We start from the raw sequence: 72,089 nt of genomic DNA, 5'->3' as shown, positions 1-72,089 counted from the left end.
TTTGCAGTCCTATCACCTCGACGACTTGTCCTATTTGAGCACCACCGACGTAATCACATGGTAGCCTAAGGACAGTACGAAGCCATGTTCCCACTATTATGTTAGGAGCGAAGATGCTCACTTCGAAACACAGACTAGCACAAGCCGAAGAAGATAGTTCAACCGCCATAAGTTGTCAAGGTTCGTTGATCATGCTTAAAAGGACATCTCGTCCTAGAGGATGAAAAAGACTTACCATCTAAGATAGTAAGGGACAATCCGTGATGTGTGCTCGCCACTCCCATCAACAGATCCCAGAACTAAGGACTCACTAAGCGAACTTTAATAAGTTGTCCAAAATAAAAACGAAAGAAATCCAGCAGCGCATCAAGCAGAAGCATCTCGACAGACAGCACCACAATCCAAATCAAACCACCACAGCCGAGTCTCAATAGACTGGGCAAAGATTGGATCAGATAGCTCGAACCCGAAAACCTACCAGTTCGCGCTCCAATCAATTTGACCGACCAAAGATAACGCAAAAATCCCTCGAGCTATCGAGCTCCTGAAACCCTAATGACGCGGATATGAATTGTATGAAACGCATATCCGCCAACATTAAGCAAATATAGATCTTGCATCTGAGTTAAAATATAAACAAACTCGACCTCTAACGAGCTCGTGAAACGCGAAGGGTCGACAAGTCGCCCTTCTCCAATAATGGCATCGAGTTCGATCTCTGATGCAGAAGCTCGAGGAGCCGGAAATGCATCTGCTCCACGAAAAAAATGAGCCATATGTCCAAGGAACCTTAGCAGCTCAGTGGCCGAGCTTGAATCTTCAAGAAGATCGACCAACGCAATTCCCAAAGAGCTGAAGTCAATGAGCCAATGAAACTTTATACTCTCAGATCGATAGTGAGATTTTAAACAAGCTCTTAGCGTGCCTCCTGAAATATATTGAGCACGATATCAAGTAGATCGAGACAAAAATACCGGAGAGGCGCGAAGAAAGCTCAAGTCTTGCATCCCACACTCCTTAAGTGACAAATCCATCCACTTCATTATGTAAAGAGCCATCGACCGCCTGACTTCAAACGATCTCGAACTACTTAAGGGGCCACTATATCCCTTTCCGTATAAGAAGCGAATAGATTTTATTTATATCGAATCGCGGAAAACCACAAACAAAATCCAAAACATCACTAAAAGGTCCCGACCACGAAATCATTTCATGTTAAGGAAAACGATAAATCTGGACAAACCATGCAGAAATATTCTAAGATCACACGTTTTCTAAACGATATTTTCAAACAAAAGCAAACCCACAAGAGGCAGTAAGCGCGACATGGTCCACGATAGCGTACTATGAGTTGTGCACATATCAAGTCAGTAATTCACAACCTGAATACCTCGTCCTATCATCAGTTACATGAAGAACACATGATCCAACATCCAACGCAACTTCTTCTCCAATAGTTTGCAGTCACCAAGACTGAAACACGCCCATGTCGGTAAACAATTCTTTATAATCTGTTTACGCATATCAATATATAGCATCAGATAATACAGATTCTTGCATTTCTATTGCGATCTTGTAAGTTATCGAACTCGTGTTTATTCATTAATTTGCATCACAACCGAAAAATATTCTATATACTCTTATTGCACGAGCTCGAACTCTTAGTGAGTTTTACCACATGGTCTCAAATGACCCAAGCTCTCATAGACCGTATCAAAAACAACAGCGATAAACCACTTCCTTAGGCCACCACTGGCCCGCGAGTCAGATTCCTGATCAGCTTCCATCTCGCAAAACATCCCGAGGACGAGCAATATAAATTGTTCCTATAACCGAATCAAAGTAAAAGTTCGACTATCAACTTGTAGCCAATCATCTCAAATTGACTTGATGATTCGTTGGGATTATATATATTTTTAACACCTTTACACAAACACAAAATATTTACATAAATCGGAGTCGATGCAAAACAAACGACCAGATCCACATAAAGAAAAAACACATAAAAAAAATTCGATAAGTGTATTCATCATTCAAGTCCAATCTACCATGAGATGTCAAGGGAACTCTTCATACTTCTCAGAATCAGGAACCATGTTGAAAAGCTCGGCCGACTACCTGCACAGCCGCAAGCTCCATCCAACTCTCTCCCGTGACGTTTCGAGTAAACTACATCGAACTCTTATACCGACCCATGCACATAAACGAAAACGATCTCAATGATCAAATGAACTTCAAAAGACTTAAAGTAGCACATTTAATGGTTTGGATTAAATTCGCATTTTGATCACGAAGGAACCAAGATCAAATGCTCAAATGCGATCTCTCTTGCATGATGGCAAACGACTTCGCAAACCCCGTAGAGGAAATTCGATCTGGGGTCGTGTTGTTCAATTGTTAAAAGACTTCTGTTCTCCAACCTCGATACCTCGCTTGAAGAATTAGGGGGCAAATGTTGGACCAAGATTTGTCCCTATATCTTTCCCTTCGTTATGTTTGAGTAAGTCAAACATAAGTGACAACACTCCGCAAGAAACGGTCTCGGTATCCCTAAAAATGAAGAAGTTGGTGCTTCATTTGACGAGCACGTGCAACAACAGATCGAGATGGACGGAGGCGAGCTCGTCATATAAAAGGCAGAGACACAGTTCTCGTAAAGTCATTCTGACCGGAGGAGAAGGAGGCTCTCACAAGAAAAGAACAAGAAATACAAAGATATCATATCGCTAGGGAGGAGGATGTCGATGAGACGGTCACACGAGTCTTGTTGTTCAAGAAGGAGAGCCCGAGCCCTAAGACCTTGAGCAATACACTTTCTCATCACCTTTCTTAAGAAAGACGTGATATCTCATGATTTTAATAGTTTTTAACATATATTTATTATTCATATTAGTGTTTTGAGTTGCATTTAGGTGTCTACATTGCATATATTTGTCCATTTATGTGCATTAGGGTCTAAAGTGCACACTTGAGAAGTTTAGGACGCAATTTAAGGATTAAATTGCACCTTTTGGAGTTTTGGGTCCAATTTGATGTTAACAAAAGGGGCAGGGACCAATGCTGCAAATTGAGAACTCTTGGTTGGGTTAAATTTCAAAATTGAAAGTCCAGGGCTGAATCAAGAGGAAGTTTCTGCACTTTCAATAGTTTTGGGTCAAGCCGTAATGTTTCAAAAACAGAAGGGCCAGGTGTGCAATAACTCCAAAGTTCACCATTGGAGAGACCGTGAGCTTTCTCTTCGCCGATCTGGAACCCGACGACGACGGAGACGAGCGGAGATGGCTTAAACTTGAGATTCAGAAGCTGAAGAGATGTGGCCGTGAGGAAAGCTGGTCGCTCTGGATGGCGAGTTGACTTGATTTCGACCGTAAAGACGGTGGCGCAATCAGCCATGACGAAGATTGACGAAGATGGAGATTCGCGGAGGAGACGCCGTTGGTGAAGCAAGGAATCACGGGATAGACTTGATTTGGAGCTTCTCGTGGCTTTGGATCCGGAGCTGGCGACGCTGGCGGCTTTGATTGACGGTGTACCGGAGACGGTAACCGGCGGAGCTGAGCACGGCCACGCGGAGATGACTACGAGGAAGACGAAGCATGGCTGAGATCGACGGTTACGGAGGAAGAACTGAGCTGTGGCCACTGTAATGAAGACGAGGTCACAGAGCGAGCCGCGTCATCCGCTGTAACGTTCACGAGTTCTGGAGCGATCTCTTGGAGCGATCACAACACACCGCTCGCATTCTCTACCTAAAAATGTCTTGAAGCTAAGTCCTGGAGCGGGTAAGCATGGCGAGTTGACCAACCCGCTGTACTTCACACGAACACTAGAGCGAGTACTTAGAGCGGGGTGAATGTTGACCCGGTTTAGTCCGGTTTGACTCTGGTTTGTGGGGTCAAACCAGCTCGAGATTTACCACAGACCTGAAACCCCTAGTTTTATCTCATTTTTCTCTCAAGACTTTGTCTAAACTTGTAAAAGCTTGAATCTTTTGATAATCTAAAGAAGTACTTCATCTTATATTTGTGTTTCTCTTGCTTATTAACATGATTAGCCTTGATCCTTACATGAGTTTAAGGTTTCTCATGGAGATTAGTGAATAGTGACCTTGTGATTCATGGGTTTAAATAGATTAGGGTGATTAAGTGGATATCTAGGATGTTTATTGCTTGATTAATATTGTTCTATGCTTGCTAAGAGTTCTTAATACTAGATTAAACTTGATCACTCTCATCTAGACCTTAAGCTATTTTACGTCAGAAAGGTGTTTGTTAAAATGCTTGAATGAACTTAGTATTGTCTTTTACATACTTGGCCAACGACAGTTGATATTCGAGATGTTTAAGTGGTTAGTAGACTTGCGATTCATGCATGCTTGATTGTGTTAGCCAACGACAGTTGATGTTTAATTCATGATTAGCATAGGGGTTTTTGCCACGACAGTGGATTAATCTATATTGAATGAGATCTAGACCTATAGACTTGTTGATTGTTTTGTGTGAACATCCTTGATTGAACTTTGATCACCTTATATCAATTATCATTGCCCATGGATCCATCCTTAGCATTTGATTGAATTCTTGCACTTATTTCTTGATTGGATTTGAGATCACCTTGTTTATATTCCTAGGATATTAGCTTGTTACAAAATCATCCATATTCTTATTTGCTTAGATTAAGGAAGCTTGTGTATTCTTGGTGTTATAGATCATTAGTTCCTTGTGGATTCGATCCTAAAATGCTACAATGACATACCATTCGATTGTGGTATTGTTAGCACATTAGGTTAATTGGTGTGTGCTTAAACACGTAATCAATTTGGCGCCGTTGCCGGGGAACTAAGTAGATTTGTCACTAGGATTTCAAACTTTCTTGAGATTAAACTTTATTTTCTTATATTTTGTTTTGCTTTTGTATAGCTACTAACCTTTTATTCTAGCTTTTTGCTATTTGCAGTGATGGCAGCAAGCCACTTTGTTTAGCCACAAGAAAAGGAAGACACACTTGAAGATCACATTGATGATGATGAGCCATATGTGGAGGAGCCATTTGATGAAAGTATACTCACACCAGAACAAAGTGTATAGGTGGATGAGCTTTGCAAAGAGAACCCAATGTTGACAAGGGAGGATATGGCAGTGATGCTTAGGCTAAATCTAATGTCACATCGGGCAAAACTAGAAGGAAGAGAGCTCACCGGCATTGAGATAAGAATGGCTCAACAGCTCAAAGAGGTATTTTATTGGGTTCCACCAACCCATCTGGAAGGTATATGCAATTCGACTTTAGAACTTCATTTTGAGGATCTTTGCTTGCCATGTGTTGAAGAGATTGCCTCTGATTTGAATTCTCATGTGCTCATCAATGAATGTCTTGATCTGATATGTGAAACTAGAAAACTAGATGACTTGAGAGTAGAAAAGCTTGTTAGAGATCATATTGAAGTTTGTTTTGACAAGAACTATCTTTGTGCTTCAATTGATCTTGAATATGAGTTTTTGATGCTTGATGAACCTAGACCTCTTCTTGAACTAGCTGATTTAGGGGATGAACTTGATGTTGATAGGCTCTTGTTTGAGATAGAAAACCCCCTTGTCAAAAACTTTCATGAGAATGAGAACATTGTGTTTTATTTGATTGATAAAGATAGAGTTGACTACTTTGTTAAAACTTCGTTTGAGCCTGTAGTTGAATTTGTGTCTCCACCAAATGCTTTTGATTCTTATGATCATCTGAACCTCAAGGAGCATTTCATAATTCATGTCACTTCTTTCGTGAAGCTCTTTGAGGAAAAATTTGTCTATTTTCTATGGACAGTAGTGTGCTCCTTTGCATACTTGGTTTCTTGTTCTAGTAGGAGAAGGACCAAAGGTGCATTGGCTCAATCTTTTGATACCTATGATTAGCAAGCACACAAAGTCAAGCTAGAGACTTAAAACAAGCTCATTTGGGAGGAAGTCCCATGTTCATCCATTGTATATATTTCTTTATCTTTCTTTCTTTTCAAGTTGTTTAATAAGTATGATTGTGGTCTTTTTCAGGTTAAGTCTAGATACCGACCTTCACTTCCCCGCTTCAGCCCATGTTTATTGGTGAAAGAAATCTGAGGCCAAGGGTCCTCTACCACCCAATTCAGCCAATAACTCCAAGTAAGTGTCACTTCAGCCTTGTAAATATTCAGTTATCATGTTTATCTATTTCCCTTAGATCTCTTCTTTGAGCTTACTCTCACACAAGGGACTGTGTGAAGTAAGTTTGGGGGAGAGTTTACTATCTCACGTTGTTTTCTGTTTTGTTTACTTGCCATGAGTCTCATGCATTGCATTGCATACTTATTTGCATAGAAAATCCATAAAAATTGAAATTTTTTGAAGCATATAGGTCTCATTCATTTAGTGCATCATTTGCATCTTTAGGATTGAGTCTAGAATCATTTAGATTGCATTCATGCATTGGGAGAAACCTTGTAAGAACACATGTCTATAACTCAATTTGACATCCTAGCTAAACATATCAAGTAGCTTAAGCATCTCTTGAAAAAAGCTTGTAAGCTTCGAGCCTTGAAAACTCTTCTTGAAACATGTTGTTTGCTTGATGATTGACATTGTTCTTGAAACCAACTCCAAATGAACTAGGGCTTAATGAACTTAATCTCTCTTGCATATGGGCATTTGCATACTTGATCATGGATATTATACACATTTGGGTTATTTTTCTCTCTTTGTACCAATTTTTGTTAACCCAAATAACACTTCCATACCTATTAACCCTCACCATTCTTTGAAGCCAACATTAATTTGCTTGAGTGAGGCCTTTTATTGATAGCATGTCATGTGCAAAATCTTGAGAGTATTAGGAGCGACAATGAGTTGTTCTCATCTTTGGCGAGCATTAGGACCTCATTTGAGCTAGCCTCTAGGATGTTTGTTGGGTTCGTATACTTGATTTTGATCTTGGGATTGGGATTTGAGCAAAAAAAAAAGGCTCTTGTATTTATAAGTAGAATCCCCTTTAGAATAAAAGAAAAAAAAAACATGAAAAGAGTGGCGAAAAAAAAATTAAAAAAGTTGAGTGAATTAAAAAAAAAATTCCTTAGTTGGCTAAAACAAGAAATGGGAATGTGTTCATTGGGTGAGAGATGAAAGTGAATGTATCTTTGGGTTTTGGGATGATGAAAAGAATAAGAGTAGAGCTTGAAATCATTTAGGAAATGGGTAGAATGATGAGAACAAGTCATTGTATGAATGAATTGCTCATTTTCTTAGATAAATTTTGCATAATGTTCTTGCTCTATCCTTGAGTGTGAGTCACCATAAAAGATGCATTTGAAAACCCTTGCTTCACATTAGACCATTTTGTTCACCAAGCCAAATGATTGAGATCATGTGCCCATTTGTGAGAATTCATCTTGTGTGTGTGTGTGAATCAATGTGAGAGTTGGTTGAAAGAACTTGTTGGTTGATGAGCATTACACCTTGTAAAGAGATAAAAGAGTCTTGATAGGCCTTGAGAAGCTAGAGTGTAATAAAAGTATTTGTTCATGCTATTTACTATGTTTTTCTATGGGATGTTAAGTTGAAGGCTAGAAAGTGTTCTTTTGGTTATAAGCTCCCAATTTTAAATATCTCTCTCCTGATTGTTTTTAAAATTTACTTGTGGACAAGTAAAAGACTAGTGTGGGGGAGTTGATATCTCATGATTTTAATAGTTTTTAACATATATTTATTATTCATATTAGTGCTTTGAGTTGCATTTAGGTGTTTACATTGCATATATTTGTCTATTTATGTGCATTAGGGTCTAAAGTGCACACTTGAGAAGTTTAGGACAAAATTTAAGGATTAAATTGCACCTTTTGGAGTTTTGGGTCCAATTTGATGTTAACAAAAGGGGCAGCGACCAATGCTGCAAATTGAGAACTTTTGGTTGGGTTAAATTGTAAAATCAGAAGTCCAGGGCTGAATCAAGAGGACGTTTCTTCACTTTCAATAGTTTTGGGTCAAGTCGTAATTATTCAAAAACAGAAGGCCCAGGTGTGCAATAACTCCAAAGTTCACCATTGGAGAGACCGTGAGCTTTCTCTTCGCCGATTTGGAACCCGACGACGACGGAGACGAGCGGAGATGGCTTAAACTTGAGATTCAGAAGCTGAAGAGATGTGGCCGTGAGGAAAGCTGGTCGCTCTGGATGGCGAGTTGACTTGATTTCGACCGTAAAGACGGTGGCGCAGTCATCCACGACGAAGATTGACGAAGATGGAGATTCGCGGAGGAGACGCCGTTGGTGAAGCAAGGAATCACGGGATAGACTTGATTTGGAGCTTCTCGTGGCTTTGGATCCGGAGCTGGCGACGCTGGCGGCTTTGATTGACGGTGTACCGGAGACGGTAACCGGCGGAGCTGAGCACGGCCACGCGGAGATGACTACGAGGAAGACGAAGCATGGCTGAGATCGACGGTTACGGAGGAAGAACTGAGCTGTGGCCACTGTAATGAAGACGAGGTCACAGAGCGAGCCGCGTCATCCGCTGTAACGTTCACGAGTTCTGGAGCGATCTCTTGGAGCGATCACAACACACCGCTCGCATTCTCTACCTAAAAATGTCTTGAAGCTAAGTCCTGGAGCGGGTAAGCATGGCGAGTTGACCAACCCGCTGTACTTCACACGAACACTAGAGCGAGTACTTAGAGAGGGGTGAATGTTGACCCGGTTTAGTCCGGTTTGACTCTGGTTTGTGGGGTCAAACCAGCTCGAGATTTACCACAGACCTGAAACCCCTAGTTTTATCTCATTTTTCTTTCAAGACTTTGTCTAAACTTGTAAAAGCTTGAATCTTTTGATAATCTAAAGAAATACTTCATCTTATATTTGTGTTTCTCTTGCTTATTAACATGATTAGCCTTGATCCTTACATGAGTTTAAGGTTTCTCATGGAGATTAGTGAATAATGACCTTGTGATTCATGGGTTTAAATAGATTAGGGTGATTAAGTGGATATTTAGGATGTTTATTGCATGATTAATATTGTTCTATGCTTGCTAAGAATTCTTAATACTAGATTAGACTTGATCACTCTCATCTAGACCTTAAGCTATTTTACGTCCGAAAAGTGTTTGTTAAAATGCTTGAATGAACTTAGTATTGTCTTTTACATACTTGGCCAACGACAGTTGATGTCCGAGATGTTTAAGTGGTTAGTAGACTTGCGATTCATGCATGCTTGATTGTGTTAGCCAACGACAGTTGATGTTTAATTCATGATTAGCATAGGGGTTTTTGCCACGACAGTGGATTAATCTATATTGAATGAGATCTAGACCTATAGACTTGTTGATTGTTTTGTTTGAACATCCTAGATTGAACCTTGATCACCTTATATCAATTATCATTGCCCATAGATCCATCCTTAGCATTTGATTGAATTCTTGCACTTATTTCTTGATTGGATTTGAGATCACCTTGTTTATATTCCTAGGACATTAGCTTGTTACAAAATCATCCATATTCTTATTTGCTTAGATTAAGGAAGCTTGTGTATTCTTGGTGTTATAGATCATTAGTTCCTTGTGGATTCGATCCTAAAATGCTACAATGACATACCATTCGATTGTGGTATTGCTGGCACATTAGGTTAATTGGTGTGTGCTTAAACGCGTAATCAAGACGCTCGGTTCTTTCGCGACATTTCTATCTCACTCAACGCTCAACGGAAGCAACAATCACAAAGATTATTCCACGACTGTCATAATTTATCATTATGTCTGAATAATGAATAAACAACTCTCCCACCATGGAATCATTAATCAAGGAGGAAGAAGACATATTACTTTGTCCCACACGTGTGACCGTGGGTCAAAACAACACGTGCTCTTTGTGGAGGATGACAAACGGAGTATACATCTCTATATTTACCAAAAACAAGGGTTATCCCACCCTAGGAAACACGATATAACGAGATTATACTTAGCCATTTCGAGGTCGAAAACCGATGAGCTCGAACTCTTGTTCGAGATCCCGACGAGCTCGACGTCTTGTTCGAGACCCCGACGATCCTAACGTCTTATTCAAGAACCGACGAAACCAACATCTCTTTTGAGATGACTACAAGTGAACTACGTTTAGACTTGATCCGGTTATGGGTACGTAGGCAGCTCGATATCGAGTTCAGTCACGATCCTTCTTTGTCCCGATATCTCTATGCTATTCGGCATACGAATATAGTTTATTTTTGTCGACTCATACGTGATTACATCATTGTGTTCTGAGGATATCGTTGCCCACATCCTGTTTCTTCCCTAATTTTTACATTCAAACACTATCAAATACTTAGTGTAGATTTTCGGATCAATTGATATCAATACATGCAAACTGCAAAACTATCCATCCGTCAAACCTTTTGATACCATAGATAACCTTAACATCTAGATCAACAATAATAAATCCGATTATAAAACAGAAAGGGCACTCAGAATGAGTAGTGTTGGGTATTGCCCTGACCCTCCCAAAAGGTCCACAAGATAATTGTCCTAACACATGATCACAGCAAAGAAATTAGGCTCGTCGACTCGCGAGCCAGCGACCGGCTCGACTTTAGACTGCTTTTAGCAGACAAAGCGAGCGACCGGAAGTCGTCAGCTCGACCACTCGAATTAGCGGCCCGACATCTCGGCCCAATCATCGAGGAGGCCCATTAGGTCAAGACGAATTAGGTTAACAAGCAAGCGTCTATAAAATGAGGAAGGGAGGCTACGATTGAGGGATCCGCAAATCACTACACACTCACTTTCGGCTAGAAACTAAGGTTTCATTTCTCTATTTCTGGTCGACTCGTATTCTCCGGCGAAACAGCTTTCGCCTGTTCGTTTCCTTGTTTCTTCCCTCTTTGTAACACGACTAAGCAGCCTCTTGATCTAATAAAACGCTTCTGTTTAGATCCAATGCCAACGGCACGCCTCGACAATCCATAGCCCAACAGATCTAGTGCGAACAATGATGGCTCCATACCCTTTCATGCGATGGAGAATGGACATAATCGGCCCTATGCCAAACTCCTGACAGAAGCGCTTTGTCCTAGTCTTAACAGACTACTTTACGAAGTGGATCGAGGCAGAAGCCTTCGCCAACATAACAGAAAAAGAAGTCCAACGGTTCGTATGGAAAAACATCATCTGTCGCCACGGTTTGCCTTACGAAATAGTAACCGACAACGGCTCTCAGTTCATATCGAACAAATTTCGAGAGTTCTGCGAAAGGTGGAGGATCCAACTCAATACATCGAGCCTGCGGTACCCGCAAAGCAGTGGTCAAGCCCAGGCATCCAACAAGATATTAATTGATGGATTGAAGAAACCCCTCGACTTGAAGAAGGGATGTTGGGCCAATGAACTCGACAGTGTCCTTTGGTCGCACAGAACGACTCCTCGAGGAGCGACGAAGTCGACTCCTTTCTCGATGGCTCACGGAGTCGAAGCTATGGCTCCCGCTGAAGTGAACGTAACAAGTCTACGCAGATCAAAAATGCCACAGAGCGTCGAGCTTAACAGCGACATGCTGCTCGACTCCTTGGACGCTATTGAAGAACGACGCGACCAAGCTGTGCTCCGCATCCAGAATTATCAGCATCAGATCGAGAACTACTACAATAAGAAAGTCAGGTCTCGACTTCTCGAGTTGGGAGACATCGCGCAACGCATAGTCTTCGAAAACACCAAGAAACTGAACGCCGGCAAGTTTGGAACTAACTGGGAAGGACCATATAAAATTGCCCAAGTCATCAAACCAGGATTCTACCGACTCGAGACATCGATCGGCGAACCCGTTCCAAGAGCATGGAACTCCATGCATCTCCGAAGATATTATTCTTGAGAAGATATCAAACAATCGAGTAACTGAACACACTGTCAGTTTTCCTCGATCAGACCTCAAAATCAACGGGTGAATGACATTCAGTTACTTTCACCCGAAAAAAAAAACGAGTGAATGCGCATCCACTGCCACTTTCGCTCACAAAAAAAGAATTACGAATGGCTTGATTCTCTCCCGGAGGTACGTAGGCAGCCTTAACCGGTCCAGCTATAACCAAAAGAAAAAGAAAAAAAATTCTTTCAACAAGAGGAAGCACGAATCTGTTTTGCGATGCTTACGCACGAGCACGATCCCGTCTCTCGAACGAATGTACTAGCACTCGCCCCTCACTGGCGAGCATGTCCTGATCAGACATGTGCTCGGGGGACTTTCGGTCGTGTCACGGTATCAGCCGATACGATCGAGACGATAGCTTTCAACCATCTTATAATCCTTTAAAGTCAGGTTTGGCCGACCGAGTACTCTAGGATTACTTTAAGATCGATTAAGAACCGCCATCGCTCAAAAAACAGATGATTGTCTTCGGAGTCGAAAATTTAAACATTTCGATGACTCAAACTGTCGGCATAACGCGTCCAAACTCGATAAACCGTCAGATCAATCTTCAGGTTTACTTCGAGATACTGACCATATTGCTAGATCAAAATCGTTAAAATCTCTAAAGTCCGAAACAAAATTCGACGACTCACTGAAATGCCTTTGACAGTTTCGAGTCCAAGAAACATCATTTCATGACCAAGGCAAACTTTGTTCAGAAACTCCTAAAACAATCATAAGGCTTATTGAGAGTTTGAACGAAAAACAAAGCCACAAAATAAAATCAAAGGCGTTCAAGGGTACAACAACAAAAGCCTCACATGGTTAAGAACGGAAAGTTTAAGAAAAACAACAACAACACATAAGATCATTCTTCAGCGTGATCGAATTCTTCTCCGGTTACCTGAGCTCCGAGCGGATCAGAGGCATCTTCAGTCCTATCTGCTGTCGAATCAGGCGGATTCTCAACTTTATCGACATTGCCTTGTTCCTTAGCCGAAGACTCCCCGAGATCCTCCTCCGTCCCTAGTGGATTACTCGCGCGAACCAGTTCGTTTGACTCATCCCCGCCGTCTTCCTCAGCTGAAGAATCGGAAAGTTCGACCAGAGGAAGAGTCGGGTCCTCATCGCCGACTCCCAGTGTCGAAACCGATGACTCTTCCCTCACCGTAAGGTTGAGTGCGGCAGGACCCGGGTCCGGAACGGCGGGAGCAGTTGTCGGTTTAGAAGCATCTTCGGTCCTATCGACCCCGCTCACATCACCCCGCTCTTGAACAGATAACCCCTCGAGGTCTCTTCCAGTCGGTTCGTTCGATCTCTCAATCGCATGATCACCCTGAGAACTCGTGGGAGTTTGGAGAGTGGCTGCGGTTCCAGCATCGATCAGAGTTGCGTTCAACCCATATGGGTCGATCGCTGCCAAGACATTCTCATTCAAGAAAGGAGACGGAAGATGAAGTGGAGATAAGCAGAGAATCCCGCCAATAGTTAAGCGATTAGCCTCTTCTTCGTACTCCTTCTCCTGCTCAGCAAACAGGTCGATCGTCTCCTGCGGGATGTCGCTCCCACTTTCCTTAAGCGCTTCGAGAAACTTCTTCGTCCCAAAAGCCTGGCTCTGCAAGGATCTTGCCATTTCGAAGTCGCTGCGATGCGTCTCGAGGTCTCGAATCTTGGTAAAACGCTGATTGCACTTTACGATCATGGCTTTTTGAACGCGGACTCGCTCATGCGTAACCTCGTAACTTCGAGAGTCCCTCAGCCGGTTGACTTCCTTCAGATGCCTTAAAGCCGTAGCTTCCTTCTCCTTCCCCCAAGCAGCTTTCTCTTCCTCTAGAGCAGCCTTCTCTCGCCGAGTCCTCTGATCTTCTCACCGGCAGTCTTGAACTTTCCCATCAGTTCCCCGAACTTCTCCGCAAACTTCTCCTTATGAGCTTTCTTTTCTTCGAGTAACCGACTTTGCTCCACTGCGGCCTTATCGATCGTCGCCTTAAATTCATTCGTTCTGTGGTTGAGAGCCGTGTCCTTCACTCGCACGAGCTTTTCAGCTTGCTTCAGCTTGGAGATAGTCTCCTTAAGAGCAGTGTTGTACATCTCGACGACGTATTTCATGCTTCCGTCACTCTGCACAAACAAAGGAAAAGGTTAAAACTAGAAGATTAGAGAAGGCGAGACAAGGAAAGTAATCCTTACCAGAATCTTAGTCCTCGCTGCATCGACGTAGGCATCTTTGAAGACGAGGTCTTTAGCCGGCGGCATATCTTTTGCGCCACCTCAAATTTGTCGAACTAGTTCAGCACACTCCTTCGGGGCATAAGCAAGCAGTGTATCGCCATCGTACTTGAATTCCACATGGTCCGGGAATTTGATTCGATCTCCCTTTGAGGCCGAACCACTACTCCTGGTCGTCGAAGGCGCCACTAGAGGAGTTTTCTCTATGGAAGCGGGCGCATCTTGCCCATGGGAAGTTTTTTTTCTTCTCTCTAATGGAACGTTCGGGGAGTCGTCCAACTCGACGCTAGTCTGAGCCGCGACATCACGATTAGAGCTATCGTGAGCAACGAGCTCTCGACCCCCCCCCCACATCTCCGCTAGGTTCCGATCGCTCCTCGACAGGTTTCTTCCTCTTTTTCTTCTCTTTCTTCTTCTTCTTCTTTGGAGGTTCATCGGATTCGGCCCCTGTATGAGCCTCGATCGAAGCAGACCTCTTCTTCCTATTACCGTCAGTCACCGACGGTTCAGCAGTCTCTCGATCGGAAGACTCCCACACAAGGTCTTCCCTCAAGGATTCGATATTAACTAGGCCCAGGAGGAGTCATTTCATCAGGAGTCGCAGAAGGCGTCTTCTTCGCTCTGCTCAACTTTTTCTTGATTAGCGCGCTTAAGTCTGGAAGTTCTTTCATCTCCCTATCTGCGTTGATCACCTTCTGCTCAGCGCGAGTGAATATAGAGAACTGCCGCTTGTTGCCGGTAATCAACGGTAGTAAGTCAGATCTCCAGTCCCCTGCGAAAGACCGACGAGTCAAATCCAGATAAGTGTCTCGAGCAAACAGATGCAAGCAAAGAAAAATATATAACAAAACGCGTTAAAGGACTTACTCTTCGAGATCCTGTCAACGGCTCGTCGAATCCTCTCAACGGTGATATCCTTCCAACTCACTTGAGTAAGCGACACGACAGCATGAGCCCTAGCTATGAAGTCTTTGGGATAGGTAGCTGTATCCGGTTGGTCAACTGCAGTCAAACGCAAAACCATCAGAAAAAAGGGCTATCGATAAACTATCAACAACACTCTACCAAGTTCACGATTCCATAAAAATCGAAAGGAATCGCCGGGGGGTTCTTCGAAGGCGAAACTGTCAGACTTGACGTAAAAGTAGAAGTGCTGCCAGTTATTCGTCCTGTTGGGATGTCAAGTTGTAGTTAGGCCTCATCTGGATCGAGTACAATCCATCCCCCATCGACTTAAGGTACGTCAGCTCTTCGAACGTCCGCACGCTCATCGACACATTGATCTCTGCTACCGTCACCATCAAGGCTACTGAGACACGGAGCGAACCGTTTAAGAACTGGCTTATCGGTGCGTCGCGACGTCTCTCATAGGACGTGACGAGTCAAGGAATCGGAAACCAGAGCTTAGTCTCGTTCCGAAAGTAAGACTCGTATACGCATTGAAATCCCATCGGAGGGGACCACGGTCTCTGGGCTTTCGTCGGAATCAGAAACGTTACTTCGTCTCCTCCACACGCTCTCAGGAAAATCTTCACGCTGCTAGGAGTCGAACGAGTCCTCTCAACGTTCTCCCACGATTGCCCCTCCACGATCGGAGGACGTAACAGCTCTGTCGCCAACGCCAGGAGATCCCTTAAGGATGGTAGCAGCACGGAACAAAATCAGGAGGAGGGATCTCTTCATCACTCGCTCCACCTCGACCATCTCTCGCACAATCTTGCGCGACCGACTCAACAACCGCCCGTTCCTCGCGAATCAGACGCGCTGACTCAGCAACCAGGACCCGCTGAGGTGTATCCATGTTTGTTGTGTCCATCATGGCTTCACGGTGAATTGTCACGAAATCATAAGGGGAGTTCGACTCGACAACTCGCGCAGGACTCGATTCAGTCGCTCTCGCCACCGCCTTCTCTTTCTGTTCTCTGGAAAGCCTACCGCCCGACGACATTCTCAAAATCTAAGACTAAGAAGCTAGAGAGAGAAGCAGAGAGAAAGAGAGAGAAAATACTTGAGTCGGATGAAGAATGAAGAAAACGAGAGGCGAGAGAGGTATTATAAGAGGGGAAGCGCATCACGCTCCGAGGCGTCATCATTAGACCTAGATGGGCCTAGATGGGCCCATTTAGGCGCGTGGAGTTCAACACGTCTCGCGACGGTTCGACTTCTCGAGGTAAACCAAGACCGGTTTAGACCGAGATCGGCGGTCGTGACCAAAACCAAAGAAACCCGTCGGTTTAGACCAAACCGATGAGATCACGAGTTACGAGCAAGCAAGCTGCTCACACAGTCGAGAAGCCGAGCGAGATCGTGAGTCCAGAACAATTATCTTGCAAACCCTACTTCCAAATTCGCTGAGTCGGCTACGCTACTCACCAGCGAACTGGGGGGACTTACTGTTGGGTATGGGCCTGACCCTCCCAAAAGGCCCACAAGATAATTGTTCTAACACATGATCACAGCAAAGAAACTTGGCTCGTCGACTCGCGAGCCAGCGACCGGCTCGACTTTAGACTGCTTTTAGCCAACAAAGCGAGCGACCGGAAGTCATCGACTCGACGACTCGAATTAGCGGCCCGACATCTTGGCCCAATCATCGAGGAGGCCCATTAGGTCAAGACGAATTAGGTTAACAAGTAAGCGTCTATAAAAGAAGGAGGGGAGGCAACGATTGAGGGATCCGCAAATCACTACACACTCACTTTCGGCTAGAAACTAGGTTTTCATTTCTCTATTTCTCGTCGACTCGTATTCTCCGGCGAACCAGCTTTCGCCGGATCGTTTCCTTGTTTCTTCCCTCTTTGTAACGCGACTAAGCAGCCTCTTGATCTAATAAAACGTTTCTGTTTTGACCCACCGACGAATACTCGTCTCTTTTCATTTACTGGTATATTGACAACTCTCGGTTCAAACAAGTAGAAGGTGTTGATTCATCATGAATCAGATGACAATAAACAATTCTCATCATGCCTAGAAAATCAAAAGTCATTGAAAAACAAAACTATAAATGAAAACTATAAAGGATTCCTCTCAGACAAATGCCTCGTTTGTCACTACGAATTTAAAGAATGGATTGATCGGACTCGTCATCTATGTTTTGTTCATCACTGAGAAATCCTTCGTGAATTCAACACACAATATAACCCAAAAACGAAACAAGAAGAAAACCAAAAAGAAGACGATTCGATAGACATCTAAATTGAGTTCGAATCTGAGATCGATGGAGAGACTTATGACTGAAAGAGGCGGAGACTCGATTATTTATATTCAGATGCCAAATTAGGGTTACGACTTTGTGGCGTCCCCTATATACAACGACTCGAAGTCTACTTATTTAAATTGAAACAGCATGTTGCTCTCCTCCTTTTTACCAATTCAAAACACTACTCACTCTGCATGTCCCTTACGCGTAGCACAGAAACTTTAATCAAAATCAGAATCAAAATGTAAACTCGTGGAAGTTTTCGAAATCTCATTTCTAAATGTTTCCAATATAACCTCTTTAAAAACACCGTGGAAGCTTACCCTTCCCTTTTAGAATCTAGCTACTATTTTTTTAAAAAAATTTCTATCACCATTTTTAAAAATCTAACATTATTAATAAATAAAAATATAAAATATAAAATGTTGTCTTTGTTTTATATAATTTTTTTTTTTTGACAGCAAACAATCACAGATTCATGTAGATTCTGTAAACCAAATTGATAACTCTGCATCCATGTGTACAACGAAAGACGATTGTTGCCGGGCACTGCGTGCTAAGCTATCCGCCTTTAGGTTCGCTATCCTGGGTACATGAATGATTTCCGAGTTGAGAAAGCTTCTTCTTAAAAGCTTGATGTCTTCCGTATAGGTTCCAAATGCTGGTCATTCTTCCGGTTCCGAAACCATCTTCACCAAGTGAGAACAATCTGTTGCAAACGTAACCTGAAACTGTCTTAAATTCCTCATACATTCCATTGCCCATATCAATGCCTCCACCTCCGAATGCAGAGGTGATAGACATGCCCGTACATTTCTTGCCCCTAACAAACCATCAAAACCCGGTAAAGTACTAAACCAGCCTTGCCCTGAAAAAAGATCATTATCTTTCCACGAGCCATCTATAAAACACCATCTTCCTGAGTTCGCTTGAATGGGGTTGCTCTGTACTTCCTGTACCACTCGCTGATTTCTTAATACTTGTGCCTCAGCCCAAAGTGTTGATTCCAATTCTGCTATTTTGAGGGTTTCCCTCGGATCAATATCAATATTGCTAAATACTTTGTTATTCCGACATTTCCATATATATCATAATATCCATGCGAACTGATGGTCATCCATTTTTGGATTAACTCTCCAAAAGAGATGATCCATATTGGCGAATATGGAGCTCATAGGAAAGATATTTGGGTTCGATGGTATCTTAGATAGCGCCCACACTTGTCGTGCTGGAGGACATTCAAAGAACACATGGTTAATTGATTCCTCCTGATCTCCGCATCGTGTACAACATATATCTCCTTGTATTCCTCTTGCTTTTATATTTTTCATAACCGCTATACATCCTGAGAGTAATTGCCATAAGAAATGCTTTATCTTCGGGGGACACTTCACTTTCCAGCAATAGGCTTTAAGTATATCCACCGTTGGTCCATAAAATTCCGGTGGTTTTTCCTTATCTGGATAGACTCGTTCCACTTGATACCCAGAATGTACAGTATATTTTCCGTTGTTAGTGAAATGCCATCCATTCCTATCTTCCATCTGATTTCTACTCAAAGGAATACTTGCAATGATTTGAACATCCTCAGGGTCCACCAAAGTCTTAATAGCCGATAAATTCCATGTACGGGATTCCGAATGAATAAGAGAATCCACTGTAATATATGGGTTACTGTGAAGAAGGTTTTTGTTTGCTGGTCTCGGGCGAGTGGATGGGATCCAAGGGTCGTTCCACACAGAGATAGATGACCCCGTTCCCACCCGTTTAATTAGTCCTTTACAAACCAAAGATCTAGCAGATATAATTCTCCTCCAGCCATATGACGGGGAGTATGAACGGATCGGTTCCAGGGGTGAAACATTCCTGTAGTACCGTCCTTTGAAAACTCGAGAAAAAAGAGTGTTCGGTTTCTCGATCAGTCGCCACAATTGCTTTCCAAGCATCGCCGTATTAAAATCCGTAAGATCCTTAAACCCTAAACCACCATCATCTTTATGAACACATAATTTATCCCATGACTTCCAATGCATGCCTTTTGTACTTCCTCCTGGACTCCACCAAAACTGAGCTACGGCACTCGTGAGCTTCTTCACTGTGGCTTTTGGTATTCGATAAACAGACATCACATGATTTGGTAAAGCCGTAACCACCGATTTTATAATCACCTCCTTTCCTCCTTTAGTAAAAAAATTAAAAGTCCATCCATTAACTCTATTGTTCAATCTCTCTTGTACGAAACCAAACACTTGTACCTTAGATCCTCCAAGACTCTCCGGCAAACCTAAATAAGATCCCATACCTCCTAGATTCTGGATTCCCAAAATATTTCTCAATTCTTGACGACTGGATTCTTTGATCTTATGTCCAAATTGAATTGAGGATTTCTGAAAATTAATTTGTTGCCCTGACACAGTCTCATATTCCTTGAGAATCCTAAGAATAGTTTGACACTCTTCTTTTATTTCCTTACAAAAGAAAAGACTATCGTCCGCAAACAACAAATGAGATATTGCTGGACAAGCTCTTGCTACCTTCAAACCCGTTAATTGTTTCAGCCGCTCCGCCTTCTTTATATTCGCAATTAAGGCCTCAGTACACATAATAAATAGGTAAGGAGATAAAGGATCCCCTTGACGTAGTCCACGCTGTGGTATTATCAACCACATATAAAATTTAAAAATCAATTATATAAAATAGAGATAATTAAAATACAAATTTAAACTACTACTATAAATTAACTTTGTATAGTTTTTACATATATTTTTAGTCATATAAATTATTTTTATATTTTTAATATATATATTATATATATACACGCGTACAATCCGTTTTAGATTCCTATTTTTTTTTATTAAAAAAATCATCATTCTATACTTTTATTTTATATGATTCCGCTTTCACGTAGTCACAATTTTATGCCATGTGACTAGAATGATTTTCTTTTTTCTTTTTTTTTTTTTTTTTTTTTTTTGATATCCGTGGGGGATCCCAGGCGGTAAGCCCAGACTAATCCCCACGAGGCCTTCTATCCGGGCTTGCACGGTTATAGGCGGGAAGGTGGCCAAGGCGACTCGAACCCAGGGCGGGCACTCCAGCTGGAGTTCCATTACCACTAGGCCAAGAGCTCTTGGTTGTTCATGCGTTCTGAAACAGCGGGTAGTTCATTCTCCTTTTGCTATACCAAAACTACAAACATACCACCAGTGTGTATATATAGATACAAAACAGAAGTAGAAGATTGGGATGTTTAAGATCAGAAAGTGAAAACAAAAGTAAAAGTTTAACGGCGACGGACTACAGTGAACACACTCTAAGACCATCTCTAATGATTACCTCTATTTTGTATATAATGAGGTTTTGTTCTAATAGTTACCTCTATTTTTTATTTTAAAGAGAAATATGCTTAATATATTACTTTTCACTTATTTATTAATTTATTGTTTAATCCATAACTTTTAAAATGGTAAAATTGCACTCTTATATTTTACCTAGAAAACTGAATTGCCTACTTCAAAAATATGTCTTCAGTGCTTTGATGTTGTAGGAAAAACAGTGAATCACCTAGAGAACTAAAGTGTCCATTTTGAATGTGTATATAATAATTACTTATATAAATAGCATATGCATCTTCATTTCCATTCACAACTCATTTCATAATTTTCTATACACGTACATATTTTCTTAACAGTAATGTCTGAGCGTTTTTCTCATTCTACTAGGTATTCGAAAGAAGTAGATCAACTTTAATGATTTTGGTGGATCTGGAAAGGATCTACTAGAGTATTAAATCATAATGATGTGCTATGATAAGTTTGTATCTTTTATGTTTTTGTTATTGCTTATGTATTTTTAGTTTATTAAATTTTATTTTCTAATCTAATACAAGTTATTATTGCATCTTAATTTAACCCAATTTAATAATTAATTTTACAATATTTAAATGTACATAGATATAACATATAATTATATTTAGGTCAAAATGAAAATTTATAAAAATTGAAGGATGATTTTGTAAAGAAAGGGTTGAACTCCAAAAATAGAGTAAATGAATAGTGTTACTCTATATTTGGAGTGAAACTATTCATCTCTCTATATTTGGTGTAAGATTTGGTGTACCAATTGAATGATTTTTACTCTATATTTGGTGATTAGAGGAAAAAGTAGATTATCATTAGAGATGCTCTAATCTAATTCACTTACAATTTTCTTATAAATATGGTTTAATAATCTAATTATAAATGGTTTAATAATTATTTTTCTTATTATCATTATTTAAAAATATTATATTAAAGTGTTTTTATATGAAGATATATAGTGTATTTACTTTTATTTTCAATATATGAGTATTTATATATATGTTATTGATATATATATGCTGCACCCATATCTATAGAATTTTATTTTTGTTATTTCTTGTCTCCGTTCCCGTACTCATATTTCTAGAACAAAGGAACATCAAATATGTTCTTGGAGATGGAAGAGGAATGTGATTATGAGACAAAAATGATCAGAGTCCAAACATGGTATACCACCAACAGAAGAACGATCCCTATAGTGTTTGATACCCCCAAGGCGCTGCGTGAACTAATTCATGAACTCACCCGACACTTGGATATATTCTTGAAGAAGGTAACAGCCTCTGAAAAGTCTTATGGCAGAGCCAATCCAGGTTCCGCGTATATGGTGAACAAAGAAGTGTGGAGAGACCACTAGTAGAAGTCGGCTGGGGAAAAATCTGAAATCCGAAGTGAACCGAACCGAAGAACTCGAGCCGTATCTGATCTGAAATGTAAAAATACATGAATATGTCTTGTAGGGTGTTTCAAAACATATTTCAACCTGAAGTATAATTAATTGAATCCGAAGGGGTAACCTAAAATACCCGAATTTGTTTTTAAAGAAACCGATGTGAATGTCCAAATTAATATGTAATATAAATATTTGAAACATAAATATGTTCTTCAAATATTCAATTCCATATTTATTTTAATATGATATCTAAAAATAAGTGTTTAAATTTTAAATAAGTACCTTAACTACCCAATTATATAAATAACAGTTTATTTCTAATGTTTTGCTTTTAAATTTAAGATGTAAACCCGACATCGATCTCAGAACCGATCAGGCATAATCCGACTCTGAATGATATATGGTTACTTTTTAGATTTTAGGATGTGGTACAAATTATCGATGTGTTATATCTGAACCCGACATTTACTTACAAATTTACTAGAATGAGACTAGGGTGTGGTACAAATTAAAATGAAATCCTAAATACCTGATCCGAATCTGGTCCTCGAACGTCAGGCCTAAGTAGAAGGATCAGAGAACCTGGCAAACTCAAGCCTATTTGTCAATTTTTAAGTATCCACCAAACAAAACAATGTATGATACTTAAGTTTGTTTCAGCTGTTCTCAATAAACGGAAAAGGATCTATTTCGGCTCTAACGATTTCGATCGTGTTAAATACGAACTCTAAAACTATCTAGTGTTACATACGACCTAAATTTGGTGTAAAGTGATGACATATTTATGTTTCAAATATTTAAGTCATCACTTTGCTTGGGCTCGCTTCCCCTAGATAGAACATATTTATGTTTCAAACCGACGTGATAAATATTTGAAACATAAATATTGTTTATCACGTGTTCTACTTGTCCATGTTATATTTACGCAGGGCCGGCCCTGAGATTTAGGGGGCTGTAGGCGGTTTTTAAAAAATTACAGCTAAAATTTTTTTTGGTAAATTTGGGGGCCTAAAAAAAAAAATTTTGGGGGCTTTTTTCTATGTAATTTTTTCCAAAATTTTGTAACGCCCCGACCGCCCACAGCTAATGGGCCACCCACGTCCGCTCTCTCGGCCCGTGGGCCCATCCCGTTCCAGCGATAGGTCCGTTAATTTTTCTAAAGGCTCGAAATCATTGTTTACTGACCCTGCAATCACCACCCGACATTTTCTCATGCTTTGGCCTCACTCGCACGCTATCGCGAATCACTTCCCGATAGGTCACCCATCCTTTCACTACTCCAACTCAAGCACGCTTAAATCTAGAGTTCTTTCAGGATGTGCTCCGAAAAAGGTAAGTCAACTTTGGTGACATAGGTAGCCAAATCAATTCTCTTAAGCCTTTTCACATATCACAACTCGAGATGTTACAATTCACCTCCTCTCAAAGAACGCAACGTCCTCGTTGCGCCCCACGACAGGTCTCAAGACGCCTCTCAGGTCAGAACTGAGATGGCTAACCAGCTCTGATACCACTTGTAACGCCCCGACCGCCCACAGCTAATGGGCCACCCACGCCCGCTCTCTCGGCTCATGGGCCCATCCCGTTCCAGCGATCGGTCCGTTAATTTTCCAAGGCACGGAATCATTGTTTACTGACCTTGCAATCACCACCCGACATGTTCTCATGCTTTGGCCTCACTCGCACGCTATCGCGAATCACTTCCCGATAGGTCACCCATCCTTCCACTACTCCAGCTCAAGCACACTTTACTCTAGAGTTCTTTCAGGATGTGCTCCGGAAAAGGTAAGTCAACTTTGGTGACATAGGTAGCCAAATCAATTATCTTAAGCCTTTTCACATATCACAACTCGAGATGTTACAATTCTCAAATTGTAACACCCGTCACCTCCTATATGGAGAACGACGTGTTACTTACGGTAAAATATCGAATTAAACCAAATTATTCAAAATCGAACAAAATAACATAACATTTAATAAAAGAATTTCAAAAGGAATACATTTTTGAATTGAAGTATAAAAATATATCAAATAAATCGAATGTAAAATTCGTATAAATCATTAGTTAAAACCGAAATAAAATACGATCATCCCAAAACACCAAACAGTCCAGATATCCAACTACTCGGCAAGCTCACCTGCAATGGGAAGAAGAGGGGTGAGCAACAGGGGAGTCACTCCGTGAGGTATGAGATGCTAAACACGCAAACCACTGACTTGAGTAAATAGAACTCCCACTATGGAAGTTTAGCTCTAACATGAACACACACGACGCCTAGCGCATCAGACAAACCAAACAATGCGATGATAGCATATAGCTAGTCCATACACCCCACATCTCCTCATATGGATATATAATACGTAGCGTCGCTAGTACAGTCTGTCTCTGTACCCCCGCCCTCTCAAGTAGCGTCCATGGTACAAACGTCTCTGCACCACACGCCCGCACCAGTAGCATCGCAAGTCCAGACGTCTCTGAACCCCTGCCCGCACAATCAAAGTAGCGTCGCTAGCCCAGACATCTCTGAGCCCCCGCCCGCGCACATAGTTCCTATTAATAACTATGTATACATACATATATATATATATATTGCATCTCTTAACATCTCACAATCCAATCAAAGGTTGAATCCTTTAGACCCCTATTTCCAGTTTACAATGAATGAACAAACTAACAATCAAGACTCAATTCAAACAGACAGATCATGATTCGAAATCTAAACTACGATAGAGAGAATTCTACATTGGTACGGGATTTACGGAATAAACCCTCACCTTTGCCATATCGGAGAGCCGGAAACAGATAGAAGATAACGACATAACTTGAACAACAAGAAAACTAGGGTTTTGCCTTAGCTCTCGACGTCTCGCCCGCATCACACCAGATCGGAAAGAAACAAACACAAGGCAAGAGGCATAACTAAAATAAAATATAAATAGGGTTTATGACAATTATACTTGTTAATCAAGTAACGAGAAAAAAGGGGACAACTTAATCATACGCATGAGGCTTACGGTTGATGACGGTGGCTCCGCCTACCAGAGTGCGGCTTTACGGTGAAATGAGAGGAGTCACCCCAGTGGTTCGCGGCAGGAGGTGGTATAGATCGGTGCCCGTGATGGTTGGTGGTGGCGAACGTCGTGGTTCCAATGCGGGTTCGTGTTACCTCATCTCGGTTCACCGTCACATCACTGACAAAGCGTGGAGATATCTCCGGTGCTCTCCAACGGTGATTCTCCAGCGACAGTGGCTCTCCTCCAATGACAGTGGCTGGTGGTGGTTGAAGAAGGTGGATGCGTCACATCTTCTCCGATGGCCAAGCACACGAGCTCAATTAAAAGGATTAGAGATCAAGAAAGAGATATCATGGGAGATCAAAGAAGCTTGGATGGAGGAGGCGGCTGCCTTGAGAGGAAGAAGATGATACATATATATTATTAGGTAATATATAATAGCCCATACACACGGGAGGAAGTGAGAAGGTAAAAGACCGAATGGTTTATACTTTTCTTAAATAATTAAACCAAACTTGGTTTAACGAATGGTTTGGGAAATTAATATAAAAAAAATAAAAGAAGACTATGGTTCAAGAAATCCGGGTCGTTACAAATTTTTGGAAACCTAAGGCCAATGTTTCGTTAGGCTTTGCCCAGAACCGGCCCTGTATTTACGTTTATCCATATAAATGTCCTCACTGATGCTCCACCACTCATCCCGCTCACTTAGCTCAGGTGCTTTATTTGTGTTAACCATTTGCGTCTCTGATGGTGTTGGAAGCGCATAGTTGTGGGATCACTATTTGCTTAACCCATCTCCGGTTCGTCACTGGTTGAGCCGCCGTGAGTTCAAACGAGCTCCCGATCTATGCGAATTCGTAAACCGGTTTAACAAAGAGAAATTGAGAAATGACGATTCCCGTGAAACAAGCGAATGAGCGATTCAGCGATGATTACGTCAGGTCAGTGGTGGAAGCCATGAGCAAATCCAAAGCGTCATAGTGGTCACGTCTTGGTTTAAAATGGCTAGATTTTGGATTCAGTAGTAAAATTCAAGAAGCTCTGATATTGATTAAACATGGAGACTCGTCATGGAACCAAAAGAATTTGTTCACGGTTCAGTATAGATGTTTCATTTGAGAAGATGATTCAATTTATTGTACCTATATAATATACTTGTTATCATTAAAAACAAAACATAGCTTGGGCGAGTGGTATGATTAGTGAGTTTAACGGTTCTATTTGCTCCGGTTCGTATATCCTAAGCAATTTTTTAAAAAATTGTCAAACACAATAGGACGTTATTTTCTTAAGTAAAACAACAATATATTTAACGGTTGACTAACAAACCGTTGGTCAAAGTAGGATTTGATTTATGTTGTTAAGTTCGGATAATAATTTGAATTTTAATCAAATTTACATCATATTTGGCTGCGAGTAGTTGTTTGGATCGTATATGGTACTATCAAAATTGTTTGGGATGAAATATACTCTTTTCCCTGCAACCTCAAAGAGTTTTAAGACAAAGAAAGTAAGATCCCCTATATATTAACTGAAAAATATTACGGCTTCTTTTTGTAGCCACGTGTCATCACTAACATAATTTTTAGAATCATTAGAAAAATAGTCTATCTAATTATATAATAAGGTTTTTATTAAACTAACCATAAATTTATTATTAATGTTCTTTATTATTTCCACAGATAAAAGTTACGGAATTGCCTAGTGTGGCTAAAGTATATATGATAATTAATGATTTTGAATAATAAACATTTGATAAAATTAGTGTATCTTTTATCATATTTGTTTGATTTTAAACTATTAAAATAAATTAAGCAACACATTAATCATATAATAAAAATTTAATTTTTCTGTATATGTTATATTTTGACCTTTTAAAAACGACTATAAATTACTAAAATTGTTAAAAGTCACACATTCAAATTTTGTGATCCATGCTTTAAATTTTTGTTATGACAAGATACAATTACAAAATCATATAAGTAAAAAATCTAATATATATATATATATATATCATTTTCAATTAAACTATATACCATATAAAATACATAAATATTTTAATTTCAAAATTTACTTTGAACATTTTTTTTGATAAATCTTTGAACAAACATTCACAGCTTAATTTAAAAAAAAATTATAAATTACTAAAACTATTGATCACCCAAAGAAAATTTTGTTATGAGTAATTTAAAGTTTTTGATATAAAAGATACAAATGATCAAAAAATCATATGAGTACAAAATATCATTTAATAGACATTAATATTAAAAATATACTATATATGTTAATATCATTTAAATTTAATTATACATCCTATCAAATAAAAAAATATTGTTTGGATTAATAAAATTTATTTATATGTTCGCACCAATTTAATTGTATATGTAATAGTTATAGTCTTATAGACTTTTTAATTGTTCAATATATATTTATTATTTCATAATATATAAAAAATATAATACATAAAATAATTTATATATATAATGTTCATCCCTTCCAAGGCGCGGATCTTAATCTAATATATGGTATTACATGAGAAAATAACGATTGTGTTACCTGAGAAAGCTAAAGAAACAAAAGGAAGGGTAAGAAGATATATATGGTATTAAGAGTGATGTAAGCATCTTGGTTCTCTAATTGGTATGATCCAGTATTAACAAGTAACTGCATAGAAAAGATTAGTAAACTTTGCAGCTAGTAAGAAACATATCACTTACTTTCATCACTTACTTTCTTGGTTGGTTGGTTGTGATCAAAATTTAGTCTCAACATGTGCACCGGACAGAAACACTACTGTCTCTGCTGGGGAAAAATATTTCATGAAAAGATTACTCCAGCTTCCGGCTTCCAGGTTCCCGCATCCAGGTTTCCGCCTCCAAGTTTCGTGTCTCTGCCTCCGGCGGGTCTAGGTCCTGCCTCCGGCTTCCGGCTTCCAGGCCGAGTGATTTGTCATGCCTTAGAATAAATGGAAATCTTCCTTTAATAAGGTAACCAGTTTGGGCAAGAATGAGTCTCGCAATATCCAAGAGAAAAAGGAAGTATTCCAATACATATGACATCCCAAAAGAAAATGGGAAATATTCTATTATCTAAGGATATAATGAATATTTCCAAATCCTAAGAGAGAGATGCACGACCTCCACTATAAATATAGGTTTCTAAACCTAAAGAAGGGAGGTCCGACACGTCCATGACGGGGGTTCACCAATTCCACAGCCGCCAAAGCAATACTCCATACCTAGAAGATCTTCTTCTTCAACACGCCTATGATAGGTTGATTTCAGCGATTACTATCAACCAGATGAAGTCCTATGCTCATTGCAGCACGTCTACAACTCCATCTGTTGGCTCAGGCCATGATCTCCAGCTCATCAGCAGGGTCCCTCCATGCTCACTGAAGCACATCGACACATCATGCTCACTGCAGCAAATCGACAGGTTTGCCATCTTTTCCGGCCATGTGCCCTCTAGAACAGATGTCTCCTACCCACTACAGAGCTACGTGCTCCCATGGCTACGTGCCCATTAGGCCATGATCCCAATAGAGCCACGTGCTCCCAAGGCTACGTGCCCATCTAGGCTATGCGCCTCCATATGCTACGTGACGATGTGATAGGTAGGATAAACATTACGTGTATCCTCTCGAAAATCTCTCAACCCCAGCCACCTGGGGGGAAAGAAACGATACATTCTTACCAGATCTAAATCTCACGCAGCTGGGAACACCTCTTCAAGGGAGGATAACACATTGCTAACAACAGTAGCTGGATTCAATGCTGGAATTACCTATGAGTTCCTACTAGTCCATGCCGGTCCCAGGTCTCAATATCAAATCAGACCCCTACAATATTTGGTTCCTGCCGGTTCCGGGTCCCAACCTCAAAGCCGACCTCTACAATATTTGGTTCCTGCTGGTTTCGGGTCTTAACTATATGTCAAGCCTCTACAACCTTTGGGCCCAACGTGAGCAGTCATCACCAACATCAATATCAATGGGCAATCCACTACTAACAATCTAGCAAGCCCTAGACACCAGGAATGCATTCAGACTTACAACTCCGCCACGTATGAGAAAGATAAGAGGTCCTCAAGCAGGGCACAACATCCTCCGGCCGGTTTTACAACTTTGACGAATTCCAAAAGATGGAGGAGCCAGAAGAGGAGTTCCTGGAAATACTACAGGCATACCAGACAACCCTTAAGAGATAAGCCTGATAGCCAGATGGATATAATGCCTTAGAGTACTTGTCAAATTCCATCGGAGTTGTTCCGCGAAAGGAACCCCGCCCAAAGCGCTGGGAACACTGCTGCTCTGCCGCCTGCAAAGGAGCTAAAGAAAATGCTAACTCTACATCAAGGAATGCTGGTCTTCATATCCTCTACTCATTTGGAGAAAGGGGAGTAAAAGAAGCCAGAGAACACATGTTCCCGCTACTATTCATCCAAAAGAAAAAGCCAAACCTCTGGGTTCCGGGTTCCAGCTTCCAGGTTCCGGATCCCAGGTTTCGAACCTTTGGCTGTTCAGTAGTTAGGAATTGGTCAGTTGTTATAGACAAGATATGTGTAGTCACGTAAATCTGACTGAACAAAACTGTTAAATTTGTTCAAATAATTTTTAATGAAGTTATTCGTTGAAAAATAAATTATCATCTCTAAGATCTTGATTGTCCACATTCTAGGTATTTCATTTGGTATCAGAGCGGACAAGTTCCACGGTACTAAATATTGTTTACATGTTGAGATCTTGGGAGAACATGGATAAGATGAATCATCTCACATCAATACAAAAAAAGGGAATGCATATCTGTCAGCGACTCCGAGCCTGAAAAGGAAACTGATATAAAGAAGAAATATCAAGAACTTTGTGATCGTTTAGTTAAGATAAATCATAAAAATCTCAGGCTTCTGAAAGAAAAAAAACAATGCTAAAAGTTCAGATTAACATCTTGGAAATAGAATAGCACTCGTCTAAAGACAAGGATGAACCGAGCAGAAAACATTTAGAGAAAACTAAGGTCAATCTTTCGCAAGAACTATCAGAAGCAAAAATTCAAAACATAGTAATAGAAGATCAATTAAATGAAGAAGTTTACATCGAAGCACAAGCCAAAACACAGAAACCTGAGCAAAATCTTTGAGAAAATCACCAAAGATCCAGTTACTCAGTCATGGGACAAAGCATCTAGACAAGATATTGCCAATTAGACAACCTTCAAAGATCAACTGGAGTATGGGATACAATGGTATCGAATTATCAACAACTGTGTTTGTTCGAGCAGAGGATTGTGATATGACTAAAGAGACAGCTTAAGAAACTGAATCATCCAAGACAAAACTAGAACATGCACATCAAGGAAAAAAATCTAGATCAAAGCCGAACCTGATAAAACATATGATATGTTTTGTATGTGGTAGAGTGGGCCACATAAAATCAAACTGCTATGTATTCTTCAAGAAAATTATCAGGATTGGAGGTCTGGAAAATGTTTTGTAGAAATGCAGAAGTTTGGCAAAGTATGGATAGTTAATGAAGATATAGATTCCTCATACAAACAGTCTCTGGGCAACATGAATTTGGTATCCGACTACGCATCAATCACAGAAGATCAAGAAATCAAAGAAGAATGTGCTAAGGTTGCGTATACTTCTTACGAAGCAATGAAATCTGATGACTGATATTTCGATAGTAGATGTTCCCGACACATGACTGAAAATCGGGAGATTCTGGCTGAGATTGATCTGATGAAAGGTTGGAAAGTTACATCTGGAGATGACAAACAAGGAAAAATATAAGGGGTTGAAGTCATTGAAAAATCAGTACAACCACACCTAGTGAATGTTTACTTTGTGGAAGGACTTAAAGCTAATATCATTAGTATCAGTCATATGTGTGATGAAGGATTAACTGTCATTTTCACAAAAAACTAGTTGCAAGGACATTGATAAATGAAGAAACGTAAAGTTCCAAGGAATCAGATCTGGAAACAATTTTTATATGTGAAATGCCTTGTACCAATGTATGTTTACTGAAAAATTAAGTCTCAATTGGATATTTAGCACAAAAACTGGGACATATGAGTATTCATGGACTCAGTCACTTAATGAATGGAGGAGTTCTAAGGGGAGTGCCTAAACTGGAATCATCCACATACATTGTGTGTGAAGTATGCTGCTAAGGTAAACAAGTGAAAGTGCAACACAAACAACTATCATAAATCAGAACCACGAAGATTCTAGAATTGGTTCACATTGATCTCATGGGACCAGTTCAGACTGAAAGTATAACCAATAACTATTTAGATCTAGTGTGTGCCCTAGTTCCCTGTGAATTCTATCCCTAAGTGCTACAACTCGACATCTTATTTGAGAGAGTACCAATCACTCCTTAGGGTAGTTTGAGTGATATCAAGGCTAAAGGCATACAAAGAAAGAATTGGTGAAGAAGAAGAGGAACAAGATGATCAAGGAAAGCTTATGTATGCTAATACCGAGTCACGACAACCCTATCAAGAAAACTATGGATCAGGCAGAGGAAGAGGAAGAGTAGGTCGATCAAATTGGAGAGGAAGAGGTCACAGACGTTTTGGATACTACCAAAACGGATATGTGCGAGATGAATCTAAAGTAATGTGTTATCGTTGTGAAACATTAGGACATTATGCATCAATTTGTCCAGATCGTCTACTAAAACTCCAAGAAGTAGTCGAGAAAAGGAAGAAGACACGCAAGAGGCTGATAATATAATGATGCACAAGGTGGTGTATCTTAACGAGCAAAAGGTAAAGCCAAACAACTTTGAAGCAGACCTTAATGTGACTTACTTGTGGTATCTCGACAACGGAGCCAGCAACCACATGAGTGGGAACCGTTCGTATTTTTTTCAAACTCGATGAAACTACTACGGGAATGGTTCAATTTGGTGATGACTCTCGTATAGAGATAAAAGAAAAGGGATCGGTATGCTTTATAGTTAAAGAAGGAGGCAAGAGAATTCTACACAATGTATACTTCATACTTAACCTAAGAAGTAATATCATAAGTCTCAGTCAGGCTACAGAGGCAGGGTGCAAGGTGCGTATGAAAGATGAACTATTGACTTTTTATGATCGAAACGGTTAACTAATTTTGAAAATGGGGAGATCTAAAAATCGATTATATAAAGTCATCATAAAGGTTGAGAGTCGAATTTCTTCAGCTAGCAACGATGGGAGATACAACTACGTGGCATGCACGTTTATGGCATATTAACTTTGAGACTATGAAGATGATGGTTAATAAGGAACTTGTAGTAGGCGTACCAAAGATTGTTTGGGAGAAATAAATGTGCGTCTCGTGTTTACGTGGTAAACAAGCTCGACAATCGTTCCCACAAGGAACTACATATCGAGCTACACAAGTCCTAGAGTTGGTATATGGCGATCTTTGCGGACCAATCACACCCTCTACACCAGCGCATAAGAAGTATGCTTTCGTGATCATTGATGATTATTCTCGGTATATGTGGACGATTCTACTACAAGATAAAAGTGAAGCGTTTGACAAGTTTAGAAACTTCAAAATACAAGCTGAACAAGAGACAAAGGATATGCAAGAACTGAGGTAGATGGAAGAAAAAAAGCTAGATGATCGATCAAAGACTCTGCTTCATCTTAAGACATAACATGGATCAAAAGCTTATCGACTTTTTGATCCAACTAATAGAAGAATTGTTGTCAGCAGAGATTTCATATTCGATGAAGATAAATGATGGAACTGGAGTGGCGAAAAAGAAAGAAGAAACTATGACGATCATAAAAGTTTCAGGTTAAGCTTTGGAAAGTATGTTGAGAAAAGAGATGAAGACGATCATAATGATGGTTCTACTCGAGATATGAATGGAACCGAGAATATTGATGAAGTTCAAAATGAAGACGGTGAAGCAGAGGCTACGTCGCATGGTGAAACAGAGGAAGATGAAGAAGGTGAGGAAGATCAAAGTGAAACAAGAAGATCAACTAGGATAAGGAGGACACCAGAGTATCTAAACGACTACATATGTCTTGCCGACATTGAGTGCGAGAGATTGTTGATCTTGATCAACGAGGAAGCTTGGGATATCAGTGAGGCTAAGGACTCTAAAGTTTGGATACTAGCATGCGAAGATGAGATTGTGTCCATCATAAAGAACAAGACGTGGGACTTGTTTGATCTACCCAAGGGTGCTAAGCCAATTGGACTAAAGTGGGTGTTCAAGATAAAAAAAAATCCTGATGGAAGTGTGAATAAATACAAAGCAAGGCTGGTCGTGAAAGAGTATGTCCAAAGGCATGGAGCTGATTTCGAGGAAGTCTTTGCCCCAGTTGCACGTATCGAGACAGTTCGCTTCATCATTGTGTTGGCTGCATCGAATCAATGGAAAATACATCACCTTAACGTCAAGACCGCGTTCCTTCATGGAGACCTAAAAGAAGTTGTGTATGTGAAGCAGCCGGAAGGTTTCGAGGTAAAGGGCAGTGTGGACAAAGTTTACAAGCTTAACAAGGCACTCTACGGTTTAAAGCAAGCTCCAAGAGCTTGGAATATAAAGCTTAACAAGATTCTCAGGGAGATGGGTTTTGAGAAGTGTTTTAAAGAACCTTCTCTTTATTTTAAGAAGGAGAGCGATCGTATTCTTATCATTGCGGTTTATGTCGATGATCTCTTGGTCACCGGATCTAACCTTAAGATGATACTCGAATTCAAAAAAGAGATGTCTAGAAGTTTGAGATGAGTGACCTTGGGAAGTCAACTTATTACCTCGGTATAGAAGTGCTTCAACATGAAGGTGGTATTATCTTGTGTCAGGGAAGATATGCGCAAAAGATCCTAGAAGAGGCAGGTATGGATGATTGTAATGCTTCTCAGACACCAATGGAACAAAACTTGAATATGTCGAAGGGGCTTGAAGAGAAGCGGATCAATGAGAAGAAGAATAGAGGGAGCATTGGATGCCTTCGATATCTTCTTCATACTCATCCAGATTTTTCTTTTGTTGTAGGAATTTTGAGTCGTTATATGCAGGAACCAAGAGAGTCGCATGGAGCAGTATTGAAGGGACTCTTGCGGTATTTGCGTGGGACTATGTCATATGGACTATCATACGAACACTCAACGGGTGGAAGTTTGGTAGGCTATAGTGATAGTAGTCAAAATGCTGATGAAGATGATGGTAGGAGAACAACAGGTCATGTGTTCTACTTTGAGAAGTTCCCTATTACATGGTGTTCGGCGAAGCAAGAGATTGTTGCACTATCTTCATGTGAAGCCGAGTTCATGGCAGCGACGGAAGTAGCAAAGCAAGCGATATGGCTTCAAGAACTCCTAGCTGAAGTGGTCGGAAGTGAATGCAACAAGGTAACAGTACGGATTGACAACAAATCAGCAATAGCACTTACAAAGAATCCGGTGTTTCACGGGCGAAGCAAGCATATACATAGAAGATTTCATTTTATTCATGAATGCGTTGAGAATGAGCAAGTGGAAGTTGAACATGTTTCGGGAAGTGAACAGAAAGCCGATATACTAACAAAGCCGCTGGGAAGATTGGTTTAAAGAAATGAGGAGTCTTATTAGAGTTGAAGATGTGAAGAAATTCAAGTTCAAGTTTAAGGGTGAGAATGTTGGATTAAGCTTGGAATAATTTGTGAAACAAGTTACTATTTCCTACCGAGTTATAGATTAGGAAAATAGGAAAGTTTATTATGTTTAGGAGTTATCTAAACCTAAGATGTCTAATGGTTTTAGGATTTCTATTTCTCTATATAAGAAGATACAAGGTTGTTGCATAACTCAAGATTATGTGTTTGAGAGCTTAAGGTTTTGAGTTAGTTTCGTTAAGAGATTAATAAAGAGAGTTATTCTTTATTTGCATACAATCTTTACTTGATTTATAGAAATTGATATCTCTGAACGAATTGGTTGTGATATCATGCCGAGATGATGATCGACATCAATGTCAGTGTGTTATTACCGGGATGATGCAACACCTTGTTTTGGCAACATATTGTTTCTTTAGCGCTGAGATCAGCCTTCTTTGAAGATATTTTCAGTGCAAGTTGTTGAATTCAAAATTGTGATAAAAGAATTTAAAGTGTAGGAAGAGTTTTCGTATTCGTATTGAGATCGAAACTCGGCAAATGAACACAAAAGATTTTTTTATATATTATAGTAGAACATGGTTAAAGACTGCCTACGCACCTTTTGAATAGGGATCAAACAAAATTGCAATTTATGACAAGGAAGTTTAGTCGTCAAAATCAACGTGGGTTGGGCTAGTGGTACTTGAAAGATAAAATAACCCAATACGGTCCCGGTTTCAATTCCTGTTGGCCACCTTGCCGCCTAAATTGTGCGTGTTCGGATGCAAGGCCATCCAGAAGTTAGGTATAGTTTATGAATTGACCTAGGTTTAATCCTTCTTTAAAAAAAAAAAAAAAGTTTAGTCGTCAAAAAATATTTATGAGACTTCTCGGCTTTGTGTATAAAGTTGTCAAGATTATTGTTGATGATTCTTTACACTTGAGGAGCCTCCTTATTTATATACGACTGAAGTTCATATCTTTTCTTTTTCTTTTTCTTTTTTTTTCCACACGATTTTTTTTAGTTGATTTCGTATTCTTTGCCGACTCCTATTCCAATAATAATATAATATGAAAATTCTTTCATTGAAGGAACACTATTTTTTTGTATTGTCATAGTTTGGTCTATGAATATATTTGTTTTGCATGTGTGTATTCTTCTTCTTCTTCTTTCTCTTTACTTTTTTTTTTCCGTCTGGTATTTTATTACAAGATCAAAAAAGTTACATCAGCCCAAAACAAGTTTTTGGGAAAACGAAAGGCCCATAGACAAGGCAACATAACACCCCTAGGCCTATACATGGCCCACCAACTAAACCATCCAAAAAAGAAAGTAGTTCCAGCACTGTCATCTTCTTGTCCACGTGTATTGAGAAGAAAAAATGGAAACGACACGCGTCAAGAACATCAAACACCTCCTCCAAACCACCGCCGTGAGATTCAAGCCGGAGCTTTCCATTCACCGGAGACGATCCACGCGTCAAAACTCGAAGTGCCGAGGACACGTGTTGCTTTACGGAGAACCCACCACCAATTTCCACCGACGGGGAAGTCTTTCAACTGATTCCGGTAAACCACCGGAAGTCTATCAAACGGATGATGAAGAAAGCCTCACTCAGAGCGATCTTCCCAAATATCCTAGCCGCACACCAGATCGACGCTTCAAAGAAAATTCAGTCATCTACAATCCACCCAACATCAAACAGAGATGTGAGAAGAGAGACGGTTGATCGAGTAACAAACGGAAGCGTCAACCAACGATAACCGGGAATCCCGGTGAGAAGCCACCGTCGCCATCGAGAAGAGCGCGACGCGGAAACAAAGCCGGACATCTCCGTCAAGGTGAACGCGAGCCGCCAGCAACAGATGCCGGATATACTCGTCAAACCGACTGAGATATACCGGAGTCACCAGTCACCGAAGAGGAACGACGACAGACAAAAGCTTCATCTCATCTTCTTCTCCGTGAAGGATTTTGAGGAAAGAACGAAGAAGAGAGAGAAATGAAAGGATCTTCTTTCTCTTTACTTCTATTCTACTCTCCGTCTCACAATCCTAGCTAAGATGATGACAAAACACAAATAGATAGATATAAGACCAAGTCTAGTTTATATGGGTTTTAGTTGACATAAAAAAAAAGGATATATGACCAAGTCTAACGTTTTAAAAGGGTTCTGAACAAGAATAGTATGATTACATGATCAATTCAGTCGGTCAGTCCATTTAGACTTTACGTGTGCTTGGAAACAAGTGCTTTAGATATCACTTTGAAAATGGATTTCTGAAAGATCTCCTTTGATCTTGTAATTTTTTTTTGACAAAGTTGCAATGTTTTTTCTTCGTTCCAGGAATATTAATAACTTCTTGGATGAGACAAGACAAGTTAGCCTAAACTCTTAAGCCATTGTCCATTTGAATTGTCTAAAAGATGTAAACGTAATAGTCAGCATAAAACACACTTGACCGGCGATTAAATAGGGACGAGATGTATACATCATGTGGGTGTAACACTAACACATGGTTTTCATTAAATTATGCACATATTTAATTTAGTTAGTTGTAGAGATCTACACAAATATAAAAGTCAATAGATCTACTATTTTTCATACCTGGCCTACTTACTTAAATAAACACCATCAGAAAGATTCAAGAACACACCTAACCAACAAAATACGATCATGTTTAGAGCTATGAGCACTCGGAAGATCCACGGGGGCTACAAAAAGCTCGGGGAAGAAGAACCTAGTTTGAAGAGGGTCTCGAGCGTTCCGGGTAGTGTTTATGGTAATTCAAGAAACCTGGTTCAAGAGGTGAAGAAGACGCCGATGGTGAAACCAAGCGGTGGTTCTGTTCATCCTTTGCTAAGTTTCTTCGACGTTCGTTTCCAAAAGAAGAAGAAGAAGGCAACGAAGAAGAACTTGGCGACGGCAAAACCGGAGTTTGCTAGGTATATGGAGTATTTGAAGGAAGGAGGTGTGTAGGATCCGAATTCTAACGCACCTGTTATTCATTACAAATAGTTTCGATGAAGGAAGATGAATAAAGACGTTTGTATATTGTTCTTTTAATATATTATATAATCTATGAGGAAACAAAACAACAACTAGTGATCTGGTTTAAAAGATGGATCCAACTATGGATTTGTCATGTTTTGCGAATTACTGAATTACAAAGTTTTTTTGGGGGCTAAACTGTATTAAAAAGTTGAGAGTGTTTAGTACACTTTCAATGAGTTTTCAAGAATATGATAAATACAAGATTAATGAGCTTAATATGATTAATAACATGGTTTTGATTTAAATTTTAATAAAGGTATGTTAATGAGAATGAAATTATTCGTAATTGCTTTGGATCAGTGATATCTTGCATATTTTCATTGTCTTATCCATTCACCCATGTGCATTTTGATCATATAGACTAGGATTTAGCTATGTTTAGGTTGCATTTTGTATACATGAGTCCTTATCAGGTATTGGAGTACCACATGGAGTTCTTGGAGACATTTGGGTGCATTTGGAGCTCAAAAGAGGTGATAAAGGTGATCATTGGACGAGCAGTGCATGGGAGCGACCTCACCGGAGCGACACCGTGAAGTCGCTGTGACACCCTTTCAGAGCGACTTGACCGGAGCGACACAGCGAGGTCGCTCGCGTCTCCATCACCCGGAGCGACGTGACCGGAGCGACACAGCGAGGTCGCTCGCGAAGAGCGACCCAGAGCGACGTCTCGCAGCGACCCCTCCAGGTCGCTCCCGAAGCCTGGAGCGACCTCTCGGAGCGACTACTGGAGGTCGCTGCGCGCCTTCTGATTGCTCGAATTCATTTCTACTCAAGGGCCTTTTGGTCATTTCATTATGCACGTTTTTACTTCTGAAAACCTATATTTTAAGTATTTTTTTGGCAGCCACCAGACAGATTAACTTTTGTTCTAAGAAAAACCTTTGGAAAGTTCATCTCTTGAATCATCTATGTTCATCTAGTTATTGCAATTCTGTGTTTTCCAATTCGTTGTTGTATCCCTCTGTATGATTAATCTGAAATCCAAGATGGGTTTAAGAGGAATCATGAAGAGTAGTGAGTAATCACCATTTGAATTCATGGGTTAGAAAGATTAAGGGTGATTAGGTTAGAGCTAAGATGTTTTAGAGTAGATCATTCCAAAACCTAGTAGAGTAATCATAATGCATCTTCTGAGTTAGCTTCTCAAAAGTTGATCTTTAGGCATTTCCCACCCAAAAGGTGTTCGATGAAATGCATGAAACAACTCTTCTAAGCTTTTAGCATATTTTGCCAAAGACATTTGTTGTTAGAAATGCTAAGATAGCCTTAGACCTGTTAATAATGATTGCTTCCATATTATTCAACCAAAGACATTTGTTGTTTGAAATGTGTTAGTAAATGAACATTCATCTAGACATAGAGTTTGTTTAGAATCGTGTCTAAGCTTAAGGTTGATAGTTTGATTGTTCGTTTGCCATCCTTAGTTCAAAACTTGATCACCCAAGGTCTAATTCCTATGCCCATGAGTTCTCATTTCCTTAGTTAAGAAAGTCAACTCATTTACCGTTTTTATTATTCTGAAACTGCATTAGTAATAATCATTAGTTTAGAAAACCTTTAAAATCATTGGTTGCACTTAGATTAAGTAAGTACTTGCATTCTCAGTGCTTGAAATCCCTTGGAATTGGTTCGACAATCATTTATACTACAACATTTGTCTTATGAACCTTGAAAACTCCTAATATCAAATTGGCGCCGTTGCCAAATTCTAAGTAGATTTGAACATTGAGATTTAGTCATTTGCTTGAGACTAAGTCATTTTAATTTTCTTTAGTTACTGATTCTCCTTCTTCACCTCCCTTTAATTTACAGGTGTATGAACTTGAGGAGCAGGGGTCCATCAAACCTAGTTCCAAGAGCCGCAAACATCAGAGCTTTAGAGAGAGAGTGTGCTAGAAAGAGAAGAGAAGAAGAGCAACAGTATCACTTGTAGAGATTGGATACTGATATGGGAGACATACCTCAAAATGATGCCAACAACGTTCCTCAAAACCAACAGCGAGCAGCTCGACCCATTGGCACTTATGACCGCCCCAACATTCATGGTCATAGATTGGGAATCCGAGCAACAGCTGTAGCAGCCAACAACTTTGAGATCAAATCAGGACTCCTCAACGTGATCGAGAACAACAAGTATCATGGCTTGGCTCTAGAGGACCCATTTGATCACTTGGACAGGTTCGACAGCTACTGTGCGTTGTCAAAAACCAATGGTGTGTCTGAGGATGCCTTAAAGCTGAAGTTATTCCCTTTCTCTCTGGGGGATAAGGCACGACAGTGGAAGAAGTCTCTACCAAGTGACTCAATCACCACTTGGGATGACTGCAAGAAAACTTTCTTGGAGAAGTTCTTCTCTACTTCAAGAACTGCTAAGCTGAGAAATGAGATCTCCAGTTTTCAACAGAAAGGCTTGGAAGGCTTCAGTGAAGCCTGGGAGAGATTCAAGGGCTATCAAGCTCAATGCCCACACCATGTTTTCTCTAAGGAGAGCTTGCTGAGCACATTCTACCGTGGTGCTCTGCCTAAGTACAGGGCCAGACTGGATACAGCTAGCAATGGGTTCTTCTTAGGGAGAACTGAGGAAGATGCAGAAGAGCTAGTTGACAATATGGTAAAGAGTGATGCAGTCTACAGTGGAGACCACGACAGAGGCAGTCGAACAGATGACAAGCAGATGAGGAGGGAGTTAAAGGCTCTCCAGGATAAGATTGACATTCTCATTGCTGATAAGGCCAACCAGGAGCACCTGCACTTTGTTGGTAACCCAAACAAAGAAGCCACACCTGTTGTCCAGGAAGTTGATGGTTTGGAAGGACAAGAAGAGCTGTGCTTCATCAACAACAATGGTAGCTGGTACAAGAAAGAGCCAAACTTTCAGTACAATAACTACCAACAGAGATCTTACCCCAACAACCAACAGAGTGGTTATCAGCCTCGGAACAACCAGCAAGGCAGTTATCAGCCTCAACAAAACCCTCCTCCCGGTTTCAACAACAAAGGACAACAACCTGCCCAACAACAACCTACTACTTCTACCTCTACTCCTCCAGTCAGCAGCACTGATGCCCTACTAAAACAAATCTTGGAGTCTCAGACAAGAAGTGAGAAGCATGTTGGCTATGAGTTGAAAAACCTTCACGCAAAGATTGATGGAAGCTACAATGAGCTCAACAACAAGTTCAGAACCTTGGAGAACCAGTTTGCTGCCATGAACACTCAACAAAATCGCCAACAAGGTTCTTTACCTGGAAAATCTGAGCAAAAACCCAAGGAGACCATGAAAGCTATCACCCTCAGGAGTGGTAAGAAGTTACCTCAGAAAGCTCTCACCAAGGATGCTGAGAAACAAGGTGGGTTGCCATCAACATAGATGATGAAGTGGTGATTGTTGATGAGAAAATCAATGATGAAATCTTAGAGAAGATTGTGGAAGCGAAAGGTAAAGGAAAGGTTGGGAAAGAGAAGAAAACAGTGAAAGATGGTGAAGTTGTTGCTCCAGCAAGTGAAAATTCTTTTGTTCCTCCTCCTTATGAACCCAAACTACCATTCCCTGGTAGATTCAAGAGGCAGCTGCTAGAGAAGTACAAAGCTCTATTTGAAAAACAAATGAGTGAAGTTCAAGTCACAATGCCCATCATTGATGCTTTCATGCTAATTCCTCAATATAGTAAATTCCTGAAAGATGTTGTAGCTGCAAAGAAGAAGGAGATGGAGGGCATGATGATTCTCACTCATGAGTGCAGTGCCATCATCCAGAGGCTTGTTGTTCCAAAGAAGCTAGAAGATCCAGGATGCTTCACATTACCTTGTGCTCTTGGACCTATGGTATTTGATAGATGTCTCTGCGATTTGGGAGCTAGTGTCAGCTTGATGCCTTTATCTGTTGCTAAGAAGCTTGGTTTCACTCAGTACAAGAAGTGTAGACTGTCTCTGGTATTGGCTGATCGTTCAGTGAAGTACCCGGTGGGTATCTTGGAGGACCTCCCCGTTATGGTTGGAAAATATGAGATCCCTACAGACTTTGTGGTGCTTGAGATGGGTGAGGAAGCTGCAGATCCTTTAATCCTTGGAAGGCCTTTCTTAGCTACAGCAGGAGCAATTGTTAATGTGAAAGAGGGCAAGATTGATCTCCACTTGGGTAAAGGGCATGTTCTTCACTTTGACATCAAGGAGGTAATGAAGAAACCAACAGTTCAAGGGCAAGTTTTCTACATTGAAGAGATGGATGCCCTTGCTGATGAGCTCCTTGAAGAATTGTCAATAGAAGACCCTCTACAGCATGCTTTGACGATAGAGAGGCCAGCTGAAGTGATTCAGAACCTGGAGAGTGCTGCCTATGGGATGATGTTGGATTCACACAGAGGATTTGGTAGTAAGGATCAGTATGAGGAGCTGCCTCAAATTGCCCATCTAGAAGCCTCGGTCATTCAACAAGGGGACACCCAGCAACACGACTGGAGCAAGCTTAAGGAGCCTAAGGTGGAGCTTAAACCTCTCCCCAATGGTGTAAGGTATGCATTTCTTGGTCCTAATGGAACTTATCCAGTCATTGTGAGTAGTGAACTTACTGAAACTGAGCTATCTGAACTTTTGAAAACACTTAAAAGATTTAGAAAAGCAATAGGTTACTCACTTGATGACATCAAGGGAATATCACCCTCTTTGTGTATGCATAGGATACATCTTGAGGATGAATCAATGACTTCTATCGAGCATCAAAGAAGGTTAAATCCTAACCTGAAGGATGTTGTAAAGAAAGAGATTCTTAAACTCTTAGATGCTGGTGTTATCTACCCAATCTCAGATTCTAAATGAGTATCTCCTGTGCATGTTGTGCCAAAAAGGGTGGTATAACTGTGATTAAAAATGACAAGAATGAATTGATACCAACAAGAACAGTCACTGGGCATAGGATGTGTATTGATTATCGCAAACTGAACTCTGCATCTAGAAAAGATCATTTTCCACTTCCATTTATTGATCAGATGCTTGAGAGACTTGCAAATCATCCATTCTATTGTTTTCTTGATGGATATTCAGGATTCTTCCAGATCCCCATACATCCCAATGATCAGGAGAAAACAACATTCACATGTCCTTATGGTACCTTCGCATATCGAAGAATGCCATTTGGTCTATGTAATGCTCCAGCCACCTTTCAAAGGTGCATGATGTCGATCTTTTCTGATCTGATTGAGGATGTTGTGGAGGTGTTCATGGATGATTTCTCTGTCTATGGATCTTCGTTTTCTGCTTGTTTGTCAAATTTGTGCAGGGTCCTACAGAGATGTGAAGACACCAACCTTGTGCTGAACTGGGAGAAGTGTCACTTCATGGTCAAAGAAGGGATTGTGCTGGGGCACAAGATTTCAGAGAAGGGGATTGAGGTGGATAAGGCCAAAATCGATGTTATGGTTGGTTTGCCCCCACCAAAGACAGTGAAAGACATCCGAAGTTTTCTTGGTCATGCTGGGTTTTACAGGAGATTCATAAAGGACTTCTCCATGATCACTAGACCATTGACCAGGCTGCTGTGCAAAGAAGCCACCTTCAGCTTTGATGTGGAGTGTCTAGAAGCCTTCAAGAAGCTGAAAGGTGAACTCATCAGTGCTCCAATTGTCCAGCCACCTAATTGGGATCTCCCCTTTGAGATCATGTGTGATGCTAGTGATTATGCTGTGGGAGCTGTTTTGGGGCAGAAGAAAGATGGCAAGACCCATGTGATCTACTACGCGAGCCAAACCCTGAATGATGCTCAGATGAGATATGCCACAACAGAGAAGGAGATGCTAGCCATTGTCTTTGCCTTTGAGAAGTTCAGAAGCTACTTGGTGGGATCTAAAGTCATTGTCTACACAGATCATGCTGCGTTGAGACACCTTTTGGCGAAGAAGGATGCAAAGCCCAGGCTCTTGAGATGGATTCTTTTGCTGCAAGAGTTTGATTTAGAGATCAAGGACAAGCCAGGAGTTGAGAATGGTGTAGCTGATCACTTGTCCAGGCTGAGAGTGGAGTGTGGCATTCCCATTGATGAAGGACTCCCTGAGGAACAGATCATGGCTATTGGAGCAGTGATAGCAGTTTGTGAGACTGGAAGGAAGCTTGAAGAAGTCAAGGCAACAGAAGAGAAAGAACCTTGGTATGCTGATTTGGTGAATTACCTAGCCACAGGAAAAGAGCCTTTGAATCTTGTGGGTTATGCCAAGAAGAAGTTCTACAAGGATGTGAAGAGATACTACTGGGATGAGCCCTACCTCTACATTCTCTGCAAAGATCAACTTTATAGGAGAGTGGTTGCTAATGAGGAGATTGATGGGATCCTTACACAGTGTCATGGATCATCTTATGGAGGCCACTTTGCTACCTTCAAGACTGTTGCTAAGGTGTTACAAGCTGGATTCTGGTGGCCACACATGTTCAAGGACACACAAGACTTTGTTTCAAGGTGTGATTCATGCCAAAGGAGGGGAAACATCACCAAGAGGAATGAGATGCCTCAGAATCCAATCCTTGAAGTTGAAGTGTTTGATGTGTGGGGTATTGACTTCATGGGGCCATTTCCATCATCACATGGCAACAAGTACATCCTGGTAGCTGTTGATTATGTCTCAAAATGGGTGGAAGCTATTGCAAGTCCCACCAATGATGCAAGAGTGGTAATCAAGATGTTCAAGAGCACCATCTTTCCAAGGTTCGGAGTTCCAAGAGTTGTAATCAGTGATGGAGGGTCTCATTTCATCAACAAACTGCTTGAGGGACTTCTCAGGAAGAACGGTGTTAAGCACAAGGTTGCAACTCCTTACCATCCTCAAAAAAGTGGACAAGTTGAGATTTCTAACAGAGAGATCAAGTCCATTCTGGAGAAGATTGTGGGGATTACAAGGAAGGATTGGTCAGTTAAGCTTGATGATGCGCTTTGGGCTTACAGGACAGCTTACAAGACACCTCTGGGGACCACACCTTTCAACCTATTGTACGGGAAAGCTTGCCATCTACCAGTGGAGCTTGAGTACAAGGCACTTTGGGCAGTAAAGTTGCTGAACTTTGACATCAAGAGTGCCAAGGAGAAAGGCTTTTTCAGCTACATGAGCTTGATGAGATAAGAATGGATGCCTTCGAAAACTCAAGGATCTACAAAGAGAAGACTAAATCTTTCCATGACAAGAATATCCTAAAGAGAGAGTTTAAAGAAGGAGATCAAGTTCTTCTCTACAACTCAAGACTGAAGTTGTTTCCAGGAAAGCTTAAGTCAAGGTGGTCCGGCCCTTTCAAGGTCAAAGAGGTTAAGCCATATGGAGCAATAGTTTTGTGGAGTACTGATGGAAGAGACTTCACAGTCAATGGGCAAAGGGTTAAGCTCTACATGGCGGATGCACCTGAGGAAGATGGAGTTTCAACTCCACTGTCTGATCCTACCCCAGCCTAGTCCAAAAGGAGGCAAAGTCAAGCTAGAGACTTAAAACAAGCTCACTTGGGAGGAAGTCCCATGCGTATCCTTGTACATATTGCATTGGTATTTTCATTTTCATCATATTTCATAAAAAAAAAGAAGGGAAAGTGTTGAAGTAGTGTTCATATGGTTCATCGATCCGGTCAAGGCAAGGACTCGAGCGTGGGAGTGAGGTTCCGCAGCGACGCCATGAGGTCGCTCCAGCTGGGAGCGACGTGATCAGAGCGACTGGTCCAAGTCGCTCGCATATTCGGTGTCCGGAGCTCGAGAGTCGCTCTGGGAGCGACGTCTCGCAGCGACCACGTGAGGTCGCTCGCGTTTTCTGTCGCTGGCTGCGACGTGATCAGAGCGACTGGTCCAAGTCGCTCGCATATTTGGTGTTCAGAGCTCGAGAGTCGCTCTGGGAGCGACGTCTCGCAGCGACCACGTGAGGTCGCTCGCGTTTTCTATCGCTGGGAGCGACGTGATCAGAGCGACTCGGCTAAGTCGCTCGCATTTTCTGTCTCCGAGGCTCGAGAATCGCTCTCAGAGCGACGTCTCACAGCGACCACGTGAGGTCGCTCGCGTTTTCTGTCGCAGAAAGCGACGTGACGCAGCGACCACGTGAGGTCGCTCGCGTTTACTGCGACACGGAGAGACCCATCAGAGCGACCACTCCAGGTCGCTCCCGAGCCGGTCCAGGTAAGTCCCTCTTCGATTTTGTCCGGTTTAATTCGAGTTAACCAGCCCTAAACCTAACCGGACGACCCTAGAACTACCCATACCCACGACCTTCATCTCTTTCACTCTCCCTTCCTCTCACAAACACTCATAATCTCTCAAACAAACCCACACCAAAAATCTCCTAACTTTCTCAAATCTCACCCAAATCTCCTAGTTCTTGTTTCTAAATTTAAGCTTTCGCCCCAACAGTCTATTCCTCACCACCCATTCCCCATTTCCTTCCATCCAAAGCAAGGTATTGTGTTTTTTAATTCATATTCGTAGGTCCATGAACCCTAGAATTTGAAAATCGAAATTTGGTCATTTTCTTGCTTGATTGTGGTAAAATAGACTAGGGAAAGCTTATATATCAAGTTGGGTTGTTGAATTGATGGTGGAACTGAGCTTAATTTGAACTTTGGCAAAATTAGGGTTCATGGATTTGGGGCTTTTCGAAATTGATCCTAATTGAGTGTGTTCGTGGGTGAGTTAGTATGTTAAGGTGTTGAAAGGTTTGATTAGAGAACCCTCTCATTCTAGAATTACTTTGATTATTGAATTTTACTTGTCTTGTAATTTTCACATGATGAAAAGATTGAGAATTGTGATTCTTTACGTTGCTTCTTGAAGTTTACATTTGCAAAGTCAATCGACTTATCCCTTTCCAAGTTTTGTATTTCTCAGGTACAATGGTTAAGAAAACTAAAGGAAAGTCGGATGCTGAGAGGCAAGAACCTGAAAGTCAAGAGTCTTCGTTGAGAGGAAAGGCTTTAGCCTCGGAACGAGCTGGTTCTGGGACACAAAGGACTTCTCGACAGAAAACCATGGCTGCGAAGAAGGCAAAGGAGCAAGAGAAGAGGGCAGGAAAGAGTATGGCAGTTGCCACAGATGAGGAAAGTGGCGATGAAAGTGCAGATGAGCAGGCTCCTACAAAGAGGGCCAAGATGTCCAAGGGGAAAGAGGTTGCTGAGGATAGAGACAGGGCGAAAACTCCATCTGAGGAACAGCTGTATCACCATTTGTTGAATGGGGTAACTTGGACTCCGACCAGATTCGCTGACCTTGATTTGCTGAAGGAGGTGGGTCTCGATTCTGATATTGAGGCAATGCTGGGGCACCTGAAGATGCCCAAACTCCTCACCATGGCCTACCCCACCTACCGAGATGTCTCCTGTCAGTTCTTGTCTTCCCTTGAGGTCACTTACCATGACGATCCGCACGTGAGGCAAGGATGGGGCAAAATAAAGTTCAAGGTCAATGGGAGAGAGTACAACATGAACTTCAAAGACATTGGGAGAGTCATGGGTTTCCAAGACTTGGCAGACTACTCCCTTCCCAAGTGTGAAAACCTTCCCACTCAGCTTTGGAAGTTAATCACTGGAAACAAACACTCTACCGGGGCTGACAAGAACTCACATATCCGGCACCCGTCTGTATGCTACCTCCATAGGATGCTCGTCCATGCATTCTACCCATGGAAGCAAGCTGGTAGTGTCACCGAGGAAGACATGCGACTGCTCTGCCCGGCTATCCGCCCCTACTCCCCACCTGGAACGTTGCCCCTTCCAAGCAACGACATCTATGCATCCTTCGGGATGGTCAGTTTCTTCGTGAATCATCTCGAGCACTACAGAGACTGGGCATGGTACACAACTGATTCGCAACCAAAGGTTGGGATAGGCGGGATGATCACGCCACTGCTCCAATTTCTGAATGTTCCTTTGGGAAGGGACGCAGTAGGGCCTAAGTTCATCGATGGCACTTACTTGAGGATTGCCACCTATTTCAGTGGGATGTATGGGAAGGACTACGTCTACCACTACTACTTGCAGGGCAAGCCAGTCGAAGTGGTTCTTCCAGACCAGAGACTGACGAGCATAGAGAGATCTGGAGCTATCAGCTTCAACTTATTCCAAGAAGACTTTCTTGGAGAACACGGGTCTCTCGGTCCCATTGCTGCACCAAGGAAAAGGAGTGTTCCGACGAGATATGACTTCACAAAACCTCCTAGGGAAGAATCTGTACCCATCTATGGACCCCCACGCTACTACTTCAAGCCACATGATGGAGTTCTTTCCCCTGGTGCGCTTCGTGATGCTCATGACCACATTAGCAGACTTCAGCGATAGAACAAGTGATATCTTGCATATTTACATTGTCTTATTCATTTATTCATGTGCATTTTCATCATATAGATTAGGGTTTAGCCATGTCTAGGTTGCATTTTGCATACATATGTCTCTATTAGGTATTGGAGTACCACATGGAGTTCCTGGAGACATTTGGGCGCATTTGGAGCTCAAAAGAAGTGTTTAAAGCGATCAACGGACGAGCAGCGCACCGGAGCGACCTCACCGGAGCGACGCCGTGAAGTCGCTGTGACACACATCCCGGAGCGACCTGGCCAGAGCGACGCTCCGAGGTCGCTTGCGTCTCCATGGCGAGACGACACAAAACGAAGCCGGGAGCGACGTCTTCAGAGCGATACAGCGAGGTCGCTCGCGACGAGACGACCCGGGAGCGATGTCTTCGGAGCGACACAGCCAGGTCGCTCGCGAAGAAACGACCCGGGAGCGACGTCTTGCAGCGACGTGCCGAGGTCGCTCCGCATCTATTTGTTTGGCGAATTCATGATTTCTCAAGGGCCTTTTGGTCATTTCATTATGCACGCTTTTACTTTTCAAAAACCTATGTTTTAAGTACCTTGGGAAGCCACCCAGAAAAACAATCTCTTTTCCAGAGAACAACTAGTAAAACTTCTTTTGATTCAGATTTGATTGTTTTCATCTTGTGTTCTTGTTGATTTCTTATCTATTTCTCTACATGATTAATCTGAAATCCACCATGGGGTTAAGAGGAATCATGGAGATTAGTGAGTAATCATCTTTTGAATTCATGGGTTAGGGAGATCAAGGGTGATTAGGTTAGTTCTAGGATGTTTTAGTGTAGATCATTCTTGTTCCTTGCTAGTAGAGTATTCATAATGCATCTTATGAGTTGGTCACTCAAAAGTTGATCTTTAGACATTTCCCACCCACAAGGTGTTTGATGAAATGCCTGAGACAACTCTCCTAAGCTTTTAACATACTTTACCAAAGACATTTGTTGTTAAAGGTGTTAAGATAGCCAATAGACCTGTTAGTAATGATTGCTTTCATATTATTCAACCAAAGATATTTGATGTTTGAGATATGTTAGTAAATGAAGATTCATCTAGACATAGAGTTTGTTTAAGATTGTGTCTAAGTTTAAGGTTGATAGTTTGATTGATCTTTTGCCATCCTTAGTTCGAAACTTGATCACCCAAGGTCTAATCCCTATGCCCATGAGTTCTCTTTTCCCTTGGTAAAGAAAGTCATTTCATTTATCATTAACCATTAGTTTAAAAACCATCTAAATTATTGGTTGCACTTAGATTAAGTGAGTACTTGCATTCTCAGTGCTTTGATATCCCTCAGAACTGGTTCGACATTCACTATACTACAAAATTTGTCTTAGGAGCCTTGAAAACTCCGAACATCAAATTGGTGCCGTTGCCAAATTCTGAGTAGATTTAAACATTGAGATTTAGTCACTTGCTTGAGACTAAGTCATTTTGATATTATTTTGTTACTGATTCTTCTTCTTCACCTACCTTTCACTTTCAGGTGTATGAATTTGAGGAGCAGGGGTCCATCAAACCTAGTTCCAATAGTATCAGACATCAGAGCTTTTGAGAGGGAGTGTTCTAGAGCTAGAAGAGAAGAAGAACAACAAGCCCACTTGCAGAGATTCGATATTGATATGGAAAATCAACCGCAAGGGGCAGAACACCAACCGCGGGCAGCTCGACCCATTGGTACTTATGACCGGCCCAACATTCATGGTCATAGACTAGGAATCCGAGCACCAGCTGTGGCAGCCAACAACTTTGAGGTCAAGTCAGGACTCCTCAACGTGATCGAGAACAACAAGTATCATGGCTTGGCTCTAGAGGACCCATTTGAACACTTGGACAAGTTCGACAGCTACTGTGGGTTGTCAAAAACCAATGGTGTGTCCGAAGATGCCTTAAAGCTCAAGCTATTCCCTTTCTCTTTGGGGGATAAGGCACGTCAGTGGGAGAAGTCTCTACCCAGCGACTCTGTCACCACTTGGGATGATTGCAAGAGAGCATTCTTGGAGAAGTTCTTCTCTACTTCAAGAACTGCTAAGCTGAGAAATGAGATTTCCAGCTTTCATTAGAAGAACTTGGAAGGCTTCAGTGAAGCCTGGGAGAGATTCAAGGGCTACCACTCAATGCCCACACCATGGTTTCTCTAAGGAGAGCTTGCTGAGCACATTCTACCGTGGTGCTCTTCCTAAGTACAGGGCCAGACTGGATACAGCTAGCAATGGGTTCTTCTTGGGGAGAACTGAGGAAGATGCAGAGGAGCTGGTTGACAACATGGTAAAGAGTGATGCAGTCTACAGTGGAGACCACGACAGAGGCAGTCGAACAAATGATAAGCAGACGAGGAAGGAGTTGAAAGCTCTACAGGATAAGATAGACATCCTCCTTGCTGATAAAGCCACACAAGAGCAGCTGCACTTTGTTGGTAACCCAAGCCAAGAGACACCACCTGTTGTCCATGAGGCTGAGGGTTTGGAAGGTCAGGAAGAGCTGTGCTTCATCAACAACAATGGTAGCTGGTACAAAAAAGAGCCCAACTTTCAGTACAACAACCACCAACAGAAATCCTATCCCAACAACCAACAGAGTGGTTATCCGCCTCGAAACAACCAGCAAGGCAGCTATCAACCTCAGCAAAACCCCTCATCTAGTTCATCTGCTCCTCAAGAGAGTAGCACTGACACCCTGCTGAAACAAATCTTGGAGTCTCAGACTAGAAGTGAGAAGCATGTTGGTTATGAGTTGAAGAACCTTCATTCCAAGATTGATGGGAGCTACAATGAGCTCAACAACAAGTTCTAACATCTTGCTTCTACAGTCAATAATTTAGAGAATCAGTTTGCTTCCATGAACACTCACCAGACTCGCCAGCAAGGATCTCTACCTGGAAAATCTGACCAAAACCCCAAGGAGGCCAAAGCTATCACCCTTAGGAGTGGTAAGCAGTTACCTCCTACAACCCTCACCAGGGATGCTGAGAAACTAGGTGAGGAGGTGGCCATCAACTTAGATGATGAAGTGGTGATTGTTGATGAGAAAATCAATGATGAAATCTTGGAGAAGATTGTGGAAGCCAAAGGTAAAGGAAAGATGGGGGAAGAGAAGAAAACAGTGAAAGATGGTGAAGTTCTTGCTCCAGCAAGTGAGAATTCTTTTGTTCCTCCTCCCTGTGAAAATAAACTACCATTCCCTGGTAGATTCAAGAGGCAGCTGCTAGAGAAGTACAAGGCTTTGTTTGAGAAGCAAATGAGTGAAGCTCAGGTTGCAATGCCCATCATCGATGCTTTCATGCTGATTCCTCAATACAACAAGTTCCTGAAAGATGTTGTAGCTGCAAAGAAGAAGGAAATGGAAAGCATGATGATTCTTACCCATGAGTGAAGTGCCATCATCCAGAGGCTTGATGTTCCAGAGAAGTTAGAGGATCCAGGATGCTTCACACTACCTTGTGCTCTTGGACCTATGGTATTTGAGAAATGTTTGTGTGATTTTGGAGCTAGTGTCAGCGTGATGCCTTTGTCTGTTGCAAAGAAGCTTGGATTCACTCAGTACAAGAAGTGTAGACTCTCTCTGGTGTTAGCTGATCGTTCAGTGAAGTACCCTGTGGGCATCTTAGAGGACCTACCTGTGAAGATTGGAAGGTATGAGATACCTACAGATTTTGTGGTGCTTGAGATGGGTGAGGAGGCTCAAGACCCATTGATTCTTGGAAGGCCATTCTTAGCTACAGCAGGAGCAATTGTTAAGGTGAAAGAGGGCACGATTGATCTCCATTTGGGTAAAGGGCATGTTCTCCACTTTGACATCAAGGAGAAAATGAAGAAACCAACTGTGTTCGGGCAAGCCTTCTACATTGAAGAGATGGGCACACCTGCTGATGAGCACCTTGAAGAGTTACCACCTGAGGACGACGAGGAGGGAGCATCTCCCTCTACTCATTCCCCATAGAAGGTAACCCACTACTTTCCCTTGTATATACCATTTCGTTTTTGCATATTAGTTTTTTCTTTTTGGGTATCTCTCTCTCCTTGACAACACAGGGACTGTGTCATTTAAGTTTGGGGGAGGTACCAAGTATTTGATCACGTTTGCTTTGATGATTTTGAGTATCATGCATTGCATTATACATATATATTTGCATAAAAAAATCATTTAGTTTGCATCATTTGCATTTCTAGGAGAGTCTAGAGCATATAGGTTGCATTTACTTGCATTGGGAGCAATGATTTGAAATGCCTTGTAAAGAACATTACTTTGCACCTGAGTAGCTTATGCACCTCTCAAAAAGACTTGTATGCTTCGAGCCTTGAAAACTCTTCCTGAAACTTGTTGATTGCTGAAACTCACTCTTTGAAGCCAACTACAACCTTATTTGAACTGAACGAACTTAATGCATCTTGCTCATGGTCCCTTGTGTACTGAATCATGGATAAACACACTTGAGTTGTCACATCCTTTATGCCAATATTTTTTGACAAACTCTAGTGGTACACCATTCCCAAAATCCCTTCCTCCTTTTAAGCTTTCATTATTTGATGAGTGAGGCCTTTTTCGGAAATCCTTACATGTGCATGATGTTGAGAGTATCGGAAACGACAATGCTTGGTCTTCATTCTTGCTAGATTAGGCACTCTATTGTCTAGCTATAGGAGGGGGTGAGTGTGGTGACTATGGTTTGGAAGCATGAAAAGTTCAAAGGAAAAGAATAGACTCTCTTTGTGTTTAAATGGATAATCTTATTGGAATTAATAGATAAATGTCTAGCTCGAGTTTATGAAAAGTCTTGGCCCCCGAAAAAAAAAAAAAGATAAAAAGAAAGAAAAAGGGGGCTAGCAAAGTTGTTTAGAGCTAAGATTTGTTCAGAAGTTAGAGAAAATCCTTTATAGATTTCAAAGAAAAAGAGTTTTATGTGCAAAGTATTCTTGGGATCTTTTGGTGAGAGATGGGAGTTGGGTTTGACATTGGTAAGTGATTGTGTAACCTGTATGTTTTGGAAAAGGGTATAACAATGGAGATTGAGCATTGTATGCATGAGTTGGTCTCTTTCTTAGATATATTATGTGCAATGTCAAGGCTACCTGTTTTGAGAGTAAACCACTTTAAAAGATCATGGATTTTGAACCTCTTGACCCACTTGAATAAAAGCCTTCCCTTACTCAACCAAATGATTTGGACAAATTGACCATTTGCAAGAATTCACTTGATGCTATGCTTAATGAACTTGAGAGTTGGCTGATTTGCATGTGTGAATGCATGATGATGAGTGTAGGGATGAAAAGAGTTGAGATAGGCCTAGAGAAGCTAGAGTATAATAAGAAAGGGTGTACTAATGCTGAATTTAGATGTTGATTTGAGTGCTCTGTGTGTTTATTTTGGCTATGAGCTCCCACCTTCAAACCTCTCTCCCTATGAGTTCTAGAAAGTTCACTTGAGGACAAGTAAAAGAATAAGTTTGGGGGAGTTGATATCTTGCATATTTACATTGTCTTATTCATTTATTCATGTGCATTTTCATCATATAGATTACGGTTTAGCCATGTCTAGGTTGCATTTTGCATACATATGTCTCTATTAGGTATTGGAGTACCACATGGAGTTCCCGGAGACATTTGGGCGCATTTGGAGCTCAAAAGAAGTGTTTAAAGCGATCAACGGACGAGCAGCGCACCAGAGCGACCTCACCGGAGCGACGCCGTGAAGTCGCTGTGACACACATCCCGGAGCGACCTGGCCAGAGCGACGCTCCAAGGTCGCTCGCGTCTCCATGGCGAGACGACACAAAACGAAGCCGGGACCGACGTCTTCAGAGCGATACAGCGAGGTCGCTCGCGACGAGACGACCCGGGAGCGATGTCTTCGGAGCGACACAGCCAGGTCGCTCGCGAAGAAACAACCCGGGAGCGACGTCTTGCAGCGACGTGCCGAGGTCGCTCCGCATCTATTTGTTTGGCGAATTCATGATTTCTCAAGGACCTTTTGGTCATTTCATTATGCACGTTTTTACTTTTCAAAAACCTATGTTTTAAGTACCTTGGGAAGCCACCCAGAAAAACAATCTCTTTTCGAGAGAACAACTAGTAAAACTTCTTTTGATTCAGATTTGATTGTTTTCATCTTGTGTTCTTGTTGATTTCTTATCTATTTCTCTACATTATTAATCTGAAATCCACCATGGGTTTAAGAGGAATCATGGAGATTAGTGAGTAATCACCTTTTGAATTCATCGGTTAGGGAGATCAAGGGTGATTAGGTTAGTTCTAGGATGTTTTAGTGTAGATCATTTTGTTCCTTGCTAGTAGAGTATTCATAATGAATCTTATGAGTTGGCTACCCAAAAGTTGATCTTTAGACATTTCCCACCCACAAGGTGTTTGATGAAATGCCTGAGACAACTCTCCTAAGCTTTTAACATACTTTACCAAAGACATTTGTTGTTAAAGGTGTTAAGATAGCCAATAGACCTGTTAGTAATGATTGCTTTCATATTATTCAACCAAAGACATTTGATGTTTGAGATATGTTAGTAAATGAACATTCATCTAGACATAGAGTTTGTTTAAGATTGTGTCTAAGCTTAAGGTTGATAGTTTGATTGATCTTTTGCCATCCTTAGTTCGAAACTTGATCACCCAAGGTCTAATTCCTATGCCCATGAGTTCTCTTTTCCCTTAGTAAAGAAAGTCATTTCATTTATCATTAATCATTAGTTTAAAAACCATCTAAATCATTGGTTGCACTTAGATTAAGTGAGTACTTGCATTCTCAGTGCTTTGATATCCCTCAGAACTGGTTCGACATTCACTATACTACAACATTTGTCTTAGGAGCCTTGAAAACTCCAAACATCAACAAGGCACAAGACAGAACAATCGAAAAGCTGAAGGACAAGTGCAAGGCGCTGAGCAAGACGGTGAAGAAGCAAGCAAAGACTTCAGCCAAGTTCATGAAGAAGGTGGCCGATGTTTTGACCAGAGGAGGAATAGATGGATGTAGCTTAGCGGACTTCGCCTTCGCGAACACATCAGTCCCCCAGCCCCCGCCTCACCCCACTGATCTTGGCTTTCCACGCACTGATAGACAGCTCCAGCGACAATGGAGGAACCCACCCACTCAGCCTTCCGCCTCTGGAAACAAGTCTCCATCCCTAGCCTCTTCAGAAAGTGAAGCTGAGATTGAAGAAGTTCGTATGGAGACTACAGCTCAGGACATGGAGGTTACTACACCACGTTTCCACCGGACGACGATGATGCTGGGGCATCTGCCCCCACTTACCATCCTTGAAGGTACTTCTCTACTTTCCCCTGTATATACCATATTAGCCATTTCGTTTTTCCATATTAGTCTTCTCTTTTTGGGTATCTCTCTTTCCTTGACAACACAGAGGCTGTGTCATTTAAGTTTGGGGGAGGTACCAAGTATTTGATCATGTTTGCTTTGATGTTTTTTCATTGAGTCATGCATTGCATATCTATTTGCATATAAAAAAAAAATATCATTTAGTTTGCATCATTTGCATTTCTAGGAGAGTCTAGAGCATATAAGTTGCATTCACTTGCATTGGGAGCAATGATTTTAAATACCTTGTAAAGAACACTACTTTGCACCTGAGTAGCTTATGCACTTCTCAAAAGGACTTGTATGCTTCGAGCCTTGAAAACTCTTCCTGAAACTTGTTGATTGCTGAAACTTAGTCTTTGAAGCCAACTACAACCTTATTTGAACTGAATGAACTTAATGCATCTTGCTCATGGTCCCTTGTGTACTGAATCATGGATATGCACACTTGAGTTGTCACATCCTTTATGCCAATCTTTTTGACAACCTCTAGTGGTAGACCTCTCCCCAAAATCCCTTCCTCTGTTTAAGCCTTCATTGATTGATGAGTGAGGCCTTTTTCGGAAAGTCTTACATGCACATAATGTTGATAGTATCGGGAACGACAATGCTTGATCTTCATTCTTGCTAGATTAGGCACATTATTGTCTAGCCATAGGATGGGGGTGAGTGTTGTGAAGTTTGATTTGGGAGTATGAGAAAGTTGAAGGAAAAGAGTGAACTCTTGTGTTTAATTGACTAGTCTTTATGGGATAAGTAGAGAAACTTCTAGCTCGATTTGTGAAAAGTCTTGGCCCCCAAACCAAAAAAAAAAAAATGAAAGAAAAAGAAAGAAAAGGGGACTAGCAAAGTTGTTTAGAGCTAAGATTTGTTTAGAAGTTAAGAAAATCCTTTATAGATTTCAAAGAAAAAGAGTTTTATGTGCAAAGTGTTCTTGGGGTCTTTTGGTGAGAGATGGGAGTTGGGTTTGACATTATGAAGTGATTGTGTAACTTGTATATTTGGGAAAAGCGTAGAACAATGGAGATTGAGCATTGTATGCATGAGTTGGTCCCTTTCTTAGATATATTATGTGCAATGTCAAGGCTACTCGTTTTGAGAGTAAACCACTTTAAAAGATCATGGATTTTGAACCTCTTGACCCACTTGAATAAAAGTCTTCCCTTACTCAACCAAATGATTTGGACCAATTGACCATTTGCAAGAATTCACTTGATGTTTTATGCTTAATGAATGTGAGAGTTGGTTGATTTGAATGTGTTGATGCTTGATGATGAGTATAAGGGCAAAAAGAGTTGAGATAGGCCTAGAGAAGCTAGAGTGTAATAAGAGAGTGTGCTCATGTTAGATTAGATGTTGAATCGAGTGCTAGTTGTGTTTCTTTTGGCTATGAGCTCCCACCTTCAAACCTCTCTCCCTATGAGTTCTAGAAAGTTCACTTGTGGACAAGTAAAAGAACAAGTTTGGGGGAGTTGATATCTTGCATATTTCCATTGTCTTATCCATTCACCCATGTGCATTTTGATCATATAGACTAGGATTTAGCCATGTTTAGATTGCATTTTGCATACATGAGTCCTTATCAGGTATTGGAGTACCACATGGAGTTCTTGGAGACATTTGGGTGCATTTGGAGCTCAAAAGAGGTGATAAAGGTAATCATTGGACGAGCAGTGCATGGGAGCGACCTCACCGGAGCGACACCGTGAAGTCGCTGTTACACCCTTTCAGAGCGACTTGACCGGAGCGACACAGCGAGGTCGCTCGCGTCTCCATCACCTGGAGTGACGTGACCGGAGCGACACAGCGAGGTCGCTCGCGTCTCCATCACCCAGAGCGAAGTGACCGGAGCGACACAGCGAGGTCGCTCGCGTCTCCATCACCCGGAGCGACGTGACCGGAGCGACACAGCGAGGTCCCTCGCGAAGAGCGACCCAGAGCGACGTCTCGCAGCGACCCCTCCAGGTCGCTCCCGAAGCCTGGAGCGACCTCTCGGAGCGACTACTGGAGGTCGCTGCGCGCCCTCTGATTGCTCGGATTCATTTCTACTCAAGGGTTTTTTGGTCATTTCATTATGCACGTTTTTACTTCTGAAAACCTATGTTTTAAGTACTTTTTTGGCAGCCACCAGACAGATTATCTTTTGTTCTAAGAAAAACTTTTGGAAAGTTCATCTCTTGAATCATCTCTGTTCATCTAGTTATTGCAATTCTGTGTTTTCCAATTCGTTGTTGTATCCCTCTGTATGATTAATCTGAAATCCAAAATGGGTTTAAGAGGAATCATGAAGAGTAGTGAGTAATCACTATTTGAATTCATGGGTTAGGAAGATTAAGGGTGATTAGGTTAAAGCTAGGATGTTTTAGAGTAGATCATTCCAAAACCTTGCTAGTAGAGTAATCATAATGCATCTTCTGAGTTAGCTTCTCAAAAGTTGATCTTTAGGCATTTTCCACCCAAAAGGTGTTCGATGAAATGCCTGAAACAACTCTTCTAAGCTTTTAGCATATTTTGCCAAAGACATTTGTTGTTAGAAATGCTAAGATAGCCTTAGACCTGTTAGTAATGATTGCTTCCATATTATTCAACCGAAGACATTTGTTGTTTGAAATGTGTTAGTAAATGAACATTCATCTAGACATAGAGTTTGTTTAGAATTGTGTCTAAGCTTAAGGTTGATAGTTTGATTGTTCGTTTGCCATCCTTAGTTCGAAACTTGATCACCCAAGGTCTAATTCCTATGCCCATGAGTTCTCATTTCCTTAGTTAAGAAAGTCAACTCATTTACCGTTTTTATTATTCTGAAACTGCATTAGTAATAATCATTAGTTTAGAAGACCTTTAAAATCATCGGTTGCACTTAGATTAAGTAAGTAATTGCATTCTCAGTGCTTGAAATCCCTTGGAATTGGTTAGACAATTATTTATACTACAATATTTGTCTTAGGAGCGTTGAAAACTCCTAATATCAATCAGATTCTTTTGTTTTTTTTTTGAAACACCTTTGGATCAGGTTCTATATTCTTGATTTCATACCTTTAGCTTTTGTGTTTGGAATTAAAAATGCGAAAGTTCCAATTTTCAAATGGCAAATGCATTTGAGTTTTTCTTCTCATCAAATAGTAAAGGTTATAAATGAATATAAAATTAAGAGAGTCACATTTCTCTTATTTGGAAGACCAGCTTTAAAAACAATAATAATATTTCTATAATAAAATCTTGAAAACTCTTGCAAGTGTGGTCACATGTGTCACGTTTAGGAACTGGCTCTAAGAAAATACCAAATTCCAGTTTAGAAGAAGATAAGACATTTAAGAAAAAATAATCGTTTTCAAAATGGGCTTGACAGATACGTGAACAGACAAATTGGGCCATGGGATTTAAAAAACAAAACTCGCTTAAAATAAAGACCTAATGTTGCCACGTCACCGTATAATGACGTAATTGAATATTCAAGATGACCCACTTAACTAGATCCATCTGGCTAGCTCTCGAAATCCTACCGCCGACTTATTTACACAAGATGCCCCTTCTTTATCACGCCGATCTTGCTCGTAAGCCAGACCGTTGGAGGGTAAACCAGTCTTTTGAAGTATTTATAGAAGACACGCTTTGTCTAAGATGTTCGACGATAAGAGGATTAATTAAAAGAAAAAGAAAAAGAAAAATTATGTTGTAATTAGAGAGTTTAGAGACTGAATATTTTTGTGTTATTATTAATGATCAAGTGGATTTTTTTATATAAGACAAGATGAAGATAAATGGAAAGTATCCAAAACCTAAACTCACTAGGATTAGGAAAACTAATAATAAATAATAATGGAAAGATTAGATCTACTAGGAAAAGGAAAGTGTTTCCTTTTCTCCAAGCTTTGTGGCCGCCTTTCTCTCTCTTGAAGTCGGTTCTCTCTCTCTCCTCTCTCTAGGCTTCAGCCGTCTCTCCATCTTCTAGGTATTGGGCCGGTCTTGGACCGGGCCTGGTTAATGGCAATCCACTCCATGATTTATAACACTCCCACTTGGATGCCATAACCATACATGATCTGTAGTACGCTTCATGTTGCCTCATTAAAACCTTATCAGGAAAATCCAGTGGGAAAAAACCATGATGAAGGAAAAAGAGTACAACACGCACTACTCCCCCTGATGTGAACCTCAGTGTAGGTTCTACATTCTACGCATCTTGGTGCATGATATTTCATGTATGTATAGGATGGGAGTAATTGGCCAGTTTCATTACGGAACCGTAATTAGACCACTTCGACTTCTTAGGTCGTTTCTCATGTCTTTTGACATTGAGTGTCCCGGTAAAGCATGTGTGCTAAACAATGTGAACCATATTGTTCTCGGGGATCACTATTGGGTCTTTGCAAATCATGTTTGCATGTGTCCATAGTCTAGACGTGATCGTCTACTGCCAAACTCTTTACTTCGGCAATTTATGGTTACCATTCGACCATGTTTCAATCTGGCCGATCCATGTTCAGATCATAGACCTTGTCTATACATGTCCATTACTTGTCTCATGAGTGTTCAAGATCAATCATCATTGCTGTGAGTTTATAATCTCTTATTATGGCTCAGTGGCCGAACACTCTCATGGATGTGGACATCGATTTCTTTGCCTTAGGCAGTACCATATCTATCTCGGACATTGTAGTTTTTTATCCATCTCTTGATGGTGTCTCATGACCTATGTTGCTGTGGATTATATCACACACTGAAATATATATTATTAGGTCATAGATCTTGGCTCTCACAAGCTTATGGACTATAATACATTTGTATATGGTTGATCTTTTGTCTCTATTAGCCCGTGATCAAGAAGAAGGGCTAGACGCCTTTTAGACTTAAAAGCCGGACGCGTCTAGTAGAAGAGTCAGACGTTCTTTGCTGAAGAGCCGGACGCCCTTAGACGGACAGATTCGGACATATTTAGTTTGAAGGACCGGGGCCGGACGCTTTTGGTCGGACACCCCCATAGATTTATTCTATGCCTACTAACCTCTTTAAGGTTTAGTATAATCACAAGGAATTTCAAATATATGGACTGTATTGGATTGTCTTTTATACAACTCCAAGATCAATTTCTTTTACATACTATATGCAGCTGCTTTATGTTTCAGTCCATGAATCAACTTAGGAACGAAGCTGTTCTTTCATCTTATCCAGTGATCCATATGCTGCTTACTACATCATTTGTATCTAATTTCTTTCTTATGACCAGACCATTGTCAATTTCAAAAATCTGTAGCAGCATCCACCACATAGGAGTTTATCTCCTTATAATCTGTTCTTTTGATCTCTGTGAGTACCTTGTGTAACAAGCTATAATCTAATGCTGTTAAGTAGGAAGACATGAACACTCTTACATCTCGTGATCATGTGCCTTCTCTCACGGTTTCTTTATCTCACAAGATCCATCTATTTCACTGGTTTATCAGATGGCGTTTCTGTATATGTATATGGCCAATACGCCCATCTCTCTTTTAGATACTTTGAACCTCCACGTTTTATCTTTTCTAATCTCTATGATCTTTTATGATTGTATGAGTACTCTTTCGTGAGTTCATGATCCTCGTTCATTTCTTTATGTTCAAGTGCTATAACTTTATGTATCTTTATACAAATGTGTGTGTGTGTCGACATTTTCATGTGGTTCCATTATGTTCCAGACATGATCTATAGATTTGAGATCTTATTATCCAGGACCTTTATTACCTAGTAGCTTGGCGTCCCAAGCCACATGGTTTGGTACCTTAGATGTGTAGCTGCGCAGCCTTTTCTCAATGTCTGGTATGGTTTCTCTTATAATCTCGGATCTGTATTCTATGCACCATTCTTTTCTATCTGAAATTCCTTTATCTTATGGAACACTTGGTCTATCTTGTATAGACTTTATCGCAACTTGACTATGTCTCTTCTAGGACATTCATTTGGTGCTAAGCTGGTTAGTCATTTCTCGAGTCAGTGTCTGGCATTTCGATTAGCTTCTCAATTAGCTAGCTTTATATAATCTTTCTTTGGACATCTTAAATTATAATCTCTAGTCCGAGGATCTTTACCAAGACAATGATGGTTAAAACCATTCGTACTTTTAACATTCTTTATCCAGCTTATAATATTTCTCCTTTAATATTCAGATTCATTTGTTTCATGCAATTCGTACCTGGCCAATATTTTAATCACCCATGTTTTGGCTCACGGTCTTTTGAATTCGTGGAGAAGATCTTATTCTTATATATTCTCAATCCTCTTCTGAGGTTCCATCTTAGACGGCACATGTATGTATGTGGTGGTTTATTCAAAATCTCTTAAGATGGTGTATGTCTGGTTTTATGACCCGTATTCAATCTGAGATGGGAATATATCTATGCTCACTTATATGGCCTGATGCATATGATCATATTATCATTCTATACACGTAAAACATAATGTCCCCAAGCTTATAGACTTTAGAATCTTAGTCTTATAGATAATGGCTTACATGACCGAACCTTTTATAGGTAATGGCCTCTTTGGCCGGTTATGTCCCTTGCGGCCGACCTGTTCATAACATGGTCTCTTTGGCCGAGTAATGGCCTTATGGTTTGGCTGTTTTAAAACATGGCCTCTACGCCCGAGGAATGACCTTTTATGGCCGAGCCATTTATAACATGGTCTTTAGACCATATTGGTACACGAACTTGTAGTATTGATCATGGGTTTATCCTCTCTCCCCCCTCATGACCATACTATAAGGTCGTGGTGCTTGGGACAATTAAGCCTAATGAGTTTCCCTTTGTGTACATGTTTCACAACGTGAGATCTTTTACGGGATAACTCTGTGCCTTTTCAATCTTTGCATCAAGTTTAGATTTTAGGATAATCCTATCATGCCATATAGTGTAAAATTTTGTGGTGTTATCTCAATATGGTTACCACATCTCTTGCCTCTTTATCATACTGATCTGTAGCATAGTTTTGATCAGTAGAGATCATAGGTATAGTCTCGACCACTTTCTTTCAAGGTCTTAGGCGTTTTTCTAAAGGAACTTGTTTCCTTCCTTACCCATTGTTTCTACTTGGAAACCATACATTATAACTTCAATGGGTCACATGTTCTTTTGGGTGTGTATAATGCCTTTTAAGGCAATGTCTTAGCCATAGTTTCTTTACTATGCTTACTATACACATTCATGATTTCTTACTTGGTTTTATGCCCTTTAGACAAAAATAGAATCATTCATATGTTCAAGTAAGATCAGGCAAGATAATGAATTCAAAACCAATTCCATTGTATATATAAAATCGTGAAACATCAAATAGGTTTAAAAGCAAATCACAAAATCATAGACTTAAAATAAAATCGTGTCGAGATCCTTTTAGTTAAATAGATAAGCCGGCCTGTCCATCTATTACATTGGACACGACTGCATTGGATTCATCTTGATCCATTTCCTCTGGATATTTCAGCTCACTGCTTTTCTTTAGTACCTTGTCATTCTCAATCACCGTTAGGCAAGAGATCAGGTCATTGTAAGTGGTAGAACCTCTTTCTATATAGATATGTTTTGACAACAAATCTTCTGGATGGAATGTGGAGTATGTCTTGAATAGACAATCATTATCTGTTACCTCTTCTCCACATAATCTCAGTTGGTACACGACCCTGGACAACGCAAAGTGAAACTCGGCCACTGTCTCAAAGTCTTGGAATCTGAGACTCATCCATTCATGTTTGACCTTTGGTAATAATACCATAGTGTATCTGGACTTTAATTATGTCCAAAGGTCACGAGGATTCTCAATATGTAGATATTAATTTCTCAGTTCCTTAGTGAGATGATGGCGCACTATTGTAATGGCTCTTAACTTTTCACTTCTAGTTACATAATCACCCTGAATGATACTCCTTCCGAGTCCTCTTGATTTCAGGGTAACTGAAGTGTTCATTGCCCATTCTAGATAATTATTTCCAGAGAGATTTAGAATGACATAATCCATGGGTTCAAATCTCGGCATCTGAAATCATATTATCAATCAATTCATTGATTTAGAATTCTTGCAACCAATTTAAATAATCAGTGCACATGATTTCATAAGTCTCTCTATAATGCTTAGGCCATACGGCTTTGCATTGTGATGCTTATACCTCACGGCCATTATAAGATACAACGATCTTAAGGATCGGATCATGATGCAATCCGGTTTATATAACCATCCGGATACTAGGCCACACGGTCACTTTGATATTCACTAAGCCACACGGCTTTTAATCAATCAAGGGCACAAGGCCGCAAGTGTGAGCAATGCATTAGGCTACACGGCCGTTTGGTATGTTTCGTAACACAATGTCACACAATACATATCAATTAAGTTTACCAATTTCAAGGTTGGTAATGTTTCAGCTAGATTTTAGAATCAAGTAATCTAGCAACCTAACTCACATTCAATATGTAAATATTCCTAATCTTTAAATCAATCTTTCAAGCAATGTGAGATTTAAGGTTTTCAAGGCCTTTAGGGATTTCAAACGAGATTAAGGGTTTCAAGGCCTTAAGGATTTCGAATTTTGAGATTAGATCTATCAATCCTAAAATCTCAGATCAATCAATCAAACAATCAAACAATTTAGAAACCTCAATGATCAATAGATCGGATGAAGTCAAAACCGATTTAAGCTTTTAGGGTTTTCTATTTGATCACTAGATCATTAGGATTTTGAGATTCAAAACCTATTAAGGTTCGATTTTAATTGATTTAATCAATCTCAATGGGGATATCGAACTTAAGATAATGAGCTTCGATTTACTCATTAGGGATTGGTCAAGCTTGAGATCGTGGGTTCATGGTCATGTTATGGATCGCGAACATCTTTGTGTTGAGATCTTTGCACCAACTCCTCTCAGCTCATGAAATAAAAACAAGGAGTATTAGATTACATGAACACCATAATCTGAACAAGATATCATCAAACAACTAAGGTATGATAAACTTATCTTTCACAGGATTTGAATTTTGCTAGAAAATCTTGTTGGTTCGGATTAGGGTTCCAAAAGACCAAGACGGCGCCGCGTATTGTTCCAGCGAGTGAGAGCGTGTCTAAGATTGGATCGAAAAATGGTTTGCGCTGATGGATTTTTCTCGTCAAGAGATTCAATTTGATATATGGCTCGTCGTCTGGTTCCTCAGGGTTTGAGAGATAGATCGATTTTAAGTTACACCTGATTTAGGGTTTATGTATGACGGATTTTAGGTTAGGTTTTGTCTCAGGGTTTTGGAGTCTATCGTGCTGATAACGTGTTGTAATTAGAGAGTTTAGAGACTGAATATTTCTGTGTTATTATTAATGATCAAGGGGATTCCTTTATATAAGGATTACAAGATGAAGATAAATGGAAAGTATTCAAAACCTAAACTCACTAGGATTAGGAAAACTACTAATAAATAATAATGGAAAGATTACATCTACTAGGAAAAGGAAAGGGTTTCCTTTTCTCCAAGCTTTGTGGCCGCCTTTCTCTCTCCTGAAGTCGGCTCTCTCTCTCTCCTCTCTCTAGGCTTCGATCGTCTCTCCATCTTCTAGGTATTGGGCCGGTCTTGGACCGGGCCTGGTTAATGGCAATCCACTCCATGATTTATAACAAATTAGACTTTGTTGGGTCGCCAAAAATAGAGGAAGAAGCAAAAGAGAAAAGAGAAAGAGCGTTAGCGATAAAAAAGCCTTGGAGAAAAGGTCTTCTTCTTCCCTCCTCCTTTATAAGATGTCGTATCACGCCTCTTCTTCTGCTACCAATCTTCGCCGTCATCTCGCTTCCGTCTAATCACGATCCACCGCTGATTTTTCCGTTGAGCTTCTTCCGTGAGGTAGCTGTTCTTTTACGCCTTCAGATTTTTTTCGGTTGTTTTCTCCTGGTGTATCGGCGTATCTGGAATATTCACTAGCCTTGGTTTGAGTTGTTCTAGATTCGATTGACCTTTTCGTTAGCTTCTAGATTCTCTATTTGTAGTTTGATTTCCAAGCTTCTTCCTCGTTGATTTTAGGTTTTCGAACATGGGCGAGAATCTATGTTGAATAATGTCTTCGGTTAGGTTAGTATTGAATATTGATGATAGGATTGAGCACGAGGTCTTTGCTTTGTACCTTTTGACTGACTACCTTCATGATAACTGATTCTTGCTTACTCCTTGTTAATTGCGACCTATCGATTGATCTTGTGGTTTCATCTCTTCTGCTACTGCTTGAATGTTTTATTGATCTTCTTGTCACGGTTAGATTTCTGGAAAATTCGTTATAGGTTCGAATCTTATAGCCTTGCGTTTGGAGATTTGATTGACATTTTTGTCAGCTTCTAGATTATCCATTTGTGGTTGATTCGCCAGCTTCTTCTTCCTCGATTTTAGGTTTCAGTGAGCTCTGAATCATTAGGTTTCAATGGTGTAGATGATAAGATTGAGCATGCTGCCTTTGACTACCTTCTTCGATATCTGATTCTCATTTACTCCTTGTTAATTGCATTCCGTGCTTGTTTCGTGTTTATTTATTGATCTTTTGATGATGCAGAGCCATGCCTACTTTCTCAGCTATTTCTTTGGATAGAATGCTTGAGCCAGGGGCTGCTTCCACATCTGCCGAGGCTGTTCCAAGTAGAAGGTCATATTATGCAAAGCCACCAATATCTAAGCAGGAGAAAGGCAAAGAAACTCGCCCTCGGATGTCACCGGCTCTCTACGCCACTCCTGATGCAATCCCACTCCCCAACTCGCCATCATCTTTCCTACCCTCGCCTTATATCATCAACCACAAATCACGCGGACCGCATCTTTTGAAAAGCTCTTCTGAGGCTAATGTGGCTTCTTCCCAACAGAAGCCTCTAGAAGATGAAGCTATTGCTAATGGTGCAGATGTAAAGGCCTCGCCTAGGAGGAAGTCCACCTCCTTCTTGTTTCCTATAAGTGAGGCTACCGAGGAGGATTATTCCAACTTTGATTTTGATGGAGTTGTTGATGGTCCTGTTGGTAATTGGAGTCCGCTTGATTGGAAAATTGGTAATGGAAAGTCAGAGTTGGATAACCCTGCTGCCAATGATTTAGAATGGGAGAACAATCTACCTGAGCCTGTCACTGCCAAAGCAGACAAGGAGAGTAAGTCTGAGGATCTCTATGACCCGGGTGAGTCAGCAAGCTTCACAAGTAACACAGATGCAGGAGAGGAAAGTTCAAACAGACTTGCTACGCCTGTGGGAGAGTTTTATGACGCTTGGGAAGGTACGTTTCTACTTTTCATTTTCATTACTTATTATTGCCTTGTTAGATGGCTGTGAACGTTATGATCCTGAGAGTCATGAGTCAGATTAGTATGAAAGCATATTTCTTTACCCATGTATATGCAAAGGATCTTATACTATTGAATAGTTAAACCGATGGTGTGAATGGGAAGTGTTTTTGTAATCCAACTCTAACCTTAAAGTTCCCATTTCTTGGTTTTTCAAAACTATCAACGGACAGCGGAATACAGAGTTCAATTAACAACACTGAATCTGAACTAAGGGAGATAAGGCTGAGTTTACTAATGGAAATTGAAAAGAGAAAACAAACAGAGGAGGCGCTAGAGCAGATGAAAATACACTGGCAGAGACTCCGTGAGCAGTTGGCCCAGGTGGGTGTGTTCGTTCCTATCGATCCCACCATCTCAACCAACAACTCGAACATATCAGAAGAATTATGCTGCCAACTCGAGGCTGCTAGGTTTGTCTCTGACTTTCTAAGCAGAGGTATGGCTAACGCAGAAGTAGAGATGGAGATGGATTCTATGCTCGAAACTAAGAACTTTGAAATCACACGCTTGTTTGATCGTGTACACCACTACGAAGCCGTGAACCGAGAAATGTCCAACGAAACCAAGAGGCCATAGGTAATAGAAAACCATATTATTCTTTTGTCATTCATCTCTGTCTTTCTTGGTCGTATGTATCTAATCTCCAGCTTTGTTGATACCAGAGTTAGCACGACGAGAGAGGCAGAAGAGAAAGAAGAGGCAGAGATGGATATGGGGATTAATTGCAGCAACCATTACACTAGGTAGCGCGGCGTTAGCATGGTCTTACATTCCTGCGTCCAGACCATCATCATCCGAAGCATCACAAACTCTCAAGGATGATTAAGTAAGCCACTTGTCTCCATAATGGGTGTTTGATATGAGCAAGAGAAATAAGATACATGACGTTTAGCACGCCTTGTGAATAGAAGATATATACAAGTTTGGTTATTGTTTTAACTTTTAACCGCTCAAGAGAGGTGTATAGCTCGGAGTAGCTACAACACACATGTTTCTTTTGTTTTCAGTGCCGGAGTGGCAGACACATTCACTAATATTTGTTCATGTTAACATTAAATGTTAGTTCTCTAGTATCGGGTGCTTGGCTTGCTTTTCTTTTTTCTCAGACACCCTTAACTGTATCTCATCATATTTCAATATGAAATATTAAGATGGTTTCAATATTTTAGTAACACCTTGATTGGTAGAACATTAGCATAAGCAATATGCAGTTGAAGCTGTATGCTATATTAATTATAATCTAATTATATGATTGGCAAAGCTGTAGCATTTAAAATAGTAAATGACCAAGATAGACATAATTAAAAAGTTAAAGAAAGAAGAAAAAAACAAAGAACAACAGTAACATCAAATTAATGTGTCTATGTATCCCACTACAAAAAAGAGAGTTTTTCTAACGGAGAATCTGACCGATATTGTTTTGGTCGGAAATTTCCGACAGATTTCCAACGGAAATGTAAATTGGTCATAATTTTCCGGCGGCTAAAAATCCGACAGAAAACAGTCAGAAATTTCCGACCGTTTTCCGACGACAATAATTTAAATTATTATCCGTCATCAATCCTTCAGAAATCTGTTGGAAATGTCCGACCGACAACAGTCGTCGGAAATCGGTCAGATATTTCCAATGGATTTGTAACCAAAATTCAAACGTTTTTCTAGCCATTGGAAATCGGTCAGAAACGATCAGAAAATTTGTCTTTAGATATCAAAATCATACTCCTTGCTCATTCACATATTTCACTCTACAAAAAAAAAAATTCTACAATACAAAATGTCTTCCTCAAATCATAATGAATATTTTAGGTCTTGGATGGATAAGAATCATCAAGATCTATCTACTGGACTTGGATTCATACCTTACTCGTTGGTTGCTTAGGATCTTGTGGGTTTGACATCGCTTCTGTTTTTCATAAATTACACAAATACTATTATACTTTGTGCTTCAAAATATAAACTGAACTGAAAATAGCACAAGTTCACCGTGAAAATCAATATACTGAGCACAAAATAACATGTTGAAAAACAAACACATGAACTAATAACTAAACACAGAAAAAAGCTAACACAGCTACCTTCTCATGGAAAACACAAACTTGAGTGAATAAATAAATTGTATATGATCAATGAATTATATTAGATAAAAACAACAACATACCTTACGTTTAACGTGAAGTTCTTGACGGTTGTTTTTAGCTAACCACAGATCTTTGTTTTCATCCTTTTTATAATAAAACTTACTTAGATATGATTAGGGTTTAGAAAATATTATGGTAGTATTTTCACAATTTTTAGTTAAAATATATAAGGGTGTTTTTGTAATTATTAATTAATAGGTTAGAATGCTCCTTTGAAAACTTCATAAGACTTCAATCCTCACATTGTTTTCAGTTCAGCTTTGAAATTTTTTAGCTTCTTAACAATTCTCATGAATTTTGAAAATTTTGAAAATTTTGAGATTAAAATTTTGAAAATTAAAATTCGCTTGTTATTGGTTTGAGATTAAAATTTTTGAAATTAAAATTTTGAAAATTAAAATTTTGAAAATTTTCAAAGCTGAACTGAAAACAATGTGAGGATTGAAGTCTTATGAATTTTAACAATTCCCATGAATTTAGGGGGGTTATTGGTAAGTGAATTCTCATGAATTTTGAAAATTTTGAGATTTTATTGTTATTGGTTCTTGGATTTCAAAAATCTTAGTAGAATTCATTATTATTGGTTTAAGAATTTTCAAAATCCATTCAAATCCATTGTTATTCAAAAAGTTTTGTTATTGATTATTTAATTCTAACAAAATCTAGTGTTATTGGGAGATGAATTTTTTATTCATTTTTACTCGTAAGACTCAACTTTCAAAATATCATATGCAACTTTGTGATTTTCAAAATCCATGTGAAAAAAAATTAGAAAACAAAATAATTATTCTTACCAAATATCTAGTGCACCTTAAATCCAAAATTATATGTCCAAAACTATAATTCATTACATGTATATACTTTTACATTTTAGAATTTATAATTATTTTTATAAATAATTATCATTTAGAATAAAAATATTAATAATTACACTTATAAATATTAATAATTTTAAAATAAATTTTCTAAAATAGTCACAAAAAAATTTTGAATTTCAAAATAAAAATTTGAGCGTCGAATCCTGGGTTACACGAACAGACCGGAGTTTAGAAAATATTTTGAAAAAAAAAAATCCAAAATTATAAAAATTATGTAAATTTCAAATTTAAAAACATATAATTCGAAATTATAAAAGAAACTTATTTATTCTTAATTTTTATTATTTTATTACTTTTATATATATAAAGATGAGGTAAAATCGTCTTTTTCCCTTTTCATGAATTTGTTTTGGTCATTTTTCTCTTTGAATGCTCTTTTTATGACAAAAACTTTAAAATGGTTATTTAAAAAAGATTGTCCAATTTTGTATGTAGCATTATTATTTTCTTTTTAATTTGAATGAAAAAAATAAAAAATAATGCTTATGATTTAGAAAAACATAAATTTAATATTTACTTTACAAAAAGAACAATAGAAAATAGGTAATACAAATTAATGAAAATTTATAGTAATCCAAAAAAAGTTATGATCAATTTTCATAATTCAATGTATATAAACTTTTACAATCCAGGTAACTTTTAAAATCTATCAACTCTTAAAATTCACAAATTCTACACAAATTCATCTCCCGGTTATTATTTGTCTTAACGCGATTTATCAAATCGGTTATGTTTGTGGTCAAAGAGACATTTTATTAATGGGGATGATTTAAGTTTGCAAGAGGGAGAGAGATCAATGTGTAAAAACATGTTTTTGGTAGGTACAACAAGAAGTTGTATCAAGAACATGTTTGTTGAATAATTCAACAACACATTTCTTTTGTGTTTTTGGTAGGTGCAACAAGAAGTCTCACCAACTCCTTATAATCTCCTATAAATAACCACACAAGGAGAAGAAGAAATCCATCCCAAAACAAAGAGAAAACAAGAGAAGAAGAGAGTGGGCAAGAGAGAAAAAAAAAATCTTTCGTGTGAGAAAATCTTTCTTTATAAGAAATTAAGTGTAATTTCTTGAGTGTATTTGGGGTCTGGTGTGAGTTGAGAGCTTGTAAAAATTTCCCGGGTTGATAATAAAAGATCTGTAGCAGGTCCAGAGACGTAGTCAAGATTGGCCGAACTCCGTTAACAATTGTGTGTGTGTTTTCCCGCTCCCATAAATTCGGTTTTCCGCAAAAATTTGACCGCATATTTCCTAACAACTGGTATCAGAGCTTGAGTTACGGTGATCGGTCAAAAATTTTTGCGGAGTTACTATTCACGTGAACAGTAATTCGTGAATAGTGAATTTTTGTCGGTAACATCGGTTTGTCGACGTAGGTGTTCTAATACATGGTGGTTCCAGAAACGATGGGAGGCGAAGACGGTTCGGCGCACAGTATCGAAACATTTGACGGTACAGATTATGCATTTTGGAGAATGCAAATTGAAGATTATCTGTACGGAAAGAAGCTTCATCAACCGCTGAGCAAGAAGCCTGAGAAGATGGATCAGGATGAGTGGGAGCTCCTTGACAGACAAGTTCTGGGTGTTATAAGGTTAACACTGTCGAAAAACGTTGCTCACAACGTTGCGAAGGAGAAGACCATAGAAGGGCTCATGAAACTTCTCTCTGATATGTATGAGAAACCTTCGGCAAACAATAAGGTGTTTCTCATGAAGAAACTCTTTCATCTGAAGATGGAAGAAGGTGGTCTGGTTGCCGCACATGTGAACGAGTTCAATACGATTGTCAACCAACTGTCATCAGTTGAAATCGAGTTTGAAGATGAAGTGCGAGCACTGATTTTGTTGGCATCTCTGCCAAATAGTTGGGAGCCAATGAGGGCAGCGGTTAGTAACTCTGTGGGTACTCAAAAGCTCAAATTCAATGATGTTTGAGATCGTATCCTTGCTGAGGAAGTTCGAAGGATAGACTCTGGGGAGGCATCAATGAGCTCTGCTTTCAACGTGGAAAATAGAGGGAGAAACCCAGATAGAAATAACAGGAGTAATGGCAGATCGAAGTCAAGGAATGGACGAGGTCAGTCTAAATTCAGACAGCCTGCAGAGTGCTTGAATTGTGGAAAGACAGGTCACATTAAGGAGAATTGCCGAGCACCACCGAAGAAGGAAGACAACACTAGAGGCGGAGCCAATGCAGTGACACGTGAAATCGATGATGCATTGATAGTGTCTGTTGATTCCCCGAGGAAAATTGAAGCTCGTGATGCAACTGCAAATACCACCAAAGCGTCAATCTCCTATGTCGATAGCCCAGTTGATTCATGGGTGCTTGACTCAGGAGCGTCGTTCCACACCAC

The 72,089-nt window shown here is 40.3% G+C and overlaps 1 protein-coding gene, 1 long non-coding RNA gene, 3 other non-coding genes and 1 pseudogene across 5 annotated transcripts; 2 read left to right on the top strand and 4 right to left on the bottom strand.

Annotated features, from left to right (window-relative positions):
- Window positions 1-17,152: 17,152 nt before the first annotated feature.
- On the bottom strand, window positions 17,153-17,240 carry LOC125581211. Its single transcript, XR_007318915.1, has one exon. It is a non-coding gene; the product is annotated as a small nucleolar RNA SNOR75 (small nucleolar RNA).
- A 3,678-nt stretch (window positions 17,241-20,918) lies between these two features.
- Window positions 20,919-26,799, bottom strand: LOC125580797. Its single transcript, XR_007318575.1, has 3 exons — window positions 24,857-26,799; window positions 22,611-22,663; window positions 20,919-22,114 (listed from the first exon to the last, which is right to left on the bottom strand). It is a non-coding gene; the product is annotated as an uncharacterized LOC125580797 (long non-coding RNA).
- A 10,494-nt stretch (window positions 26,800-37,293) lies between these two features.
- Window positions 37,294-37,967, top strand: BNAC01G23780D. Its single transcript, XM_013814571.3, has one exon. It carries the CDS (start codon window positions 37,374-37,376, stop codon window positions 37,674-37,676), a length of 303 nt encoding a protein of 100 aa, XP_013670025.1. The 5' UTR covers window positions 37,294-37,373; the 3' UTR covers window positions 37,677-37,967.
- Window positions 37,968-40,125: 2,158 nt separating this feature from the next.
- Window positions 40,126-40,232, bottom strand: LOC125581049. Its single transcript, XR_007318760.1, has one exon. It is a non-coding gene; the product is annotated as a small nucleolar RNA R71 (small nucleolar RNA).
- Window positions 40,233-50,097: 9,865 nt separating this feature from the next.
- On the bottom strand, window positions 50,098-50,202 carry LOC125581066. Its single transcript, XR_007318777.1, has one exon. It is a non-coding gene; the product is annotated as a small nucleolar RNA R71 (small nucleolar RNA).
- Window positions 50,203-64,897: 14,695 nt separating this feature from the next.
- On the top strand, window positions 64,898-71,020 carry LOC106373361 (annotated as a pseudogene).
- Window positions 71,021-72,089: the final 1,069 nt, after the last annotated feature.

This window comes from Brassica napus, chromosome C1 (genome assembly GCF_020379485.1).
Source record: "Brassica napus cultivar Da-Ae chromosome C1, Da-Ae, whole genome shotgun sequence".
NCBI lineage: Eukaryota > Viridiplantae > Streptophyta > Magnoliopsida > Brassicales > Brassicaceae > Brassica > Brassica napus.
The sequence above is the reverse complement of the archived record's forward strand: the minus strand, read 5'-3'. Positions and strand labels throughout refer to the sequence as shown.

Excerpts from the sequence above, each read along its gene's own strand:
- BNAC01G23780D (XM_013814571.3), top strand. The coding sequence starts at position 37,374 with ATGTTTAGAGCTATGAGCACTCGGAAGATCCACGGGGGCTACAAAAAG.